A 72,089-nucleotide genomic window follows, 5' to 3' on the forward strand; every position below is an offset into this window, starting at 1 on the left:
GCCCAAACGGATGGGCTCAGCGTTGTTCCTCCTCACATCCCACTGCCACTGGGGGAGGGGGGAGAAGGGAGAAGGACTGCTCCACTCCTCCCCGCAGCCACCCCTCGGCCATGATAAGAATTTTAAAACAACCCCCCCCTTGGAGCTTTGGCAGGGCGAGCGTGGGGTGCCTCAGCTGCCGGAGGCTCCCAGCCCCAGCCATTTGGAGGCTCCCCTGGACCTTGGAGGACCAGACGGGCCCCCAAGGTCTGGGGTTTAGTGTGCCTCTGGGGACACAGACCTCAAACAGCTCCAAAGGGAATGGGATCAGGACCAGAGGAGAGCCAGCCTAATGTCGGCCCATGTCCACCCCGCCAGAAGTCCCATGAGCAGCACCCCATACGTGGGACATCATGCACACGGGGATGGGATAGCCCACTCCAGCCCTCCCGGTTTCATTGTCAGCCAGCGTTTGCTACCTGGCTGTGTTTATTTCCCCTCCTCTCCTACGCTGAAGGATGAGGATGGGAAATACACGCAGTCAGGCAGCAAGTGCTGGCTGCAAATGAGCTTGGGATGGCTCACATGGGCTATCCCAAGCCTGGGCCACGCCCCCTTTGTGCATGTCATCACACACTAGGGGGCCTGGCCTGGGCTTGGGATAGCCCATGCTAGCCCTCCCGATCTCATTTTCAACCTGTGTTTGCTGCCTGGCTGCATTTATTTCCCTTCCTCTCCCTCCAGTGAGGGAGAGCGAGAGATATAAATGATCCTGCCAGCAAATACTTTCTGGAACTGAGATCGGGAGGGCTGGGGTGGGCCTTCTGGTGACCAGGCCATGCCCCGTTTGCACGTGACATCATGCACAATGGGGGCTCCAGCGGCCCTTTTCATTGGTGGCCTGGGTTCTTTGAACCTGTTCGCTCAATGGTGGCTCTGCCCCGGTCAGGACCTCAACTAGCTCTGAGCAGGAGTCAATAGGAGTTGGGTCTGGGAACACAGGGGGGATGTTGCTTCAATGACTTCTTGAAGCAGACTTCTGGTTTTTATGGTTGCTGCCTGGACAGAGTGAACTGGCCTTGCCTCTTGCCTACAGAGGGCTCCATTTTTTAAAGGGGCCTTGCCCAGTTTTTAAAGCACTGACTCCAGTGGCTCAGTGGGGCCTCTGCTAGGACTGCTGAGGCCTCAGGGGCTCCTCTGAAGATGAAGGCAGTGAACTCTTACTTGTTCATTATAAGCTGCTGACTAAAATAATCTTTCTTTTCAAAATGATGCCTACTTTATTCATGGTTCTTGACTTAAGTTTTGTGCCACTGATTCACTTTTGTCTTATTTTCTCCTTACAAATTCTGAACATATCACTGAAATGGGTTATGTAGGTAATTGAGCAAAGGGAAAGTGGAGGGTCTCATGTTTAGTGGGGGAGAGCAACTGCCCCTATTCAGCCCCAGAAGAACCATCCCTCCGGTGGCTGTTGCTGGTGTCGTGTGTTACGTTTTAGATTGTGAGTCTCTTCAGGACAGGGATCCATCTTATTATTATTATTTTTATTATTCTGTATATACTGCTCTGAGAGCCTTTTCACTGAAAAGCATAATACTAAATAATAATAATAATTAATCGTTGTTGTTGTTGTTGTTGTTGCGAATAGTGCCAATAGTTGTTGGTGCCCTTGGTGCAGTACCAAAAGAACTTGGACACCATTTTGATACCTTGGGCATGGATTAAATTACAAAACATCAGCTGCAGATGGCCACATAACTCAGGACAGCACAAATACTACGGTGCTATCTTTAACTTTTCTTTAGTTATCCTAGACCCTTAGAAAGGGCCCGATAATTAAAGTACCAAATCCAGTCAATAACATCTGGCAGACTGTGTAAATAGAATGGTGGTGGTGGTGGTAGTAGTAGTAGTAGTAGATAGCAGGAAAAAAAGACTGTCTTCTTCTTGCATTTCTAAATATAGCAGGAGAACATTTTGTTGTATGCATACTATTGCATCTTCCCACAGATGAGGAAAATACTCATTAGGACTACAAGGACTGTTGAACTCAGGGCCAGCTCATTGCTTTTTGCTGCTTGACGCAAAAACCACTTGCCTCCCTGGTGCCAGGCCCTTCAAATGCATGGTACAGATAAGAAGTGTTCTTCTGTACCTGCATTCAGCATAATATGTGAATGACTGTGTACAGATCTGCAACTGTGTACACTGTAGAGTCATTGTACGGCTGTTGAAAATAACGTGTGAACGGGCCTTATGTCTCCATATGTTTCTTTATAGGAAAGCAGCAGCTGCCAAAAGAAAACCAACCAATGTCACGGGGGAGGGTTCCACCTACTTTTTTCCTTATTTGCTGGTGTTCTGTGTGCAGGGATTTTTGTGGGTGGGTGGAAACATTCAGTCACATGATTTCTCCACATCTGATGTGGCACAGTCCAGGAACTATTTGCTCCTAAGCAAATAGTCAAACTCGTTAGAAATGTACACATTGAAAGGGTAGCTAGGATCACACTTGCTGTGCTTACATGCTTAGATCCCACTGAGCTTCAGCTCTGGAAGTTAAATTTGTCCTTCTTTTTTTGCAAGCTACAGCTCATACATTCAGAGCATAAGGACATGTGGGTGCATGCATGTAGATAGTATACCTGTGCAGAAATCAGGATTATGTGTGGAGGCTGGAGTGACACCAGCAATTCTGTCCACACACAAACACATTTCTATCCAGCTAGCCCTCTACCAAGGGATATTGTCATATGCTGTATGTGTAAACTGGGTGATGCCTAAACTAGAAGAGACTTTGGTTCAACTGCAACTCAGCTATGAAGCTCACTTGCGCTCTAGATGCCTGTCTCTTTGTGTGCTCGGGCTGCAAGCTGCCCAAACACACACACACACACGATCCCAGCGCCAAGGCTAAAGGCCGGGTTGCAAGTTAGGGTTAGGCGGGCAGGCAGCTCTGGGATCCACAGATCCCAGCACTGCACATGAGCAGCCTAACTCAGGCTGGGTTGCCCTAGCCTGGATTAGGCTGCTCGTGAGAACAGCCTTTCTGTCAACCTACACTACCTTGCAGGATTGTTGTGAAGACATAATGGAGTGGAACATGTTTGCACTAACTCTTAGCTCCTTAGAGGAAAGTTGGTGTAAACATGCAGTATAAACAGAACAAATAATAGGTAAAGGTAAAGTGTGCTATCAAGTCAATTTCGACTTCTGGCACCCACAGAGGCCTGTGCTTTTCTTTGGTAGAATACAGGAGGGGTTTACCATCGCCTCCTCCCGTGCAGAATGAGATTATGCCTTTCAGCATCTTCCTATATTTCTGCTGCCCAATACAGTACCAGTGGGGATTCAAACCAGCAACCTTCTGCTTGTTAGTCAAGCATTTCCCTGCTGCGCCACTTAAGGTGACTACAAATAATAGACTCGGCCCTTATTTATACCCAAGTTCCCATCAGGGTAATATACCTGATTTTTATCCTTTTTTTTTTTTTTAGTTCTGTCAGGGCAGACATTATTAGCCTAAATTGACTTCTCAGATGTTTGCAGAAACCAATTAAGTCTTTATTACTATCTTGCTGTGTTGGGAAGATGAACATTATCATGAACATTATTATGCCTAGCCTAGCCAGCCTAGTAAACAAGTTCCTTCTATCCCCTCCAGTCTGATGTATCTCTTTGATGCATCCTCTTGGCTGTAAAGGGAAGGCAGAATCTCTCTGACAAACTGCAACCCTAATGTAAGATTACATCCTATAGAACACAGTGGGACATACTTCCGAGGATATATACATAGGGTGCCTAACTTCATCTGCTGTCCCATCAGCAGACAAACCTATTAGGGTTGGGTGTCCATGGATTCACACTAGTCTGCCATTCTCTTCTCTGTCAGGCTCCTTTCTGTTCCCTCCCACTATGCCTCTTGAAAGTGCTTGTTTATTGGAGCAGCTGGTGCGCCAGTGATCAAGGTGGAGCAGCTGTGCAGTAGCTAGGTAAGGGAGGGGGGGCTCTGAGGTGGAGGTGGCCAGTGGAGGTGGCTGGCAGGTAGGCAGCAGGCATGGGACGCCCCCTGCCAATCTGCTGCCTGAGGCAGCTGCCCACTCACCATGCCTCATTAGTGGTCTGTCTCTCTTTCCCCGGCTTCCTTTGATTTAACAGAGGTATGTTTTCTCCTGCACCACTGCAGTGTGCTTCAGTCTGCTGGCCATTTCTCTCCTTTTGTTTTATGGCACTCTGAGGACTCAACAATTTACTTCAAGGATGGACCATCAGACTGCCACTTCTTTGATTTGATTGGTTTTGTGTCGTCTGTCACGTCATGTGACTGGAATTTGTGTTGGATGATGAAACAATACTACATCAAATAGTATGTCAAAACCGTCTTTTGTGTCCGCATGGCTCAAATTTCACCCCCCTTCCCACTCTTGCCCCCTTCCCTCTCTCCTTCCTGGCTGCAACTTCTATTACTTGGACATGGTTAACTGCAGATGCTAAAAGCTACAGTAGAGGGGTTTTGTTTTGTTTTGTTTTAAACCTCTTGTACTGAAGAAACAAAAAAGAAAGGAGAATCAATATTTTTCTTATAAGCTCTTTATGAGTATTGCCAGGAGAAATGTTGTACAGATGTTGATGAAAAAACAGTTATAAGTGCAAAACCGCAAAGCCTTAAATTCAACTTTGTCCCACTTGTTTTCTTATTTTATTATATTTTTTCTTGTCCATGAGATACATAACCATTTTTCTTTCTTAGGCAAAGAGCCTAAACTGTACCATTCCTAAAGTGGCACTGGCATTACCATTCCTAAGGGCAACATTGTGTCTGCATTTATTTATTTATTCATTTTCCCCCCATGTATGTATAGTACTCATATACAGTACTTATTTTCAGGCCATAACTCAAAGCAGTTTAGATAAAGATTTTAAAACAGCCAGCAATCTCTAAACCAGTATGGCAGAATAGCAAGAACATTAAAAGCCAGATAAAAGATGTAACAAAAATGTTAGTAATGGAAGAAGGCAGGGGAAATGCTTCCATCTTTAGTCATGTGCAGCCCAGTAGCATTGAGTGAGGGCAAATAGGATGCAGTGTAGAAATGCTTGATTAACAAGCAGAAGGTTGCCGGTTTGACCTGCTGGTACTATATCAGGCAGCAGTGATATAGGAAGATGCTGAAAGGCATCGAGGTTCTTTTCACAATTAGTGAGAAGAGCCTGGGGAGGGTTTGCAGGGAAAGTGGGCTTAGCCCGCTCTCCTCGCACACGAGCAGGCAGTCTGTTCTGAGTGGCCGCTTCGGCCCACATGACTGCTGGATCCGTTATGGAGCCGGCAGGGGCTGGGAAGATTGGGGGCCGTGCGGCCCCCGGAAGCTCTAGCATGCCCTGCACAAGCACGCAGGGCTTGCTGGAGAGACCCCCGAGCCGGGAGGTGGCTTTTCAGCCTCCCAGTTGGAGGTCTCCTTGTGAGTTGCTGCGGCACAGAGCTGCACCACGGCAACTCACAATAAAAAAACCAGGGTTTGTGGAGCACTCACTCCACAAACTTGGTTTAAGGGGAGGGGTAGTTTGGCAGGTTAACCGCTTGGAGGACACCGGGCTTGCCTTGTTTAGTTGAGGGTGCAAAGAATGGGTGTACTGGCAATGACAGAAGCACACGGGAGGGAAAAGCACCACACCAACAGGGAGGAAGGAAGGAAACAGGAAGGGTGAAACTGCAGTTTATTTACGAGTAGATCCCGATGTGTTTTGAATAGAACTCTTCTTCAGGGGACAACATGTACATTATAAAAAGAACTATTAAAAAGTAGATAAAAACAAGTCATAATTATGACCTTATAAAAAGGAAATAAGATAAATCAAGTGCAAAGACGAGGTTGTAATAAATAATTTATTCTGAAGAAATTAACAAGTTAAAACAGTATAACAAAGATATTTAAACTAAGTGAACCAAGGTTATGATAAATAGCTTCTTGCAAACGAAACTAAAAAGTTCAAGCAAAGCTTCTTAAACTAAGATTATAATAAATAGCTTCTCACATACAAACTGGCAGGTTTAAACAATGTAACAAAAGACTCAAACTGACTAAAACAAGGTGACTATAACACATGGGGCAACCAGCCCACATACAAATAAGAAAACTGCAACACTTTAATTTAAATAGATAATGAGGTGCTTCACACAATTAGTGTCAAGCACTGTTAGGGTTTGTGTGGGGAGAGCGGGCTAGGGCAGGGAGCCATCCCTGGACAGCCAGATTGGCTGCCCTGACACAATTGCCAGCTCCATCATGGAGCAGGGGTGGTGGAGACTGGGGGCTGGCCGGCCCCCGGAAGTCCCAGGATGCCCCATGTGAGTACACGGGGCATCCCGGAGAGACCCCCGAGGCCGGGAGACTTGGAGCCTCCCGGCGGGGGTCTCCTCAAGAGTTGTCATGGTGTGAAGCCGTGCCACGCTGTCTCATGACTGCAAAAACGCGGTTAATGGAGTGCTCCGTTAACCTTGTTTAAGGGGAGGGGTTCCTAGGTGGGCTAGCTGCCATGGAACCACGGGGCTCGCAGATGAGCCCAGTTGTTCTAACGATCACTAGAAACCGGGCTGGGCTCCCTTAGCCCGGTTTCTAGTGATCGTCATAATAGCCTCAACTTGAGGCACTTAGTTGTAGCTTATGTAGCTCATGCTAAAATCCAACACTGCTTGTCTCTCAGCCAGTATACAGGCGATGTGGAAGTGATTTTCACTCCTTTCCCCTTCCTGCAAAAGTCCTTTTCTCTGCCATGAATTTTCTCTGCCACAAATATACTCTCTAACATATTATGGCAGAGAAAGTGGGGGTTTAAGGTTGGGGAGAGAAGTGAACATCACTTGCCCTTCCCCACCCCTGCACATGAGCTGTGAGACAAGTCCTAGGTGCAGCTAGTTTACTGATTCTTTGTGAGGACGGAGCTCTTTTTCTGCCCTGGTAAGGCTGTGTTGCATGTCAGCCAGGATGTGAGAGTCTCCCAGTGCAAGGTGGCCCTTGTTATTTAGGGTGGCCAAGTACTTCCTCAGAGGAGAAGGGAAAACAGTTCCTTAGGCTGCATCTGCATCTCTGTGCTGAATAAAGAATTTGGATCCAGCAACAGGACAGCTGGCACTAAGTTTCACATCTTTCATTGCTTACTCTAGGATCAAAAATGAACAAGATATTGCCCTAACTTGCCTGTAAATTATTGTCTCACTGAAATGGATTGTAACAGTCTTATACTTTTCTTTGCCATTACTTCAATAGCATGCTTAGGCAGACAGGAATGCCCTCAATTACACACCCTTCACTTTTTTGGAGGTTGTTATCAAATCCTTATTCATAAAGCTCTGAAATTCTTTTATTTTAGCACAACACTAAGATGTTTAATAAAAATGATGGCTGCATTCTGGGGGGGAAATATTGGGATGGTGGGTAACCTTAATGCAGTCCAATCTAATCTTGGTTTTTCAGGGGAATAAAAACTGTTCCCCTTGAAAGTAGATGAAAGTGCTTATGGCATTAGTTGTTTGCCTACACAATTGTTATATAGGATGCTCACTGAATAAAAAGTAGTATACTAGTTCATATTTCCAACATTATTTTGTCATTTTTTTCCTTCAAAACATCTTGTGGAGGAAAAACTTCAAATACATTGAGGCGCTTCACACGAGCAGTGGGAAGCTCCAGAATGGGTTTAGCGAGGAGAGCAGGCTTGACCCGCTCTCCCTGCACACGAACAGGCCGCTAGCTCTGGGCGGCTGAATTGGCCGCCCACACGATTACTGGCTTCATCATGGAGCCAGCTGGGTGGTGGAGATCGGGGGCCTCCTGGCCCCCAAAAGTACCAGAACACCCCACACAAGTGCGCAGGGCATTCTGGGGAGCCTCCCAATTCCAGGAGGCTTGTTGTAGCCTTCCTGTCAGGGGTCATCTTGTGAGTCACCACACACAACCAGAGAAACAGGGTTAATGGAGTGCAAATTCTGCAAACCTCTTTTAATGGGCGGGCATTTAAGAGGGCTGTCTGCCAGAAGCCGCACGGCTCCCGTTGCAGCACACAACCAGCCAAAACTTTCGGCTGGTCATGAGAATAGCCTCAGTATGTTGAAGAAATTCAGGTTGTATCCCAAATTAATCTTCCCCTCCTATGATCTAGTGCACATTCAAGGAAGCAAAAGTACACCTAGGAGGCCTGACCTGGGGGGTGCTTGGAGCACCCCTCCTGCAAGTAAAGCATCACCCCCCTACACACACACACACACACACACACACACACACACACACACACACACTTTTTAAGATGTGGGTTCTTGAGGGCACAAACAGCAACTGAACTCACAAGAATGTAAGTAAATATAAAACAGGTATATTTATGCCAATATGCATTAGCAGAAACATTTCAACACACAACATAACATATTCCCACCCCCACATTTTTCTTTCCCCACTCCCCCTCTGTCTCTAAAGCAGAAGTCATGCTCAGCTGCCCAGTGGGGCTCAGGAACCACACCACCTGGGACAGGCTAAAGAGGATTTGGGTCCCCCAGGGGGTGTGGAGGCCCTTGACATCAGCCCAGAAGTCCATGGGGAAGAGCACCTCTGCAAGGAAGGAACATACTTTTCTCAAAGTCCTCCTTCCCTCTCCAGCCCCCAGCAGCCCCCGTTAAATGCCTAAACCCTCAGGATTCCCAACCCTCAGGAGCAGATTTTCGGGATACAAGGGACTGGAAAGGGAAGGGAATTGGCAAAAATTGCACACAGGATGCCAAGCAGCAAGACAAAACACAGAGTACTGAAAGCAAACAAAAAGCAGATTCATGGGAATATCCACTACTTGCTAGGCAGGGCCATAATGGATGGGGTGGGGAGGCATTAGGAGATAGTTGTAAGATTCACTTTTAGATTATATTTAAAAAGTGAATCACAGTCTTTTAAAACTTTATATCACAGACTTTAAAAATCAACATCTTTGTTTGTACAATTGCTCAGTGGATGAAACTCCCACAACTCTATGTATAACATTCATCACTAACTGCTCTTTAATCACCTGAAGGTGAGAGCTGTGGGAATTTCATCTACTGAGCAGGTGGAGTTTTCCAGGAGGAAAGCTGAAGAATTAGTTAGAAGGAATGGTTATAAACACCCAATGCATCCATCCAAGAGAACAAAATTTGAGGAAGGGTTACCTATACTTAAAGTTCCTTATGTGACTGACAGACACCTGGCAAACACAAAAGATATTGAGAAAATGTGACCTGAAAGCTAAGGTAATTTGTACAGCATCCATGAATCTGAAAGAACATCTGATTAAGTCGAGACTTTATGACAGTAAATATGAGGGTGGGGGGTTGTTTGATTTGTGAGAAGGAAGAGGGTTGTTGCCAAATTAAAGGAACAGTGTATAAGATCGTATGTCTGGAATGTGAAGAATTTTACATTGGGAAAATAGGGAGATCCTTGTTAAAAAGGTATAAAGAGCATTTGGCAGGCATGTAACGTAATAAAAACTGATTGAAACCTGGGCAAAGCATATGAAATTAAAACATAAAGGAAGAGTTATACAAACAAAGATGTTTATTTTGCTTATTGAAGCAAATACAGTAAAGCATAAGATGAAAGAGGTCATGTATACTGAACAGCCGCAACCAACTATTAATGTTAGGGAAGAAATGAAAGAGGCAATGAAATTTATTGGTCTATAAAAGGGTTAAAATTTGTTCTATAGAGTCATTGCCTCCTTCCTCCTCTTCTGTTCTTGGATTGGTTATTTAGCTTCAGCTGCAGTATTTAATCTTAAGAGTCTCCAGCTGTTTGAGATAGCATTGAGAATGATGTTTTAACACTGAAATGTGTTGCTTTTGTTTATTTATTATTATTAATAATAATAATTATTATTATTATTATACCCTGCCCCTCCAGTGCATTATTGCTCGGGGCAGCTCACAACAATAAGATAGACACAAGATACAATAAAAGTAATAAAATTAACTAAATTAAACAAACAAAAATTAAAGATTAAAAACCACAATCATTATTAGGTTCAAATTAAAACTGAAAATTATAAAAAGCTAAAGAACCTACCAGATATAACAAAAAAAAAAAGAGCATTAAAAAGGTGCATTTTAAGATATTTAAAAAAAAACACAGAGAGGGAGCATAGCGAAGCTCTTCAGGGAGGGTGTTCCAAAGCCAAGGGGCCACAACTGAAAAGGCCCTGTATCCACTCCCCGCCAACTGGATCTCTGTTAGTGGTGGGGTCATGAGTGGAGGCTGAAATGATGAGTGTGGGGTCCTGGCAGATTCATATGGGCGAATGCGGTCTGACAGGTACCCTGGCCCCAAGACGTTTGTAAGATCTTTGTTTTTATTTGTTTTATCTATGCATTAAAAGAGGCCTTAAATCTTGTCTGGAATAGGGGAGGGCTATAATTGAGTGGATGGGTTCAAAGAACCCAAGCCCCCCCCCCCACTCCTGAGGCCTTCCCCCAGCTCCATCGCTCCCTATTTTCTTCATTACCTCCCTCACTCTGAGGGACCGTTAGGGAGGGGGTTAACACAGGCCCCCTCTCCCCTACCTATGCCCCTGTCATTGCCACTATATCACCTCTTCTTAAGGACAAGCCTTCATGCTTCTAAAGCAAGTTATCATAGATCACAGAGCTTGTTTTGGTTCTATGTTAATAAGAGAGAGTAGACTACTTTAACCTGTTTAACAAATGTTTTGTGAGCAGAAACTTCATCTAAAATGATGAAGCTTTTGCAGATTATAATATACTGGGAGTAAATTACTATTCCCTACAGTGAATCCACTTCTGTTTATTTGCCAGGGATGCAAATAGCAATAGAAAGATCCTTGATCTTTCTTTTGACCGATTTCTACTTGGCCGCACAACAAGCAGAGTTCTGTTTCTCTGCCCTGAATATTCAAGTGGATGCGATCATTCAGAAGCCACCATGCTGGCCTCTTCATTTTGATTACTAACCTACTCATGTTTCCCAGGAATGGCTTATTATCAATCAGAGCTCCTGTGAGGTTTCAGCTAATGGAGCTTGACAGGGAAAGTATTTCCCATGGCCTCGGACAACAGAGTCAGAAAAAAGGGTGCAGTGATATATGTAGGTCAGGGAAGGGGTTGTCTTGGTAGCACACTTGAAGGGAGCCCTGATACACAGCTGTGTTGAGTTGCATGACAAATGATATACAATGATAGTGCCACCCAGCCGCAACTCTGACTGAGTAATGAAGGCAGCAGAATATAGGTGAAAGGGACAGTAGCCTTCATAGCTGTCAAGTTTTACAAGAAGTATTATACAGACTGGAAGTTCATTTTAGAGTTCTGGATCTTAGGCCTCAGAATTCACAGTAAAACTCTTTCTATTTAAGGATGTCACTCCTAGAGGGTGGGTTTGGTGCGAGGCTCACATTTTCAGACAACCAGGTTGTCTAGCACAGGGATTCTCAACGTTGGGTCCCCAGCTGTTACTGGACTTCAACTCCCATAATCCCCAACCAAAGGCCACTGGGGCTTGGGATTATGGGAGTTGAAGTCCACTAACATCTGGGGACCCAACGTTGAGAATCCCTGGTCTAGCAGATGGCAGAACCTGGCTGAAGCTTGCTTTGTAAAGGCGTCCAGAACAGGGGTTCCTAACCTTGGGCCCCCAGGTGATGTTGTACTACACTTCCCATCATCCCCAGCCACAATGGCTGGGGGTGATGTAGTTCAGCATCTGATGACATGAAATTGAGAACCCTTGTTCTCAGAGACTCCGACCTTCCTTCTGTTATCTGATGAATTGATGTATCTTTGGCGGCTAAAAAAAAGATAGCTATTTCCCTGCTAACTGGGCAAAGAAAGTGAAACTTTTCAAAGTGGTGATTCTATATTTAGCAGGGGAGAGCAATTTACCTTATTCAACCCCAGCACAGCATCAGAAGAAGAAGCAGAAATAAATGATCTATATACTTATTTCTTGTAGATGGGCCATGCGTGGCGACGTAGTAGGAAGGAGGCGATTGGCTGAGTTTGCAAGCAGAAGCACCTGACTGGGCAGTGGGGATTCCATATGCAGATAAGGAGGAGGGGCCTGTGATGGGTCAGTTGGAATGCAACTGTTACTGGTTGGAAGATGTTCTGGATATAAAAGGATAGCAGGCAGGGGTCTGCAAAAAGACAGGTCATGAGGGAGGAAAGAGCCCCTTCAGGAGAAGGAGTATGCCATTGTGTAAATGAACAAAATCTGTTAACTCAGGGAGGGAGGGAGAAAAAGCATGAAGGGAGGGGGAAGAAAGAGTGGAGAAGAGCGAGTGGAGGAGAGAGAAAGAGAAAAAGAAGGGAGGGGAAGAGAGACAGAAGCAAGGGCAAGGGACGGGCCTGAGCCTTTCAGCAGCCTGAGGGGAATGAGTGGCCATGGCGGCACTGGCAGCAAGGAAGGGTCCAGGCAACCTCTGTTGCTGTTTGGGGCTACTGAGGCCATTGTAAGAGGGAGGCAGTCAGGCAAGGGATGGGCCTGGGCCTGTCAGAGGCCTGAGGGGAATGAGCAGCCATGGTGGTGGTAGCAGCGACGAACGGCCCAGTCAACCACTGCTGCTGCTCCTGAAGGGAGGAGCAGGAGTGGGGCTCGGGGGAGGGTGAGGAGGTCTCTGGGGATGGGGGGCTGCAGCTTAGCCAATAGGCAGCTGCAATGCTGCAGCCACGACCAAGAAGGGTGAGGGGGATGGAGGAGGAGCAGGAGTGCAGCTCAGGTGAGCGTGGGGAGATCAATGAGGTGAGGGGAGCAATCAAGTACTAACACGCAGATACTCTAGAGTGTGAAAGAGTTCCATCATTGAAGCGAAGAGAAATAATGGCAGTGGTCAGGATGCAGAGGTGGAGGGCCGGCAGGAGAAGCCCCTCTGCCCAGAAGATGTGGGTAGATGGCAGGCGAAGCCCCACCGGCCAAGAAGAGGAGGTGGTGGCAGGGAGAAATGATGGCAGCAGCAAGGAGGTGAGCAGATGGTGGGCAAAGCCCTACCAGCTGGGAGGAGAAGATGGGAGGCGGTGGTGGGATGGCCTCGCCCTGGCCCGCCCAATGGGGAGAGCGAGCGAGCGAGCTGCGGGGGGGGGGGAAGCGAGCAAGCGAGCTGCGGGGGGGAGAGTGAGCGAGCGAGCTGCGGGGGGGAGAGTGAGCGAGCGAGCTGCGGGGGGGAGAGTGAGCGAGCGAGCTGCGGGGGGGAGAGTGAGCGAGCGAGCTGCGGGGGGGAGAGCGAGCGAGCGAGCTAGCTGCGGGGGGAGAGCGAGCGAGCGAGCTGCGGGGGGATGTCACAGGCTCAATACACAACTGCATAGATGGTCTGTGCCGGGTCAGCTAGTTATATTTATTTCTTGTTTACACAGACAGACAGGTGTTATTGACTGGTTTGTTTTATCCAGACATCGAGTACTTCCCAAGGACCTGGGATGGCTGAATTTTATTGTCAATGTTGTTGCTGTTGTTATAGATATCGTCGCAGAATATAGGCTGTTCCCAGTAAAGTTGCTTTTTGTAATTGGCTGATGGTGATTTCTGTGGCCCCTATGGTACTGAGGTGCTCTTCAAGGTCTTTTGGAACTGCACTCAGGGTGCCAAATACCACTGGGATTATTTTGGTCTTTTTCTGCCACAGCTTTTCAATTTCAATTTGTAGATCTTTGTATTTTATTTCTATTTCTTTTTCTTCTATTCTGCTATCCCCTGGTATTGCTATGTCGATTATTTTAATTTGTTTTTCTTTTTCCTCGACTACAGTTATATCTGGTTTTATTGTGTGGCAGATGTTTGTCTGTTTGTAGTTGGAAGTCCCATAATATTTTTACATCTTCATTTTCTACCACATTTTCAATTTTATGGTCCCACCAATTTTTGGCTACAGGTAGCTTGTATTTTTTGCAGATGTTCCAGTGTATCATCCCTGCTACCTTGTCATGCCTTTGTTTGTAGTCAGTCTGTGCGATTTTTTCACAACAGCTGATTAGGTAGTCCACAGTTTCATCTGCTTCTTTACAAAGGCGGCACTTGCTGTTTGTTGTTGACTTTTCTGCTTATGCTCTTATTGCATTTGTTCTTAGTGCCTGTTCTTGTGCAGCCAGTATTAAACCCTCTGTTTCTTTCTTCAAGTTGCCATTCTTAAGCCATTGCCAGGTCTTGGTGATGTCTGATTTTCCAGTTATATTGTGCAAATATTGACCATGCAGGGGCTTATTTTTCCATTTTTCTGCTCAGTTCTTGACTTATTCTTTCTTGTAGGCTTGCTTTGTTTCATTGGTGTTGAATAGTTTCGCGTTATTGACCATCTTAAGTGGATCTTCTTCACTGTCCTTTACTATATATTCGTCAAGGCCTCTTTTCTCCTCCTTTACTGTTTGGTGGACTTGCAGCATTCCTCTTCCACCTGAGCTGCGAGGGAGGTATAGCCTATCGACATCACTGCGGGGGTGCAGAGCATGATTGATGGTCATGATTTTCCTGGTCTTACGATCTAGCGTCTCTAGCTCTGCCTGGGTCCAGTCTATTATTCCTGCAGTGTATCTGATAACAGGTATAGCCCAAGTGTTTATGGCTTGTATAGTGTTCCCGCCATTGAGTTTGGACTTGAGGATTTTTCTAACTCTCCTGATGTATTCACTTCCCATTCTTCTTTTAACTTCAGTGTGTGCAATGTTATCAGCACAGAGAATGCCCAAGTATTTGTAATGTTCTTTCTCTTCCAGGTTCTTGATCTTCTTCCATTGGGCAGTTCTATTCCTTCTGTTTTTGTTATTTTCCCTCATTAATGCAGCACACTTGTCTAGTCCAAACTCCATTGCTATATCGCTACTGAATATATGGACAGTGTTTAGCAGTGATTCGATTTCTGACTGGGACTTTCCATACAACTTCAGATCGTCCATGTACAGCAGATGGTTGATTTTACTTGATGTTTTAGATGTTTGGTATCTGAGGCCTGTTTTGTTTAGTACGTATTTGTGAAAGTGGGGTCATGGCAATTACAAACAACAGAGGGGATAGTGAGTCCCCTTGGAAAATGCCTCTTCTAATGCTAACCTGTCCAAGTGTCTCGCCATTGATTGTTAACTGTGTACTCCACATGCTCATTGCTTTTTAAAAATAAATATCTGAATGTTTTTGCTGACACCAGTTGAACTTGTTTCTAAACATTTTAGTATCCATGTGTGAGGCAATGAGTCGAAGGCTTTCCTGTAGTCAATCCATGCAACACTTAAATTGTTTTTTTTTCTCTTGCAATTTTCTAAAATCATTTTGTCAGTCAGCAGCTGGTCTTTTGTGCCTCTGGTGTTTCCTTTCTGGGCAATTTCCTTTCTGTTCAACTGGAAGCTGTTTGTTAGTTAATAAGTGTTGCATCACTTCATCTCTATTATTCCAGTTAATAATTTGAACATGGTTGGCAGACAGGTTATCAGTCTATAATTACTTGGAACTGCACCTTTTGCTGGGTCTTTCATGATGAGATGAGTTTTCCCAGTTGCTAGCCATTGTTCAATATCACCTCCTTGCAAAATGTGGTTGAACTGTTTTGATAGTTGTTTATGAAGGCTTGTTAGGTGTTTAAGCCAAAAGCCATGCAGTTCATCGTCACCTGGTGCAGTCCAATTTTTAATTTTTTTTGCTCTTTCACTTATTAATTCTGGTGTTATTATTAGATCTTGCATTTGTTGGTTACATTTTTTCACCTCTTTCATCCAGCCTGCTTTTTTATTATAATCTATTGGATTGTCCCATAATTTCCCCCAGAATTACACTGTTTCTTCTTTATTTGGTGTTTCAGTGTTTCTTGCAGTTTCTCCTTCTATGCTTTGGTAGAAATGTCTCTAATTTGACTGGAATTGGAGATTCTGCCTGTGTTGTGTAATTCTGGCTTCGTATCTGCTAATCTTCTTTGACACTGCTGTTGTTGTTGCTGTTGTTGTTGTTGTTGCTGTTGTTGTTATATTAATAATAAATACATAAAAAGAAACCAATAGTGGTGCCAATAGCTGTGGGTGCCCTTGGTGCAGTACCAAAAGAACTTGAACACTATCTCAACACCTTGGGCATCGATAAAATTACAACACATCAACAGAAGGCTACACTACTCAGGACAGCACCAATACTACGATGCTATCTTTAATTTTTCTTTAGTTATTCTAGACCTTGGAAAGGGCCCGATAATTTAAGTACTAAATCCAGTCAATAACATCTGGGACTGTGTGTAAATATAACCACAACAAATTAATAATAAATAATAAATATTCTATCAAATTTTATTTATTTATTTAAAATAATAATGCGCTTTTTGTCTACCTAGTGGATCAGCTTCATCAGGTGATCAGATGGTCACCTCAGATAAGTAGGAACCTGATCTCCAAGTAATGGGGCTAAAGGCACATGGTATAGTTCAGCTGCTGAAGCTAAGCTAGCCCATCAGCTGTCTGGATGGAAGTCTTCCTGGGAACAATCTGTAAGCTGCTCCAAGCTCTTTGGTGGAAGGATATACTTATAACAAATAAATAACTTCCTATAAAGCAGATGCTGTTATCATCAAACTGATTTCTGTGCAACTAAGTGGCACAGCAGGGAACTGCTTGACTAACAAGCAGCGTGGTGTGGTGGTTAGAGTGCTGGACTTGGACCGGGGAGACCCTGGTTCAAATCCCCATTCAACCATAATACTAGCTGGGTGACTCTGGGCCAGTCACATCTCTCTCAGCCTAACCTACTTCACAGGGTTGTTGTGAGGAGAAACTTAAGTATGTAGTACTCTGGGCTCCTTGGAGGAAGAGTGGGATAGAAATGTAATAAATAAAATAAAATAAAATAAAATAAATCACAAGCCAAAGGTTGCCAGTTCGAATCCTTGCTGGTATTATATCGGGCAGCAGCGATATAAGAAGATGCTGAAAGGCATAATCTCCCACTGCGCGGGAGGAGGCAATGGTAAACCCCTCCTGTATTCTACCAAAGAAAACCACAGGGCTCTGTGGGGGCCAGGAGTCCAAATCAACTTGACGGCACACTTTATCATTAGACTGGATATGTCATCCTGTATCCTTATTCTATACAAACGTTTAGGCAGGACTGAAATGTGTTGGTCCCTACTGCTTTCAATGGTCTCTCTTGCTAGCTTGTGATGTTTCAAAAAGCAGAATGCTTAGGGTTCACAGTTTTATTTTAAAGTCTTCCTGAAGATTAGCACCAGGAATCTAAGAGCGAAGCTCGTAGCTGCAGTGTGGTTTTTAAACAAAATTATTCAATGAATGTAACTAGAGTGACACATTTTGACAAAACTTGCTAGAGACTGTAAATGCTAATTAGCATAGATTTGATTGATGCGTGACACAAGCTAACTGACTCTGATGTTGGTTTAGGCTGAATTCAAGTTTATTTTGCTATATAAAGGCAAATAGAACACTAAGCATTAAATGAGATACTATTGTCTCATTAAAACAACAATGCATGCATTGATCTGTGAAGCACTATAAGGAAATCTAATTTAGCTTGAATCTGTGACACACCTTTGAATTTTGCTGTAAATTATGGTGTTTTTTCACAGGCTAATTATTCCAGTTCCTAACTGATTGTTTGGATAAGCCACAACAACGTAAGAGCAAATTGGAGCCCTTAGTGCATTTAAACCTATCGTCCAAATAACCTATAGACCTTTATGTCTACATATTAACATTTAAAAAGCCCTGCTGGATCAGACCAAAGCTGTCCCTGGGGTCATACCCATTTACAGATGGGGAGCAGGTGGGGAGCAAGAGAGAATTTTATTTTGCATTTCCTTCCAGCTATCTTTTTATCCTTTGTGAAAATAGGTCCCTATCACCATGCAAGACAACCCTTCACCCATGCTGTGCTCAGGGGCGTAGCAAGGTTGGAGTGGGCCCAGAGGCAAGATTTTAAAATGCTCCCCCCCTCACTGAAGCTCAGCTCATGAAGTAAAGAAATCTTAAATGAGGCTGAATAGTGGTAACAAAAAACATAGTAAAATTTGTGTGTGTGTGTGTATGTATGTATATATACACCTATGTGCTGCAATAGAACATGATTCTAAATTATTTTTTAAAGGGTTTTGTAAATTGTGGACGATACAAGTCATTTAATGGTACTAGAGAAAGACATGCTGTTCTGGTAGCTCCAGGTCTTAACACTCACATCAGTTTCGGAGGATGAATACAACTGAAGGAAGCCCAGGTGGGTGCGCAGCTGGGGGAGTCAGTCATGTGACTTGCCTCTGGGCCCCGCCCCCAAGGCAGTGGGCCCCCAGACAACTGTCTCCCTTGCCCTGTTATAGTTACGCCCCTGGCTCTGCTTTTTCCATATAATGAAACAATTTTCCAATTAATGTTCAAATTAAACCTTTTAAACAACACAGAGAACTTGATGAATGTCAACAACCAACAGATTTAAAAAAAAAGATTATAACAGAAAGGATCCTTCAAAAGCTGTGTGAAAGCACAATATTACCAGTCTCAGTTTATTTTAAGCAATATAACCTTGCTTTGAAAGAATATTTGCTTCCAAATGAAAACCCCAAATGAATGTATCTGCTTCTTAGAATGTTCACAAACCAGTTTGGCACTGGCCTGATTTTATCTCAGGCCTGGTCTACACTTCCAGAAGATATGGGTGGCAGAATCCTGGGGTGATAGATGGGACCACTTTTGACTACAGGTGGGTAGTGCTATTTTTTGATAGTTGCCCATATAAGATAAGCTTATGCGAGAGAGAGAGAGAGAGAGAGAGAGAGAGAGAGAGAGAGAGAGAGAGAGAGAGAGAATTGTATGAAGAAAGGCCAGAGCTCAACCCATTTCCTGCAATGTTAGTTTTCTTCTTTCAGGGAGCTTTTTGCTGAACTGAGGTTTCAAAATGTTGGGAATTCTCTCTGGTAAGAGATTCCCTTCTATTACAGCAGAGTGGACTGAGGCAAAACACTGCGGAGTCTGCCCAGGCATGTGTGTCTGCTAAGAGCCAAAAGAAACTTGGAGCCAGTTCATAGTTTCAAATCAATATAAGGAGTCTATATTGGAGAACTCCATTCTAGATAGGAAAGTGGAGAGATAGTATCTCTAATCTAGCTAGCTAGCTGGATGCAGATAGATGCTGTTTGTATCTCTGTGCACACATGGTGCAGAGAGAGGCAAGCGTGTGTTAGGAAGAAGAGAGGAAGGAAGGGAGGCAGGCAGGCAGGCAGGAAGTCCCTGAAAGCAGCAATCTACATAACAAAGGGATAGTGTCAGAACAGTAGAAAGGAGCAATGCCCAATGTATTGACCCCTCTAGCCCTCTGATTCACTAATCTGTTCCCCTCTGTCATTGAGGCATAAGACAGCACAGAGTCCTTCACTTCCAACACAAAATACCCCCGGCAGCCATTCCTTGGCCGTGCGGCGGCAATAATTAAAAACAAACACAGAGGTTTGGCAGGCTGTCGTGGGGATGGGGTGGCTGCTGGAGGCCCCCCAGCCATTTGGAGCCCCCCTAGACCTTGGAGGCCAGGGGCCTGGTCCCCAAGCTCCATGGGTTAGAGCGCCTCTGAGGACAGCCCCCTGCCCCTTACTGGTAAAGGGGAATCCTCACTGGATCCCCCTTTATCAGTAGAGCTCTGAGCCAGTCAAACCAGGTCTAGTTTGACTGGGGGCAAAACTGACCCAGGCTGGGTTGGCTCAAATCTAGTCTGGATTTGAGCCAAACTGGCAAAAATGGTTTTGTGCATACCCCTAAAAGATTATCATTCAGTGGTGGAGGACATGGTTTGTATGTCCCTGACATTCCCAGGTAGAAGGATGTATTTCTGAAACTATGGAGAGCAATTGCTAGTCAACTAGCCTACAACTCCTGTCATTCCTGATTATTGGCTGGGGATGCTGGGAGTCATAGTCCAAAAACAGCTGGAGGGTTAAAGTTGGGTAACTCTCATGTAGATAATACTTAGCTAGATGGACCAATGGTCTGACTCAGTAGAAGGCAGTTTCCTATGCTCACTGGATGTGTAGACCATGGCTCAGCCATGAACTTAGTGAGTAACCATAAGGAAGCAACTATCTCCCAGCCACCCATCAGGCATATAGCGGGTATAATAGCTTACATGGTTATTGTTAAAATTACTGAGATACTGTATGTGAACATTAGGGAATATTAGTACCTCATGGGGTAGTTTTATCAAACTAGGTCACTCTCATATAAAGCACACTACAGTACTGATCCTGGGAATTCCCAGTAATTGATGGCAGTGACCAGATCGCTACCCTCTAGAAAAAGTTGCAGTCTGCAGTCAATATACAGTTTTTAAAAGCTAGACATGGGCAGATGTTTCAGCCCATAAGTTCAGTCAAGCATACTTAGAAATTCTCACCTTGGGTTACTGTTGAAAGTGCAGTCCTGCTGCACTAAAAATTTAGTAGAATACTCCAGTTAGATTGAGTGGGGATGGAATACACGCGTAAAGGACAAAAGAAGAGCCCTGCTGGATCAGACAAGTGCTCCATGTAGTCTAGTCTGAGTCCAGCCTGTTTCCCAAAATGGCCAGCCAGATGCTTCCAGGAAGCTCACCAGCAGAACATGAAGGCAGTAGCCTTCTCACACTATTGTCCTTTCACAACTGGTATTTGGCGACTTACTACCTCTTAATGTTATTGTTAGCCGCCATGGATAATAGCCATCAATAGACTAGATCACTCCTCTATGAATCTGTGTAAACCCCTTTTAAAGCCGTCTATGGGCTGGTTTAGATTATACTGGTACAGCATGCATGAAGACAGAGGGGATGCACTGAGAGTGCACCCATTGGAACATCCTTCTGAATGGCCCTAAATGTGTGCTCCAAATGTTTTCTTTGTTTAAATAGAAAAACAGCCCCCATGCAAGATCAAGAGCCATGCCAGAAGGGTGTAGGAACATCTCTAAGGACATCCTAATGGACATGTTCTTGACCCACCCTCTCCCTCTTCACATGTGCCAAGACCAATATAATTTGAACGAGCCCTAAGCTGGTGGTTACTGGCATATTTTAAGACTGTGAATTCCATTAGCCAATTATGCATTGCATGAAGAGTTACTTTCTTTTGTCAGTCCTGAATCTCCTCAATTAAAAAACAAAACAAAACACTACATCCAGGCTTTCTTCCTACAAATACTTGCATGAAGTTCAACTGGATGACACACTGGTAAGGTCTGGAGAATAAGTGACCTGTTTAAACTTATTTCTGATTACCAGAAATAAGAAAGAGCTCCCCCACTATAGCAGCTTTCTCCCATAGCCGTGCCTCCTGCAGGCTATTGTAAAGAATCCTGACCTTCGAAGGTGCAGATAGAAAGCAGACGCAGATCATTTCCTCTACATTTGCGTAGCTTCATACACCATGCAGTGTTCCCTTGAAACTTATCCAAATGATATGAACTCACTGAGAGGGTTTACATGGGAGCAGACCTTCTTGTGACATTTCCTGTATATCCTGCTTGTAACTGGAATGGAAATAATGTAACAGCAGCCTTTCTGTAGCAAACCTGACAGCTAGTTTGGCTAAAACATCTAGATGGGAACATAAAGCAAATTGCATAAGGTTGGAAAGGTTTCGGAAAGTTGCTGATGTAGCATCATCTAAAACACTACAAAATACAGGGAGAAATGAAAGTTTCTGGTTCAAGTTCACAGTTTTAAACAGCACCAGATGTAATGTAACTTTTTAGAGAAATGAATGATATGATTGCCCAACCTAGACATTTTTATAAAATAGGCATGGCAGCTCCAAAGCGTCTGTGAATCTCCCTGCCCAACAGTGGTTGCCCCATTCATTCTAATAGACAGATCCACATTGCAAGAGATTAGTGTGCATATCTGAACACAGATGGATCTCTCATTCAAGATGCTAGTACAGATCTAAAGGTAACAATGGTGGCAGTATCAGCAGACCTGGTGGTCTGTATCTGGATATGTCTGCTTTTTTCTTTAATAAGAGTAAGATATGCCTCTTATCGAAGCCAGCTCTTGACTCAGCTATTTTCTTTTTCTTCTTAAATTTTTTAAATTAAAAGTATAAAAAGAGAAAGATACAAAAAAAAGAGAGAGAGAGAAATAAATTCATAAACGCAGTACATAACATCTCATACATAGTTTATACATCAATCCAGGAATCAACTCTCTGTAACATCAACATCTATCTAAACCACGACGTTTAATTTATTTATTTATTTATTTATTTATTTATTTATTTAAACATTTTTTATACTGCCCAAAACTTATGTCTCTGGGTGGTTTACAACAGTATAAAAACAAAGTAAAACATTTGTTAAGACAAAAATGAAAAATTTAACACATTACAACAATTTAAAATTTGTAAAAGAATATTTTAAAACAGCATTAAAACAATTAAAACAATATTAATTAAAAGCCTGGGTGAACAGATGCATCTTTAAAGACTTTTAAAAGCTGTCAGAGATGGGGAGGCTCTTATTTCACTAGGGAGCGCATTCCAAAGCCTCGGGGCAGCAGCAGAGAAGGCCCATCCCTGGGTCATCCCTGAGACGAGCCGGTGACAGCTGCAGACGGACCTCTCCAGCAGATCTCAATGGGCGGTGGGGTTCATGACGAAGAAGGCATTCTCTTAAATACCCAGAGCCCAAACTGTTTAGGACTTTATAGGTTAGAACCAGCACCTTGTATTTTGCCCAGAAACATATCGTCAGCCAGTGTAGCTCCTTCAGTACAGGAGTTATATAGTCTCTCTGAGATAACCCAGAGACCAGACCAACTGTAGTTTCTGGACTACATACAAGGGCAGCCCCACATAGAGCGCATTAGAGTAATCCAGTCCAGAGGTTACCAGCAGGTGTACCACTGTTTTGAGGTTGTTCATCTCAAGAAACGGATGCAGCTGGCGTATCAGCCGAAGCTGATAGAAGGCACTTCTGGCCACTGCCTCAAACCTGGGAGGGTTAAAAAATTAAAGCCACCACTTTAAAAAATCTAAGTAAAACCAACAGTTGAGTAAATTATTATCATGATTAAACCATGTTAATATTAAGAAATACAAATTCAATTCAAATACAAATCCATGGATTCATTAGCAGAGAAAATCCAAATCTCAGGTGAGGTATCCAACCCTGTGACACATAGTACAAAGGAACATAGGAAGCTGCCATATACTGAGTCAGACTATAGGTCCATCTCGCTCAGTGTTGTCTACACAGACTGGCAGCTTCTCCAAGCTTGCAGGCAGGAATCTATCTCAGCCCTATCTTGGAGATGCCAGGGAAGGAACTTGGAGCCTAGATGCTCTTCCCAGAGCGACCCCATCCCCTAAGGGGAATATCTTACAGAGCTCACACTTCTAGTCTCCCTTCCATAAGCAACCAGGGTGGATCCTGCTTAGCTTGAGGGGACAAGTCATGCTTGCTACCACAAGAAAAGATTCCCAAGTAGCATAGAATTTATCCTCCAATTTTAAAAAATATTAATTTGAATTAATCCTGGCCGTTGAAGCGTAGTCGCAGAGTTTAAGATACCACTCCTCTAATGTTGGTAAAATATGATTTTTCCAATATGCAGCATAAAGAACTCTAGCAGCAGTTATATACAGAGATAACTTCGTGCATTCTGCAGAAAGATAATGCTTAGTAATATTTAACAAAAAGATCTCTGGTGCAAAGCAAAAATCTAATTTTAACGTTTGCTGCATCTTACTATGAATTAACTTCCAAAATTTCTGAACTTTAGAACATGTCTACCACATATGGTAAAAGGGTCCCAGCTGATTTGTACACGTCCAACAATTACTGGGATACTGATTGCCTGTCTTTGAGATCATCATTGGAGTAATATACGAATGAAATTTTTTTTATACCAATCTTCTCTTATAGTATTATTTGCTGAAAATTTAATATTGACTTTCCATTGATATTCCCAGTGTTGCATATCTATTATTTTGTTCAGATTCTGCATCGATTTAATCATACAGTCTTTCACTTGTTCTGATTCTGAATCGTACTTCACTAACAACTTATATATAATACCCAGTAAACATTCGGTATTTTTAGTTGTTATTATTTCAAATTCTGTCATATCTTTAAGGCTACCACCTACCTATTTCCTTCTGAACCATGCTGCTTATTTGTAACTATTGAAACCAGGAAGATTTAATGGCCCACTAGGACGAAAGAGCCTGCATAGACTTCATTGTTGTCTTTCCAGTAGTTAAGTTTTGCAAATTATACACAGCCTCTCTCCAATGGGCAAATCTTTTAGTGTATTCTTCTTCATGAATGAATGAATTCATTTATTTACGGTCCACGACTAAATAAACACAACAGCAAAGAACAATACCATACAATACAATAACATAAGTAAAAATTTAAAAGTCAGTTTGCAGACACCTTATTTTACATGCCTCCAAACAAAAACAAGCAATCCTATGAGTAACTTCTTCATGCTTATTTCCAATAAAATGTTCCTCAGACCAATCCAATGTTTTCTTATGATAGGGGGCAATCTGAATGGAACAGGCAATATCATAAAAAGGGCAGTTAAACAAAATATGTGTTAATGTTTCCACCTCAGCAGCTACACATAGGCACAAGCGTTCCTCCAAGGGGATCCCTCAAAATCTGTCCTCCAAAACAGCTAAAGAGAGGACATTAAAATGGGCTTGAGAGAAGACCCTTCTCTTCCTGGGTGTAGGCAAATGTGTAAGGTACACAGCTGGCCTCAGGTAATTTGAAAAGCGAAGATAATTATATCTGGAATCAATCAGGCTAAGATCACTCTACTTTTCTATGTCTCTTACCCTCTAGGTAATGGTTGTTGTTGGTTTTTTTTTGCCTGATCATAATTTAACGATCGTATATATTGCTCCAAAAGGCCACAATTACCCAGGGTGTCATGTATATTCCTCCTCCAAGTGGAACAGAAATCATCCACCAAAGTTAGTGAACCTAACCCTTTGGGACAGCTAGTATGTTTAAGCCAATATAAGACCGCTTGCAGGCGGGCCTGAGCAGTTAATCTAATAACGCCTGCTTCCAAACACAAAGCTGCGTTATTCTTCTTCATGAAAGTGAATATTGATGCCAAACATGATAAGGCTAGGCTTATCATTTTTTAATATTTGTCCCAGACACTTAACAGGCTACTTCTAATGGAATGACCTTTTACCTCCATGTCTGATCTTCTTATATCAGTCCATACATATTTATGCAATCCTTCTGGGATATCTGCCTCCTTCATAGACATAATCCATCTGCATGGCTCTTTAATCCAATCTGTAATCCACATGAGACAGCTGGCATGATAATATAACTTCAAATTCAGAATTCCCAATCCCACACATTCTTTAACATCTTGCATTATCTTCAATTATATTCTGGGCTTTTTAGAGGACCAGATAAAGGAATTTATGTTTCATTGCCACTCATTCAGTGCCTTTTCTTCTATTTTTATTGGAATAATCTGAAATAGAAAGTTGATCTTAGGAAGGATGTTCATTTTAATTGCCGATATTCTTCCTAACCAGGAAATATTCAGTTTTTTTCCACTTGTGTATGTCCACCATTATGTTCTTCAATATTGGCAAAGATTTATTTTTAAATAGATCTTTATTGGAAGTCATCAATTTTATCCCTAAATATTTAATTAGGTTAGTGCTTATATGAAAACCTGTCTTTTCTTTCAAATATTCCATCTGATCCCATTAAATTCCATGTAATAATCCATGTTTTATTTTTATTGATCTTAAATCCTGAAACCCTGCTAAAATAATATGTTCCATTACTGAATCTATTGAGTCTCGTGGTTGTGTAATTGTAAGTACCACATTATTATGTTCTTGTGACTCAGCTATTTTCATGTTTGAACAGACATGATTTTAAGTTGTAACAGAAAGTTCATTCATGTAACAAAAGCGAAGAACTAGAATCAATGAACTTTGAATGAACTTCTGGGAAGCAACTAAATTGAAGGCTGTGCTGAGAAGGATGAGGGCAAAAGCTGAGACTTATCCAGATAAGATGGAAGCAAGGAATTCATCTGCCTTGCTTGAAGGAAGTGTTAGATCTGATTTGGATGGAGTTGCACTCTACTGAAATATCATATCTGGCAGTGCTTTTGGCTGTTCAGGTGATTGCTGTGGTTCAGAAGGCCTTTTACCAGCTCTGACTAGGGATGTGTGAACAGTCTCAACCTCGAACCAGTTCGACACTGAACTGGTCCATCTCAAGGTCAAGCTGAACCCCATCCAACTCCCAGCCGGCTCAGGGCCAGTTTGGGGTTTCTAGAGTGTTTTTTTTTTAAACAAACATTTATTTTACTCACCGCCAGGTTTGGCGGCAGCCTTGAGGTGTGTGTGTGCTGCTGCAGCTGCGGGGGAGGGATCTCTGGTGGTTCCCACTCTACCTGCCAGTCTCGCCCCAGTTTCAGAAGGGCTGTTTCAGCCCATTTTCAGGTAGGGTTACACATTTTGTATTTTTTATGTTTCAATTTGTACCAAATCCGAATCAACCCCATTTTGTATTTTGTCCGAAATTAAGCCTTCCGAATCACCCCAGTTTTGTTTTGTATCCAAATTAATCCGCATCTGAATCCAAATTAATTCAGATTAGTGGGCCACATGGTCATAAGAGTGGGTGGGGATTATAGTGCCCAATGAGTGGAAGCTACCACAAAAATTTCAAAGGAATTGGGCAAACTGTTGATTTTTGGTGAATTTTTGAAGTTTGCATGTCTTTCAGATTTTCCCCATAGGGTATGATGGAGGTTTCAGGAAAAGTATAGTTTCATGCGGGAGGGAGGGGTGGCCCAGAGTGGAGTGTGGTTGGTGGTAGTGTCCAGTTGATACAAGGAAGCTACCACAATTTTTTTCAGAGGAATTGGGCAAATTGCTGATTTTTGGTGAATTTTTGAAGTTTGCACGTCTTTCAGATTTTCCTCATAGGGTATAATGGAGGTTTCTGCAGTCCCATAACTCCACTTGAGGGGCACTGGGGTGGCCCAGAGCAAGTGGCGGTATAGTGCACATAGGGTACCACCCACCCACATGGGTTGCCAACCCATGAAGTACAGGGTGTTGTTGTTCTAGAGGTGTTCTAAGAGTAGATTCTCTAGTAGCATATGAGAGTGGATTCATGGTTTTTCATTAAAAATCTCATTTGCTACCAGAGAATCCAAACTCAACACCTCAGAAACAACAAAGCCCAGTACCCCAATGGGTTAGCAATCCAGGGGGGTGGTTGGCACCCTCTGTGCACTACCTTACCACTCACTTTGGGCCATCCCAGTGCTCCCCAGGTGGAGTTATGGGGCTGCTGAAACCTCCATTATTCCCTATGGGAAAAAATCGTAAAGACACGTAAACCTCAAAAATTCCTAAGAAATCAGCCCTGTTTGTAATCTGGGTGCACCACCCTTGGGGCACTGCCACCCAATCCACTGTTTTGCCCCTGAAGCCCCACATAAACAAGTTGAAAGAGTGAAGAGAATGATGAACAACAACACCACTTAATTTTTTGGCACAATTATTTGAGAATTTTGCAGCTGGTGGGAGCCTGTCTCTGTGGCACTAGCACAGCAGCACAACCCATTTGTGGATTTAAGCAATCTTTCAATAAAAACACCCCCTCCCCTTGGAACAGTGACCACAGGTCATTTGAGATAGCAAGATAGACCAATGAGCCAGCGTGGTGTAGTGGTTAGAGTGCTGGACTAGGACTGGGGAGACCCGAGTTTAAATCCCCATTCAGCCATGATACTAGTTTTGTGACTCTGGGCCAGTCACTTCTCTCAGCCTAACCTACTTCACAGGGTTGTTGTGAGGAGAAACCTAAGTATGTAGTACACTGCTTTGGGCTCCTTGGAGGAAGAGCAGGATATAAAATGTAAAAAAAAAAAATCAAAATTAAATAAAACTGCCTTGGTACTATGGAAAAGCTTCAAATGTTCATTTAACTGGAGTGAGCTGTAGCCCAAACAAATCAGCCTACTGTTCAGAATTGTTGAGATTTATCATCACTGCATTAATGAAAGTGCAAAACCATGGATCATGGTTACTAGAAAGAGAGGAGCAACTAAGATTCCTGGGGATGTCAATAGATTGACAGGGATATTCCCCACCCCCTCCTTTTGTCTCCCATAGTCCCATGTGGATGACCTGTCCCTGCAGTGGCAAAAGTTGTGAACCACTGGCTTAGACATCATTTCCCACCAAATTACATTGTGGCCTAAATTACATTAGACTGCTCAACTTGGGTAACAAAACTTAGACACCACTATAACTCATAAAAATCAGAAGAAAAACAAAATAGCTCTTGAAAAGACCCCTGAAAAAGTCAAGAGATTCTTTCTAAACCTTTGGAAAGAAAAAACCTGTGTAATTTCAGAACTTTCCTAACCAGCTTCTTGAAAAGCTTCTCCACACAATTTATACCATGGCTTTTAGCAAGAGCTTTGGAATTGCATTGAGCTCCCAAAGATATCTGGGTATTTCTGTCTCAAAATGCTGTCTTCCAAATCCCTTTGCAAGGTCAGTTTGCATTTCAATCACACTGAATACAACACATACTTAACTAAACCATTCAAGCTCAAAAGCTTTTTGCATATCTTATCTTCTGCTAATCACTCAGTGCCTCAGCTGGAGTGGAGAGAGTCAGAGAAGTCAATTTCAATAGCAATGCTTTCCCAAAGAACAAGGCATTCTGTCCGAAACATAGTCATTTCGATTTGGAAACAAAAATCTCTGTTTTTTAGTTCTTGAATTTTGTTTGGGTTACAAAACCTCCGAAATTGCCATTTTGGGGCACAAAACGTTTTGTACCTGAATCAAAATGCACAAGCCTATTTTCAGGCCATTTAAGCCCTTTCTGATGTGGTGGAAGCCATTTTGGAGTGCTGTCGCACATGTACCCTGTCCATTTGCATGGCCGGTGGGGCAAGACTGGTGGGGGGAGGGGAAGGCTGGTGGGGGCAGGGGAAACCACTAGAGCTCCCCCCTGCAGCCACAGCAGGAACCCCCCCCCCCGAGGCCGCTGCCAAACCTGCTGGTGAGTTTAATTTTTTTTAAACTCTAGAACCCCTGAACCATCTCAGATTTAAGCCAAGCTGGGCCCCTCATTCGGGGTCACAAAACTGAACAGTTCAGTTTGAATCCAGTTCAGACTCAATCCAAACTGGGGAAACTAGTTTTTTACACACCCCTAGCTCTGGCTGTTATGCCAGCTATGGCCTCTTTGGACAATGCAGATCTATCTGGACAGTGCAGACCTTTAGTTGTCCATGCATTGGTTATATCCAGCCTGGACTACTGTAATACACTTTATGTGGGGCTACCCTTGAATACACTTTGAAGCTTCAACTGGTGCCACTGAATTGTTGACAGTAGCATTGTAGCTGCATCATGGTACACCTCTTTTGGTTGTACCATGGATAGTGTAGCAGCTGCATTTGTTGCCAATTCGCTTCTGGGCTCAATTCAAAATGCTTGTTGACTTTTAAAGTCCTAAATGATCTGAGAGCAGGTTATCTGAATGACTGCCTTCTCCTACATGAACTTGTTGGGCTCTTGTGATTGGCTATGGAATAGTATGTGCTTGAAGCATTTTGGCACCCTATTTCCAGGTGCCAAAACCCTTCAAGCTGTCCTAGCAGAATCATTTCAGCTGGGGGTGAGCAGGCACTTTAAAATGAGGAAGGCAGTATTGCTGAACGCTCAAGATGCTGTCCTCACATGCTCAGGTGCCATTTCCTGCTGGGAACGGAGAATTTCCTGTTCCTAAGCAAATGCAGCCAGCATACAGAGAGCCCGGATGCTTCATAAAACAGTGCTGCTCTGGGGTAGTGGGGGTGAGGCAGGGGAGCTGCATTGGAGGAGCAGTTAAGACCTGCCTTCCTCCTTTTAAAGTGCCCACTCTCCACTGCCTCAGATGTGCACAAAACACTTCGTGCACATCCCTACTATGGAAGCCTTAAACCCAGACCCACAACCCACAAACATTTGCTTGTTGGGTACAAGGGACGGGGCGTTCTCAGTGGCCTGAACATTCAGGGACAATACTCTCAAACTGTGGAATATGCTCCCTATGGAGATGTGTAGCTTTTTAGATATCCGATTACCTTTTTTTTTTTTTTTTAAGGAAAATCTTTTAGCTCTGCATTTGTAAAATATTATGATTATACTGCTGTTTTGGATATGATTTTTAATTATATTGTGAGCCTACTTTGTGAAAGTAAGAAGGCTTATGACCAGGCACGGCTCGTGAACAAGCCTCCAGGGGGGCGGCGGGTGGCTTCTTTAAGGTAAACGGAGCCAGTGCTCCGTGCCGCCCAGCAGCCCCCGCAGTGGGGAATCACCTCCGCCACTCACCTGGCTCCCACGGAGGTGAGCCCCCACCAGCGGCCAGGTGAGTAGCGGAGGCGATTCCCCACCACAGGGGCTGCTGGGCAGCACAGAACACCGGCTCCGTTTATAGTTAAAGAAGCTGCCAGCTGCCGCCCCCCGAGGTGAGTTCATGAGCTGCCCCTGCTTATGACATTACCATTTCTATGTGTGTGTCCTCATGTGTCCCCTCTAATAACCTTTGTGTTTACAATCAGCTGATAACCAAATTCATAGTAAATGTGAGGAGTCCAAGGGATCAAGACAACCAAGACTTTTTTGTGTGGGAAGGAGCTGGTATGCCATATTGTTTCAAGATGGCAGCCAATCAAGTTATAAACAACACCCTTTGTAGTAGGCTCCATTAGCGCTATTTACAATACAAAACAAGAATGACTTGTTTTATATCTTAATATAAATTATCTTATTTGAGAATAGGAAGCTGTTTTATGGTCTTTTAAAGGGGAAAATAAAACTAAAAGTATCTAAAATAAACAATAAAATAAATCCAGATGATCACAGGGCAGATCTTTGTACTTAATATCAACCAACTTCCTTGTCTATTTAAAAAAATCATAATTCTTTGCAATGAGTATCATGAAATAGAAAATTATTAACATTCTTATTTTGTACTACATATTAGGACAGTGATTATATGAAAAAGGTATAAAGGAGACCCCTGATTATCCTGAGTTATCCATTTGTGGTTTTGACTATTCACAATTGGGCTAAATATACCCATTTTCCATTATTATGAGGAGTGAATTTTGGCCATTTGTGGTTCTGGTGTGTTCATTTCACACTTCCAGTGGCATTTCCAGTGCATTTCCAGCTTGGAGGCATTTCTGAAGGCAGAATGGAACCAAGCTGGGACAATCCCCCCTCTGAACTTGGAGGATTTGGGGGAGGCGGGTGGAGGATGGGTGTGTGTGCTGGGGGACCATTACTGGAGGAACCGGAGAGCTGGAGTGGCTTCATCTGGCCTTTTCTGGATTCTGAGGCAAGGGCTGGTCCAGAACATTGAAAGTTAAGGGGCTTCTATAAACAGCCTTAATTTCTACCACTACATTTTATATATATATATATACAATAATTAAAATAAAAAACCAATTAAAAACAGATTAAAATTACAATTAAAACTAGATATTGTTAAAAGCCAGGCTAAAAAGACAGGTCTGTAAGGCTCTCCTGAAGGCCTCCAAGGAAGAGAATCCTCTTATATTCATAGGCAGTGTGTTCCACAGCCTAGGAGCACCAACAGAGAAGGTCCAGTTTATTACCAGTTATTACTTTTTTAGCTTGAGAATTTCTCTTTCTACAGATCTACAGAGTACATCTTCAGAACAGATAAAAACATAGGAAGCTGACTTATAGTGAGTCAGACTATTAGCTGACCTAGCTCAGCATTGTCTGCACGGAGTGGTAGTGGCTCTCCAAGATTACAGGCAGGAGTCTTTCCCAGCCCTATCTGGAGATGCCAGGAAGTTAATCTGGGACCTTCTGCATGAAGAATGCTCTTCCACTGAGCTATGGTCCCATCCCCTCAGGCCATTTTTACACCATTAACATGTGGCCATTCATCCAAATGCAAACCAGGGTAGACCCTGCTTAGCAAAGGGGACCATTCATTCTCACTGACACAAGATCAGCTCTCCTCTCCTAAAATGACTCTGTGAGGCAGGCAACTACTCCATTGAACAGTGACTTATTCAAGGCCACATGATGAGTCCGTAGTTGCAGTGGAGCTTGAAGGAAAGTAAAGTTGTGCCCTCGAGTCGGTGTCGACTCCTGGCGACCACAGAGCCATGTGGTTTTCTTTGGTAGAATACGGGAGGGGTTTATCATTGCCATCTCCACACAGTATGAAATGATGCTTTTCAGCATCTTCCTATATCGCTGCTGCCTGATATAGGTGTTTCCCATAGTCGGGGAAACATACCAGTGGTGATTCGGACCAGCAACCTATTGCTCCCTAGGCAAGTTATTTCCCTGCTGTGCCATTAGGTGGCTTGGTGGAGCTTGAACCATGACTTTTTCATGCACATGGTACTTTACAAAATAACAGAAGCAAAATCCAAGAGCAGTTCTAGGACACTGTTTCAAAAAGATTACAATTTAAATGTTCCTTGGCAACTGATATGGTTCATGATTCCCATTGTATGGTCTGAGGAGACAAGTTACAATCACCTTGTTGAAGCTGAGCATATCTGAGTCTGGTCAGTGCCTGGCCCTGGATGGGTGACCAGCTGGGAATCCCATGATGGAAGAAAGATGAGATATGTACGTAATTATGCACCCCCTGTTTTTCTTACTTAAGTGTACCATGGTATCCTGTGCAAATAATAGGCTGGTTCTCATGCAGGTAAACTGAGTAGGATGCCTACCCAGCTTCAGGAGCTGTGTGCACCCTCCCAATTTATGGTTGTCTGTCAGCAGAAACATGGTTGGGTAGGACTCAGGAGGGGAGGTGATCATGTGGGAGGTGGGTGCAGACTTTCACAGCACCGATGTACTCAGCACTTTTGCCCAGTATGTTATCAAGGGTGGAGGAAGCACTTTTGGAGCCTGTGCCTGCCTCCCACATGATCACCCTCCCACTCCAACTTGAGTTTTTGCTGACAGATGGCCAAACATCAGGAACATGCACCCAGCTCCCAAAGTTGGGTAGGATGCTTGTCCTACCTAGTTCATGGTCATCGTGAGAATTGCCTTCAAACATGTCCAGAATTGACAAAAGAATATGTTATGAGAGCTATGGATCTAATCATGGAGTTCTTATTTTTCTTAGCGCTGAGGAAGTTTAATTATTGACTTTGATGCAGTGGTTATTCTTTGGTTTATTATGTCACAAATAATCTTGGCATCTTGCATTACTTTTTGATAATTTAATCTGTACTATGTTAATATGTGTTTGCTTTGGGAAGTGAGGGCAAAAAGCCATAAACATTTTTGCTTGATAGGAAGAGAACAGGATCCGGAGTTCCACATGTTACAGATCTCTACTGGAAAGCACAGTGGGGTTTTGTTTTAAGGGGAAGAGAAAATGATTCTAAACAGACTTTGTTTTTCATTTCATGAGACCCTTTACCCATCAATATCTGCCTTAATCTCTGTGTGAAATGTATAAACAAATAAATGAAGCTAGAGCACAATAGCAACCTTATATCTGAAAGCCAAGCAAATGCTGCTATTGGATCCCTTGGACTCCTTGGTTTTTCTTGTCTTTCCCCACTGACCTTGCTGAAGTCTAATCTAAAGAGGTCTAGAGCAAATGAAAACTTCCAGTTTAAGTAGTTTAGCGAGAACAACCATGTCACAAATCTCATTAAATTGTGCTCTGGAAGAAACCAAGCACACCTAGCACAGGGAATAAACCATAAATGAAGGCAATCAATCATGTTCATGTCATTCAAGCAGCTTTCCCATTCACATTCCCTGTGGTCTCATCCCAATCATGCAAGACACCAAGTTAGTCTGCACACAATTAGAAGGTTATTGGAGGCATTCAGCAAAGCACCAGGGGTGATAATTATTAGGGATGTGCACAAATTGATTTTTTCCATTTTGATTTGTACCTGAATTTTAACACACACCCCGGTGTTGATTTGGGTCCAAATCTGATCCCCCCGAATCACCCCAGATTCAATTTGAAAATTCAATCTGAATTTTCCAAATCCAAATTGATTCAGACTAAAAAAAAAAAAAGGGGGGGGGTCCCAGGACCAAAAAGGTGTGTGTGGAGTGTTTGTGGTAGTTCCCAATAGGTGGAAGCTACCACCCAAATATCAAAGAAATTGGGCAAAGGGGTGATATTTATAGAATTTTTGAAGTTTATGCATCTTTAAGATTTTTCTATATAGAATAATAGGGATTCCAGCAACCTTATAACTCCATGTGGGGGACACTGGGGTGGCCCAGAGTGGGGTGTGGAGGGTGGTAGTGCCCAATGCATGAAAGGAAGCTACCACCCATATTTCAAAGGCATTGGGCAAAGGGCTGATTTTTAAATCATTTCTGAAGTTTACTCATCTTAAAGCTTTTTCCCATAGGGAATAATGGTTATAACTCTTTGTTATAACTCCCCAGTGGGGTGGCAGCAGGGTGGCCCAGAGTGGGTTGTGGTGGGTGGTAGTGCCCAATGGGTGCAAGGAAGCTTCCATGCAGATTTGAAAGGAATTGTGTAAAGGGGAGATTTTTAAATAATTTCTGAAGTTGGCATGTCTTTGGGGCAGATTCAGGGCAGAAAGGGGGTTTTGGGGGTAGAGGAGTGGGTCAGGTGGTAGTGCCCCAATGGGTGCCTGCTACCATCCAGATTTCAAAGGAATTGGGCAAAGGGATGATTTTTAAAGAATTTGTTAATTTTGCACATCTCTAAGCTTTCCCCCCTTAGGGAATAATGGGGAATTCAACAGCCCCATAACGCCACTCGGTGGCCACTGGGGTGGCCCAGAGCGAGTGATGGTGTAGTGCACATAGGGTACCAACCACCCCCATACCCACAAGCCCATGGGGTACTGGGTTTTGTTGTTTCTCAGGTATTCTGAGTGTAGATTCTCTGGTAGCAGATGGGAGTGGATTCATTTTCAATGACAAACAATGACCCACTCTTATGCCCCCAAAGCCCGTTTTCTGCCCCAAATCTGCCCCAAAGATGTGCAAACTTCAGAAATTCTTTAAAAATCACCCCTTTGCCCAAATCCTTTGGAATCTGGGTGGTAGCAGGAACCCATTGGGGCATTACCACCCGACCCACTGTGGCACTCCTAGGAGTCACCCACAGGCAGAAATGGGCACTGTCTGTCCCCATTGTCCCATAGGGTGGATGCAGCACACATCAACAACAACAGCAGTGCTGTGCAAAGAACAAGGTTTCCAAAGGTCACACACATCCACTGTGTCCCACCATCCCACCCCCCAACAGAAATGCAATTTATCTACACACAACAGTGTGAAAAAACAACAATGAAATGCACTACCCCACCTGCCCCCTCCCAATGCAGGACAACAGCAGCAGCCAGCAACAAGCAAGCAAGCAAGTGTGATATCACAGATGCAGCAGACTAGGGCAGCAGACTAGGGCCAACAACAGCAGCAAATGTGCCCTGCCTTCCCTCCCGCAAGCATTTCTAACCCACAAGCAACAGACACAGCTACCTCTGTGGCACCCGGCCATAAAAGCGGGTTAAGTAAGGAAGGGTGAAAAACAACATTCTGCCAGTAGAACAGTGAGGTTTTCCCCCCTCCCACCTACACAAGTAAAAGAGTGATGACAACAATGGCACACAATTTTTTGGTGCATTTTTTTGACTCTGCAACAGATCGGAGCCTGTGGCAGCAGCACAACCTATTGTAGATGCAAGCAATCTAGTTTGAATAAAAATGATGATGATGCAAGAAGTCACAATATGACCCAATCTTCATTGCAAAGAAGTACACACACACACACACACACACACACACACTGCTGCATTGTTGTTCTTCCTGTCACAAATGACATTAATGTCTCCACCAGGGCCCTGGGAGCATATGGAGCCACCTTCAATGTAGGGATGTCCTTGAACTAGTAACTACAGTCCCAGACCCTTACCTTGGGCATCACCTGCATCCATGGCCAAGCAGATTTAGATTCTGTGGGGTCAATAATGCTCTTCAGCTGTCTGGCAATAGGGGGAAGACAACAAATCCCTTGGTCTGAAATACTGGGCTGAGCATCATCAGCTGACCGCTAGCCTGAATGTAGTCAGCGGACCCCACAACCAATGAGGGTGCATCTGGTTCTATAATCCATGGAGGGTTTTTTTTAGGATAAGGTGAGATATAAATAATACCAAAAAAAAACACGATAAGTATAAATACACTGCCTCCAAGACAGTCCTTCACCTGGAGCAACTTGTATTGAATAACGATGCTGCCTATCCCTGCCTTCTCCTACTCTGCTATGCCTACTGTGGCACCCAACCCTCTTTCTCCAGCACTTCTACCTGTGGCCCATGGTTCCATCTGCCACACCTGGTACCCAACCCTGTCCTGTCCTGATCCACACTTCTTGCACCTCGCCACCTGCTCTTTGTCTGCTTAGTCCAGTACTTAACCTGCATCCCCTGGCTGTGTCTGTTTCTGATCCTTTGCTCCTTTCTTGCCCATGACCATGCCCAAATGGAACCACCCCACTGCCCAAATGGATCTACCCCACTTGTGACAGTGAAGTTTCATCACAAACAGCACCTGAACATTAACCCAAGGGTTTGATGCTCATTTTCAATGCAGTTGCGGCTTCTGATTCCTGAGACGTATGTGTGTGTGTGTCTGTCTGTCTGTGCTAGGAAGGGAAAGTGAATGGTGGAGCCACAGGTAGTGACAGGTGGAGCCAATTGTGGGCAGCTGCAGAGGTGGAGCCAGGACTAGGCGGGTGCCTTAGCAATAACTGGCAATGTGTAGATTTGCAGCTAATGAGTGGGATCAAAATACAAACACACTCTTTTGCCTTATTGTGGTTTGTTCAGGTCCTTCCCATCTCCCTGTCACCCATGATCTAGGCTTTACTTTCTTTGTGCAAGATCCCAACAAGGGAACAGCCATGGAAACAAAGCAAGATTAAGCAATGGTTGTGGACTCAGACATCACAGGGCCATGGTTAGGGAAAACCAACTGCCTTCAAACCTTGGGTTCAGATTGTGGTTTTCACTGCCCCAAATAAGTCAGTATGGCAGTTCACATGGGACAAGCAGCCTACCCAGCTTTGGGGGCTGTGTGTGCTCCCAATTTTAAATGGTGTGCTAGCAAAAACGTAGGTAAGAAGAGGGGGAGTGATTGTCTGTGAGAAAGGAGCTGGTACCATCCTACCCAGCACTTATGCCCAGTATTTTATCATGGTAGGAGGAAAAGCTGTCCTGCCAGGCTCCTGCCTCACACATAGTCACTCCCCCTTCCTTACCTAGGTTTTTGCTAGTACACTGCTGAAACTCAGGTGTGCACACAACTCCAGAAGGTGGGCAGGACACTTATCCTACCCACTCAACAATTGTGTGTTGTCAATTGTGTACAGCCAAGTGTTTGTTGACTGTATTCCATGGTTCCATGTGAACCCTCTAGAATCCTATGTTGCTCTGATCTGTGTTAGCACCCAAATTCAAAAATCCAAGTGGCTGCCCTAGCATCCCAGCAGCAATGGGATTTTCATACTGACTTTCATCCAATCTTTTCTTTCACATTCCAAAATTATTCATGCACAGATTCTGATTTCTCTCTCTCTCCCAATTTCTTTATAAGTTTTGTTCCCATCACTTTCAGACAGCAATTTTGCTTGTTCATCTGTTATTCACCAGTGACTTGTTCACAAGGGTACACTATATGTCTCATTCTCCCCTGAATAACAGAATGCTCATAAGCAGGAAATTGCACAAGAGGATGCTGCACTCCGCTGTTTGAATGATTTTTTAACTGAAGCTCATAAGTATATAAGATGAAATCTGCAAAACATGTAGAGGGTGGTTAAAAAACAACAACACTCTGTAGCAGACCGCTCATGTATCCAAAGGGACTTTAGTCAACCACTGCGATTTAAATTACTTTAGTGTGCTTAGATTCGAAGAGGGAAATCTGAGACTTGTAGCATTGCGTCAACCAAAGGAAATGTGCCCTGAGACACATTCTTAGTGTGCTGAGGTACATTTTCAGCCAAGGGATGTGGCAGAGACGACTTGACATTCTGCCACATCAAAATGCCTACTTAAATGCTCTACCCTTTGTGGAAAGGTGGCATATGAAAGGGCAAGGATTCTTGCCTAGATTTCTCCACACTGTGCTAGTTCTTTCATGGACAGGGAGGTTTATTTTCTTTACTATTTTATTACTTCAAGAAGTAATATTTAGCCACACATACCCCTACATGTATTCTGGAGTGATACAGTCCTAAGAGCTGTACTCATCACTGATTCTAGAATACCTTATTTGAGAAAGGATTGGCAAATACCACTATTGGGACTGTTTTTGTTTGTTTGTTTGTTTGTTTTGTTTTGCAGTTATCATTATTGGTAGGAAGTGCATTGTCTGATTTCAAAACTAGAAAACTGTGTTCCTCCCACACAGCATCAATGACTTTTGCTTCCACAAGAGGAAGAGTGTGGTATTTTAAAACTTCCTGCAGGTTTTTCAGATTTTGAAATTAAACTCAGATATTGTTTGTAGTGATTGTTTGTCTCGTAATCTACTGTGATTCATGAATGTATGCTACTTTTCTGGTCAGATATATTCAGGTCACAGTCAGGTGGAATGGGTGCAGGTAGATCCAGTTCTGAGAGGGGAAGAGCCAGATGAAATATGGTTTCAGCCAGACTGATGTTATGACATCATCACATAAATCATTTCCCCACCCCACAGCACATCATTGACTGCTGCGAAGAGGGCAAAGAAATTCATAATGTAATACCATCACCACAAGGGTAAATGTACCTAAATGTGGTAGGGCAGAGGTCCCCAACATGTGGTACTCCAAATGTTTCTGAACTACAACTACCATCATCACTAGCCACAACAAATTGTAGCTGGGAATGATGGGAATTGTAGTTCAGCAACCACAGGTTGGGGACCCCGTCATAGGGAAAGGGTGAGTAAACACAAGATTTCTGTTTTTAGGGACAACCACTGGTTAAACCTAATGACTTGTCAAGCATGAAGCTGGAAAGGAGTCCTGTAGAAGTCCCATATGTTTCACTTGAACATGCATACAGGTACATAGTTAAGTTATTGATTGAATTTTCATGTCAGAGTTACTTTAAGAGTTAAAGCTTCTTCTGATCAACAATACAGATAAATAAAGCAGATGCCAGGAACCAAGAAACTAATCCTTGAAGTTTCGTAACTGGATTCATCAGCACAGAAATCTTGAGGATTCAACACAGCCCTTCAGGCCTCAAAGAAAAAGTGTCAGACATTGTGAATAAATGGGCTGTTCAAACTCAATCAGCAAAGCAGACCATAGTTATGACTCACTGGTTACATTACTACTGAGTCACACCGAGCTCTGCAGTACCGGGCCTGCATAAACAAAAGAAAGCAGGAGAAAGAGAACTGCTTGGAATTGTGCCCATCACATATACACAAAAAGCAAGCAAGGATTATGGCATTATTTTTATGCATGTGAATAAATTGTTCATTGACGAATAGCATTCTGTTTATTGAAGCTTCGCCACATGATTGGTTCCAAACTGTCCTTTCAAAGATAGCAGATTCTGCTGTGTAAAAGACCCTATTATATTTCCACTTCAGAAATAATTTGAGGCTATTCTTTTTCTGAATATGCATTGTATTCCTGAAATCACCTTCTTTCTGTAGCAGAACTGCCTTGTAAGACGAAGCCAAGAGTCAGGTTGGTAACATCATTAACCCATGCTGGTGCAACTGGCCTGCATCTGGAGCAGTGAGGCTTGTATAGGACCCCAGGATACCATCACTAATAGTCACCTAATGGCGCAGCAGGGAAATAACTTGCCTAGGGAGCAAGAGGTTGCTGCTTCAAATCCCCACTGGTACGTTTCCCAGACTATGGGAAACACCTATATCAGGCAGCAGCGATATAGGAAGATGCATAAAGGCATCATTTCATATTGCGCAGGATATGGCAATGGTAAACCCCTCCTGTATTCTACCAAAGAAAACCACATGGCTCTGTGGGTGCCAGGAGTCGACACCAACTCGATGGCATAACTTTACTTTACTTTACACCATCACTATTGCTGCTATCCTATTCAAGAGGGAAGTCATTTTCCATTTTTCATGGGGATAAAGAAAAAAATACCAGGATTCAGACTAGGTCTAGCAAATCCCAGTCCAGGGTGAGAACATTTTTCAGATCAATTCTGAATATTTCTTGAAACTATAGAGCCCCTCCACAAGTATGAAAGATGCCCATGGACCTAGCCTCCAGGTTTTACAACCAGAATTCATTTATTCCAGACTCCAGACAGTTCAGAAATCTAGAAATTTATCTAGGGCAAGCAGTAATTGCTAGGGTTGTATGTATCCAATGTTGTCCATCCTTGGGTAAATCACTGCTTTGGTGAAGGAGAAATGTCTCCTAAAATAATATCTAGACTATGAATATTCCATTTTTTTGCAGTCCTGTTCAACCTTGGACTTAACTTGGACCTTGGACTTTATTCTGAGTGGCACCCCGGACCTGGTGCATGATGTCAGTGTCATCGACCCTTTAGGGAATAATGACCATAGTGCAATCAACTTCAGCATAAATGCGGGGAGAGACTCACCAAGGAAGTCTAACACAGACATTTTGAATTTCAGAAGAGGAAACTTCTTCAAAATGAGGAGTATGGTGAAAAGAAAGCTGAAAGGGAAAATCAGGAGAGTTACTTCGCTCCAGAGTGAATGGAGTTTACTCAAAACTACAATACTAGAAGCCCAGTTAGATTGTATACCCAAAAGGAGGAAAAGTACCACTAAGTCCAGGAGGATGCTAGCATGGCTAACAGGTACCGTCAAGGAAACCATAAAAGGGAAGAAGACTTCCTTCTGAAATTGGAAAGCATGTCCAAATGAAGAGAACAGAAGAGAACACAAACTCTGGCAAAAGAAATGCAAGGTGACAATAAGGGAGGCAAAAAGAAAGTTTGAGGAACATTTAGCTAAAAGTATCAAGGGGAATAACAAAAACTTCTTTAAATATATCAGAAGCAGGAAACCTGCCAGGGAGGCTGTTGGCCCATTAGACAATGAAGGAGTGAAAAGGATTATTACGAGGATATGAAGGTTGCAGAGAAGCTCAATGAGTTCTTTGTGTCCGTCTTCATGGCAGAGGATACTGAGCATATACCTGTTCCTGAACCAGGCTTCTTTGGGATGGAGGCTAAAGAACGGAGTCAGATAGAAGTAACAAGAGATGATGTCCAAAACTGTCTGGAAAAACTGAAAACTAACAAATCGCCAGGGCCGGATGGCATCCATCCAGGCCAGTTAGCTTAACATCTGTTCCAGGCAAATTGATGGGAAACAGCCTCAAGGATAAAATTGTAAAGCACATAGAAGAACAGGCCCTGCTGGGAGTGAACCAGCATGGCTTCTGCAAAGGTAAATCTTGCCTCACCAACCTTTTGGACTTCTTTGAGCATGTCAACAAGTGTGTGGATCAAGGTGATCCAGTTGACATAGTATACCTGGACTTCTAAAAAGCTTTTGACAAAGTTCCTCATCAAAGACTCCTGAGGAAACTTAGCGGTCATGTGATAAGGAGACAAGTACATGTGTGGATTGCTAACAGGTTGAAAGACAGGAAACAGAGTGTAGGTATAAATGGAGAGTTTTCACAATGGAGGGAAGTAAGAAGTGGGTTTCCCCAGGGCTCTGTACTGGGACCGGTGCTTTTTAATTTATTCATAAATGAACTAGAAATAGGGGTAAGCAGTGAGGTGGCCAAATTTGCAGATGATACCAAACTCTTTTGGGTAGTGAAATCCAAAACGGATTGTGAGGAGCTCCAAAAGGATCTCTCCAAACTGGGTGAGTGGGTGACAAAGTGACAAATGCGGTTCAATATTGGTAAGTGTAAAGTGATGCACATTGGGACAAAAAAGCCCCAAATTTAAGTATACGCTGATGGGATCTGAGCTGTTGGTGACTGACCAGGAGGGGGATCTTGAGGTCGTGGTGGACAGCTTGTTGAAAGTGTCGACTCAATGTGTGGCAGCTGTAAAAAAAAATGCCAATTCCATGCTAGGGATCATTAGGAAGGGGATTGAAAATAAAACTGCTAATATTATAATGCCCTTATACAAAACTATGGTGTAGCCACACATGGAGTACTGAGTACAATTCTGGTCACCACATCTAAAAAAGGACATTGTAGAACTGGAAAAGGTGCAGAAGAGGGCAACCAAGATGATCAGGAGCCTAGAGCACCCTTCTTATGACGCAAGGCTACAACACCTGGGCATTTTTAGTTTAGAAAAAAGGTGACTGCAGGGATTCATGATAGAGGTCTATAAAATCATGCATGCTGTGGAGAAAATGGATAGAGAGAAATTCTTCTCCCTCTCACATAACACTAGAACCAGGGGTCATCCCATGAAATTGATTGCCAGGAAATCTAGGACCAACAAACAGAGGAAGTTTTTCACACCACGCATAATCAACTTGTGGAATTCTCTGCCACGACATGTGGTGACAGCCAACAACCTGGATGGCTTTAAGAGGGGTTTGGATGATTTCATGGAGGAGAGGTCTATCAACAGCTACTAGTCAGAGGGCTGTGGGCCACCTCCAGCCTCAAAGGCAGGATGCCTCCGAGTACCAGTTGCAGGGGAGTTCTAACATCATTCTTTTTCCTTCTTTCTCACTGCATTTTCCCCAGTTTCTACTTTGTGCACCTTCCTGCATAGTCACATAGGGGATTCCATCCAATCAGGGATCACATAGTGAATAAGGTGACATCACAACACTATATGGCCAGTCATGGTTGATTCTGCCATGTCATCATTATGGCAATTTAATTGAATAAGTGATCATTTTCACAGCCAAATATGGCCAAATATATTCATTAAAATAGCAAGTAGTTGCAGCTCAGCTCCTAGTTATAACTTTTAGAATATGGATAAATTGGCCATCTTATTTCACTATTTGGCTACAATTAATTGAGTTTCAATCTCATTTAACTAATAATTTTGTGAGGCAGCTATTAGACATAACTGACCATTTCCAGAGTTCCTTGGCTGGTGGAGGAAAGTCATCACAATTGAGCCAATTTGTATTTGTTTTGTAGTCTTGCTCTTTGATTGTTCTGTAGACTGTGGTGATAAGGACTTTCAGTAGGTCCCTCCACAAAATGAGATGGCTGCATTTCCATTTGGGTTGTGAGGGACAGCAGACTTCTGTTCCTAATATAAATAATGTCAAATCCACTTTTTTCTGTTTAACATATAACTTTTTACTTTCACCTTGGCTCTGGAGAAAACAACCAAGCCAAGGAACAAGAAACCTTCTGTGATAGAGTTCTGTGACAGAGATGTGCATGAAAGTAGCATCCATGCTGTAGCATCCATGCTGACCTAAAATTCTATTTCTCATTCTAAAATTACTTTTCAGTGAAGGCTTCTGCTGTGATATTTATTACTCTGAGCAATATTAAATAGACCTCCTCATGATGAGCTTTGAAGGTCTGTGTAGTCTCAGTTTGAAATCACAGTTGCAATTTAAAACACCTTGTTTTAACTGATAAAAGCTTTCTGCCTACTGGGATTCAGATGTTTTCCCACTCTTGTGTAACAGACGTTCCTATCTTGAGGGAAGTCAATGGAACCTCCTGTTAGTTCAGGTCAGCTCATCCCAGCTTCTTAGCAACCTTATTACAGAAATCTGGTATAACGAGCAGAAAGTGAAGACCAAGACCCAAGAGATAGGAAGCCTTAGGCACAATTTATGGTGCAATGGTGCTGCCTACCTTCCAGTCAGTATAACTGGGCATGTATGGGGCCTCTGGTCAAATTTTCATTGGAAATGAATGGAGATTTAGTGGGCACTGCAGCTGTACTTTGTAGATTGCTCCTTTGAATATTTTGCTTGGCATTCTGAAAAAGCTTAATAAGAGCCACTGTGACAGTTGGATTAACTCATCTGTACAATGAAATATTGTTTGACTCTCCTGATCTTAAACATCTCTTTCACTGTAGTAGTAAAACTTGTTGCTAATTATTCCACATTTATCCATGGACCCTCTTGTATCTCTGTTATATGTCAAACAAATGCATTTATTTGCTTATGAACACTGTGTTTGTTTGGTTTTTGTTTTTAAAACATCCACAATTGTTACTTTTTGTTATATGTCTGTTTGTTCCTTGAGTTGTTCTGATACAAAATAAGCAGATTTCAAATTCTAAAGATGCAGAATGCTGAAGAGGTGAGGTTAAGAGGTAAGATTATACCACTAAAGGGGCTTCTGAGTCACACAGGAGTTCTGCACTATATGGACATGGGGCAAACATTAGAGGCAGCAGCTCTGCAGAAGAGCAATGGCCACAGATCATTGGCAAAGCACATGCTTTACATGCAGAAGGTCCTAGGTCCAATCTCTAGCATCTCTAGGTAAAACAGCTATCAAGTGGTGGGAAAGACCACTGAGACTCTGGGGAGCTACTGCTGGTGAGAGTAGACAATATTGGATTGATGGACTGACTCACTATTAGGCAGCTACGCACACGCGTGTGCACACACACACATGCATACGGTGAGGCTGAGGGAGATCTTCAGCTCAGATGTACTATTTATGCCACAGCTATACACACAGGCCAGATCCAAGTAAAGCAACTAACTGTGCATTTGCCTGTCCACATTTATGGTCTGATCATGTTTCTTTGCTAACCAATCAAGTTTAATGTTTTGCATTTCCCAGTCCAGTCTAGTTTTATGCAAAGACATTGCATTACTCATTCAATATGCACTGTACTCATGTAGATGCTTCTATATATTTCAGCCTCACAAGTACAAATAGTGATGTTCTTTTATCTTATTCTTTATTGTGCAGACTGAATGGAAAGCTAGTTATTTTATATTCCATCCCTTTTCTGATTGTATTACAATAGGAAGAGAAATGGCTTGCATATAAAAGGCATGCAGCATCGTTAGTCAGAGTGAGATGTGATTTCTTTTCAGTTTCTTCTTTCCTTTAAATACTTTAGTGAGAATGTAAAATACACAGAATTATTCATGCGAGGATCTGGGCAACATATGTACACTAGGAATAAAAAATATTATTTGATTAATCACCTGCCTCTTAATACTTTGATTAATATAGTCATAGTCTTTATTTTGGTCTTTGACCAGCACAATTGATTAATATAAATAAATGTACATATTGCCAAAACTATGTACGTGCTTTTGGGTGAGAGAAATAGAAGGAAATCAAAAATAACTTGCTATTTTGTAAACAAAAGTGACCACTCATTAGAAGGTTAATATTTTTCCATTGTTTAATATTAATATATTTTTTAAATAATACATGAAAGCTAAAGGCAAAAAATAATAATAATTCAAGCTCATTGTTTAAAAACTACACAACACTGATTCATTAAGAGACTTAATAAGCATAGAACACTATAAGTGCACTCATATGCATCTTATGGGGGAATGGTTTCCCTTTTTGTTGTTGAAAACATGTGTGTGTGTGTGTGTGTGTGTGTGTGTGTGTGTGTGTCGGGGGAGGGGGGTGTCTGGCAGAATGGGGCACACAGGAAGTGGGAGGTTCACTCTCTCCACAAGCCCCATTTCCTTTCCAAAAATTGCCCCCCAAAGAAGTGAATACCATGAATATTTATATACTGCTTTTTAACAAAAGTTCCCAAAGCAGGGGTGTAACTATAATAGGGCAAAGAGAGACAGTTGTCTGGGGGCCCACTGCCTTGGGGGGGGGAGACAGAGGCAAGTCACATGACTGACTCCCCCAGCCGCACACCCGCCCAGGCTTCTTTCATCCTCTGAAATTGATGTGAGTGTTAAGACCTGGAGCTACCAGTCTTTCTCTAGTACCATTAAATGACTTGCATTGTCCACATTTACAAAGCCTTTAAAAATAATAATTTAGGATTATGTTCTATTGTGGCAAATAGGTGTGTGTGTGTGTGTGTGTGTGTGTGTGTGTGTGTGTGTGTGTGTGTGGAGAGAGAGCGAGAGAGCTTTTTGTTACCACTATTCAGCCTCATTTAAGATTTATTTACTTCATTAGCTGAGCTTCAGTGAGGGGTGGGTTCAATTTAAAATCTTGTCTATGGGCCCACTCCGACCTTGCTACGCCCCTGTCCCAAAGATTTAAATATATAAATAAAATGGCTCCCTGACCCCAAAGGGCTCACAGTCTAAAAGAGAGAGACAGCAGCAACAGCCACTGGAAGGATGATGTGCTGGGGATGGATAGGGCCAGTTGCTCTCCCCCTGCTAAATAAAGAGAATCACCACTTTAAAAGGGTGCCGCTTTGCTCAGTTAGCAGTTGCCTCCAAAGCAGTGCTTTCTGCCTTGGAGCAAATAGCCACATCAGGGGAGCAATTCGCAGTGGAAACATGGGTGCAGGGAAAGAGTGAACTTCTTTCTAACCTATCCCATGTCTTGACTGTATTTGCACACACCCCACATGGCAGTTTTTGGCCCCAAAAAGCAGAATCTAGTTAGAAGCCTACCTCCATAGCATGTTTTTGAGTATACATGCAGTTTTGCTCTGAGCTACATATCAGGAAGCATGTGGTTTCAGATGTGGACAACCAAAGTACCAAGCCATCCTCCCTTATTTCCCCACCCCACCCCAAACCTTTAGTATGGGGATAGCAATACTAACTTATTTTATACGGCTGTTCTAAGGCTCGCAGCTAGATAATGCACGTTAAGCACTTTGAAAACTCTAAAGCATTATATAAATACGAAGCATAGTAATGAACAAAGCTTTATTTTGTTAATCTGCCACTTAGAACTTGCATGTGTTTATATCCAAATGATAGGTTGTCCACATGAAATGGCAGCTGGTGTCACACAGGGCAGGGCAGCAGTTCTCTTCATTTCCCTTCCTTCAGTCAGCAAGGAGGCAGAAAATACTCATTTGTGTGCCACATGCAGTTCTGCTTCTGCCTCTGTCAGTAGCCATGATGATCTGATGCCTCACCCATATGCTTCAGGAATCCTGATTCCCCATAGTCCTCCACAAAGCATAAATAGAAATGAGGTGTGGAGGAAGAATGCACATGCTTAGCATTGATTGCCAGCGCTTCATGCTGAGACTGATAAACGCTACAGAGACAGCCCCCACCCCCCAGCAGTTCCACAAGTACATCCCAAGGCCAGGCACATTTTCCACCTCCAAATCAATAAATCACTAGGCGCAAAGCCAACGTGGCTTCTATTCATTCTTCAGTGACTTATAGATACTGGAACAATGGGCACTAATTCATATGATGGATAAGGGTTAGGGGGCGACGCCTCTGTCCATGGAACTCGGCACAGAACAGAAGTCTAAAAATTAGGGGTGTGCAAATTGATTCAGGTACAAATCAATTTGTACCCAAATCTTGATGATTTGTGTGATTTGGAGACAAAACAAATCACCCCTGTGGTCCATTAGTTTCAGGTAAAAATTGTGCCTGATTCTATTTGAATCGAATCAAGATTCGGATCAATCCTATTAATTCCCCCAGATTCCAAGCTTTCATTAAAAAATAAGCTAAGCTCTAGCCCTTGTACCAGTGGAGTTATGGAGCAAAATGTGTGGTCACTATTTTCCAAGTGTTTGGATTCTTTGGTGTAAAATAACTTCCCCTCAATGAATCCCTATGAGGATTCATTACACACCTTTGTTTCTTCTATTCATTTTGACTGTCTTTTTGACCCTGCGAACTGTCAGCTGCCATGTGCCAACTACAACCCACTCCCACCCACAAGACTACTGGGTACTACTCAGTTTATGTTCTGGGATTCCCCCCCCCCAAGTGTTTAGGCTCTTTGGTGTCTAATAACCTTTCCTCATAATGAATACCTATGACGATTCATTACTCACCAAAAAGTCTAAACACCTCGAACATTCCTAAAATATAAACTGCGTACCCAGTAGCTTGTGGGTTGCGGGGTAGTTGGAACATGGGATGCCACTAATTCCCCACCCCCACCTGCAAAGCATTGGGGTCAAAATGAACAGAAGAAATGAAAGTGTGTAATGAAGACACCAAAGAATCTAAACACTTCAAAAATACCTTAAAAATAAACTGTGTGTGTGGGGGGGGGTTGTTGACACATGGTAGTTGACAGTTGGCACTGTCCAATGATAGACAAAATGACCAGAAGAAACAATGGCGTATAATGAATCCTCATAGGAATTCATTATGAGGAAAAGTTAATGGACACCAAGGAATCTAAACACTTCAATATTCCTAAAAAAGTAAAATGAGTACGCCACTGCCTTTTTAAAAAAAGAAAGGAAGCTGGGAATCCATTTTAGGGTTAGGATATGGCAACTTTGAATCCCCATTGTTTCCTATGGCAGAAATGTTCAAAATCAGTAAAAAAAAAAACACCCATTAAAAATCACCCAAGTGTCCCACTGCCTTGAAATTTGGGTGGCAGGTGGCACCCATGGGGACCTACCCACCACCCATATTTGGTACCCCTAGGACCTTATTAAGTGGTCAAAATCAGTCCCAAATTAAATAAAATCATAGCAAATACAAATCGAATCTGAGGTGATTTGGAGGGGGTAGATTTGGATACAAAACAAATCAGGGCACAAATCAAATAAAAAAAATTGATTTGTGCAGATCCCTTTTGAAAATCAGTGCAGTACCTCTAGGATCCCCCAATGTTATCCCAGCTATTTATGCAGCTGTCGAGAACCTACTCATTTGATGAGGTTGAAGCGCTTCTTTTTATACAGGGCTGTGCAGGTTGTCATTTTCTATACAATATACCACAGAGGGAATTAGTTGTCCCCAGATCCCTAAACAGCTGGTTTTGTCCCAAAGTAGGGTTTTCTTTGTGGGAATCATTTAAGATGGTGTAATCCAGGTATAAGGTCTATTATCCCCACTCTCTTCAAATTTTCCCAATCTCACCATGTCCCAATCTTCTTCAGATCAGGAGCATTATTCATTCATTCATTCATTCATTCATTCATTCATTCAACACATTTTTATACTGCCCAAAACTTTCATCTCTGGGTGGTTTACAATTAAAATCATATAAACATTAAAATCATTAAACCCAAAATTAAAATTATTAAAAGTATAAATCTAATTAAAAGCCTAGATGAACAAATATGTCTTCGGTGCCTTTTTAAAAGTTGCCAGAGATGGGGAGGCTCTTATCTCAACAGGGAGCGCATTCCAAAGCCCAGGGGCAGCAGCAGAGAAGGCCCATCCCTGAGTAGCCACCAGACGAGCCAGTGGCAACCATAGACATACCTCTCCAGAAGATCTCAACAGGCGATGGAGCTCATGGCGAAGAAGACGTTCTCTTAAATACCCTGGACCTAAACTCTTTAGGATTGTATAGGTTATAACCAGCACCTTGTATTTTGCCTGGAAACTTATCGACAGCCAGCATAGCTGTTTCAACACAGGAGTAATATGGTCTCTCCGAGATGACTCTGAGACCAACCTGGTCACCTCATTCTGTACCAACTGAAGTTTCCAGACTATGTACAAAGGCAGCCCCACATAGAGCACATTATAGTAGTCACGTCTGGAGGTTACCAGCATATGTACCACCATTCGATCTCAAGAAATGGACGCAGCTGGCATATCAGCCAAAGCTGATAGAAAGCACCTCTGGCCATCACCTCAACCTGGGACACCAAGGAGAGGTTCAGTTCCAGAAGCACCCCCAGACTGCTTGTTCCTTCTGGGGGAGTGTGGCCCCATCCAGAACTAGCAGATCAAAATCATCTCCTGAGTTCCGACCCTGCACAATAAATACCTCTGTCTTATCTGGATTCAGCTTCAGTTTGTTATCCCTCATTCAGCCCATCACCGCTTCCAGTCAGGCATTTAGGGTGGTTATGCCTTATCCCAATGAGGTTGACATGGAGAAATAGATTTGAGTGTTATCAGCATACGGATAACACCCTGCACTAAATCTCCTGATGATCTTTGAGGGAAGAGCTGGTCTTATGGTGCAAGCGTGACTTGTCCCCTTAGCTAAGCAGGGTCTGCCCTGGTTGGATATGGATGGGAGACTAGAAGTGTGAGCACTGTAAGATATTCCCCTCAGGGGATGGAGCCGCTCTGGGAAGAGAAGAAGGTTTCAAGTTTCCTCTCTGACTTTCCTGGCTTCTCCAAGACAGGGCTGAGAGAGATTCCTGCCAGCAACTTTGGAAAAGCCGCTGCCAGTCTGTGTAGACAATACTGAGCTAGATAGACCAATAGTCTGACTCAGTATGTGGCAGCTTCCTATGTTCCTATGTTCCTATCTCTCCCAGCAGCTTCATGTAGACATTAAACAACATTGGTGCCCTGAGGGAGACAATATGAAAGTTCAGATTTTGAAGAACAGTCTCCAAGAGACACCATCTGGAATCTGCTCATGAGGTAGGAGTGGAACCACTGCAAGGCAGTGCCTCCCACTCCCCATCCCCATAGAAGTTCCAGAAGGATACTTTGGACAATAGTATTGAAGGTACCGAGATATCCAAAATGACCAACAGAGTCACAAGCCCTCTGTCAATTCCCAGTCGGAAACCATCTATCAAGCTGACTAAGGCAATCTCCACCCCATAGCCCTCCTGATAGCCAGTTTAAAATGGGTCTAGATAATCAGTTTCCTCCATGACCATCTGGAGCTGGGAGGCCACCATCACGTTGCCCAGCCACGGAAGGTTGGAGACAGATCTGTAGTTGCTTAACTCCAAGGGCTCCAAGGCAGGCATCAAGGTCTCAAGGAGGCATCCTGCCCTCCCTCAGAGAAGCATTTATGATCTCTACCAAGCCCTCTACAACACCCTCCCTACCCAATAGTATAAGCCATGTTGGGCAAGGATGAAGAGGGCAGAAGGTAGGCCTCACCATTCGAAGCAACTTGTCCATATCTTCAGAAGTCACAAACTGAACTGATCTAGGGTTACCACATAAGAGGAGCTGCTGGACACCTCAGCATCAGACACTGTAATTTTGTGGAGTTTGAATCTATGTCAGCCCAAATACGAGATATTTTGTCCACACAAAACTCATTTAAAATGTTGCAGCATGTAATTTTTTGTTCCAAGTACTGGTTCAAGTGGAAAGGGGCACACATTAGCCCCCTCACAACCCTGAACAATTCCACCAGACATGAACTTGCTGATGCAATACAGAAAAGAATCATTTCTATCTATCAGATTTGTGTTGTGTCTTTCTCCACTTGCACTATAGTTGTCTACCTCATTCATTCATTCATTCATTCATTCAACTTCTATACCCCCCTTCCAAAAATGGCTCAGGGCGGTTTACAAAGAGAAATAATAAATACATAAGATATTATGTACCTCACCACTTTAAGCCACCGCAGTTCTTCTGTAAAGCAAGGGGCCAGTTTTGAAGCGGGTTGGAGAGAACTCTTAGGAGCAATTGTGTCCACTGCCCTGGTGAGCTGGTTGTTCCAATTCTCCACCAGAGCATCAACAGGGTTACTGGCAGAGCCAACACTAAATCCCTCCAAGGCTCCTCAGAATCCTATTGAATCCAATAACATTCTTGGTGGACCACCCTAATGGCCCTTCACTTCTGTGGAGGTAGGACATGGTTGTGAGTCCAATCTTAACCATATGGTGGTCTGTCCATGACAATGGGGAAATGATAGGAGTCTCCACTCATGAAACACCACCCTGTTCAGAGTGAAAGACCAGATCCAGCATGTGACCAGCAACGTGTGATGGTCCAAAGACCACTTAGGTTGGGCCCATAATAATCATGGCCTCTATTTACTCCTGATCCGCCCTGGACAAATTGGTCCCAAAGTGAACACTGAAGTCCACCACCACCACAAGCCTGGGAGACTCCAATGCCAGGTTTGAGACCAAGTCCTAGGGACTCTGTTGGGCAGTGGGGCAATTGACACACCAACAGAAGTCCCCAAACATAAGTACACACATTCAGTATGGTCAGACACTTCGACAGGGATCCTGGCAAGGGAGATTTTGTTCTTATATACCACAGCCACTCCACCTCCTCACCCATGTCCTCTCACCTGCTCCTCAACAGAGTACCTTGGAAGGAGAAGGAGAAGAACAGACCGGGCCACCAGCCTCCCCCAACCAAGTCTCTGTGGTACATACCAGGTCTCCCCCTTCATCCAGAATCATCATCATCATCATCATCATCATCATCATCATCATCATCATCATCTACATTTTATATCCTGCTCTTCCTCCAAGGAGCCCAGAGCAGTGTACTACATACTTAAGTGTCTCCTTACAACAACCCTATGAGCCCAGAGTCACCCAACAAGTATTATGGCTGAATGGGGATTTGAACTCAGGTCTCCCTGGTCCTAGTCCAGCACTATACCATGCTGGCTCAGATCAGGTTTATTCAGGTTTATTCTGGACCAACCTGGCATTGCAAAGGTGAGGCTCTGTGGGTGGGTGGCACTGCTCCCCAAGGTCAAAGAGCTAGCAGGACAGCCAGAAGGGGAAACAATGATTAACTTTCTGAATTCTCTTTGCCTACTATGGCTGCTGACCTGCCAACATTACTTCTTCTGTTCCCCACCACCACCGGAATAGCCACCCCATAACGTCCAAGTACACTCCTCCTCTCTCCCCATCTCCAGACAAACCCAGGGACATTAAATCTAAACTCACCCAGCATTTAAAACAGAAGCCGAATAAAAATACCTACCTACCACTATCACACCCATGAAAGATTCAAGGCCAGGCAGCCTGGGCCTTGCCATCCCTCGAAATGGCTCCCCCGCCAGTGGTGGGCCTGCCGCCACAAGCAGCCCAGAGTTGGGCAGGTAGTACCAGGAACTGCTGAGTCACTCACCCCTTTCCCCAGTCCTGCACTCACTCCCCACAGATGTCCAGCAGGCTGCAGTCCCACAGGGGAAGCAAGGAGCAGGCAAATAGCAGCGGAAGCAGCAAACAGCACACACACACACACAGAGGCTCTCACCCTGGGCGGCACTGAATGGGAAGTAGATCGTCTCTTCCTTTCCTCTGCTGTGCTTCTCATTATGCAAGCATCTAGCCATTCGGTATCATATTTGAATTTTCAGAGTTGTGTGAGTCTTAAGCATTTATATGGTAACAAATAAAGAGGAAAGACATCATCCACTGTAAACAAATTGATACTTGCTGTGCTGACCCTTACTGGATTAAAAATTAGCATCCATGTATTCACAACTGGATTAAAGCCATGATGGGCAGCATTTTCCTGGGGTGAATGATTTCCATCTGCCCACCCTAAAGAAAAAGGTTAATTTATTTACCCTTCTTTCCATTGGCCTTTCTTTTAGGCATCTTGACCAATCAGGATGGCGGAGGGAAATGAGCTTGGTATCGCTCATACATTTTGGAGCAGCCAATGGGGGAAATTATCTTTGAAGCTTTCCCTTCCAGGTTGTGTGCTAAATACTCATAGCACGTTGGGAAGGAGAGGAGATTAGGATGGGAAAGTGTTTTAATGACCACTCCTTTACTGAGCCTTTTTCCATCTGCAAGGAAACCAGGCTGGTTAGGTTAATTTCTGTGCTGGGTCAATTGATGGAAAGCATATTTGAGGACAAAATTGTTAAACATATAGAAGAGCAGGCCTTACTGAAGGAGAACCAGCTTGGTTTCTGCAAGGGCAAGTCTTGCATCACTAACCTTTTGGAGTTATTTGAGAGTGTCAACAGGCATGTGGATCCGGTTGACATAGTATACTTGGACTTCCAAAAAGCTTTTGACAAGTTCCCTGCCATGGGCTCTTAAGTAAACTTAGCAGTCATGGGATAAGGGGACAGGTTCATGTGTGGATTGGTAACTGTTTGGAGGATAGGAAACAGAGGGTTGGAATAAATAGACAGCTTTGACAATGGAGGGAAGAAGGAAATGGATCTTATGTGCCATAAGATGTGCCCCAGTATGTCCCAGGGATCTGTACTGCAACCAATGCTCTTTAACTTGTTCATAATCTAGAAGTTGGGATAGCCCATGAAGTGGCAAAATTTGCAGATGACACCAAACTATTTAGGGTAGTGAGATCCATAACGGATTGTGAGGAGCTCCAAAAGGATCTCTCCAAACTGAGTGAGTGGGCAACAAAATTGCAAATGCGGTTCAATGTAAGCAAGTGTTAAGTGATGCATACTGGGACAAAACAACAACAACTCAACTTCACATATGCATATACGTATAAGACTATTTAACCTCTGTTTTTAAGGGGGTCGTCTTGAATTCACTGTCTTCCTCTATTCAAGGAAATAAAGTATTATGGTTGCAAAGTGTGAGGCAGCTGCTCTCCCTGACACATCTATATGATTAATTCCTGTAGAGGGGATGTGTGGGGATGTGGCAAGCTCCGCCCCCACTGTAGCCACGACCAATGGTGGGCTCAGAGGCGGTGACACATGCATGGGTAGAAGGGAGGAGCATGCCCCAGGAACCCGTTGGGGCGGTGGGTGAGTGGACAACGGGTGGCAGGAGGAGGACAGGCAGCGGGCAAAGCCCCGCTGCCCAGAGGAGGAGGATGGTGAGGCAGAGGGAGGTGGTGGCACTGCCCTGAGGAGGAAGGTAGGAGGATGACGGGTGGCAGGAGGAGGACAGGTGGCAGGAGGAGGACGGGTGGCGGGCCAAATCCTGCCGCCCCAAGGAGGAGGACAGCGAGGTGGAGGAAGGCGGCTGCAGGACAGCCTGGCCCTGCCCCCCTGGGTTGAGACAGTGGACGTGGCATGGGGGGGGGACGGCCGGGCCCAACTAGAGGCACAGATGCTCTGTGCCCGGGTCTACTAGTATATGTTATTTCCTGGTCTGTAATTAATCCAGCATGCTCTCATGTCAGCCTGTGGGCAGTTTTTTATTTATACCCAGTGGCCCACTTCGCACATAATGGCAGTTTGCCTCCCTCCCACCAATGTGTGGTCCCAGAGTATCCCAATCCCAATCTGGGAGCTGGCAATGGGGGCAGGACTGGCTGCATAGGCTTCCTCCGATCCTAGAAGGACAGCCCATGCCAGCCAATAGAGTTGCAACCCATGGGAGGAGCTTCCTCCCTTAACTCCGGTTAAGGGAGGGATATCAATCCAGATGACAAGGCGCTGTCAATGGACACTTGGTCTGGTGAATGAAACTCACTACAGACCAAGGGTTCATTCTGCGGTTTGGGGGCAAGATCAGAACTGTGGTGGGGTCCAGGAACTGTGGTTCCTATCATTAAGACAAAATGGGGGGCAAACCTGAGATAAGTTTGCCTCAGGTTCTCTGTTGTATCTGAAGATGGCCAGTGAGTCTATCAAAATGATAGCCACAAAAGGGATTCAGTGCATCCCATGCACAGTAGACTGAAATTTGCTTACTCCACTACAGCAACTCCATACATCAAATCCTGTTTCTATGCCTGGATAGCTGTTGGATGGATTGGAGTAAAAGGAAGATGATTAAATTGGATACGTCTTTAGATAGTCTTTTTGCTACTTTCCTAGTGATGACTGGCAATGGATGTCATGGCATACTATATTGTTAAAACATGCTAACCATACTCTTCAAAAATTGCTGAGAGCTCATGTTTACTTTCGTAACTGGGAGTAAGTCTGTTAAGACAGTATACAATAGAAATCGGATGAAGTATTAAACATAAACACCGTTTTAGGCAACTGCTTTAGAAAGGACAAGTAACAGACAGTCCTGTCTCTCCTGGTCATATTAGTTATATTTCATTGTATCTCTAGATAGTCTGTGAGTAGTATTGTGAGCAGCTGATATTGTTATTGTAAACAAGTGGACTGCAGGCTGCTTAATGTTCTGCACCAGATGCTTTACTGATGAATGTATGTTCCACTGGCAGATCTCAGGAGAAGCTAAAATTGCTATGAAGTCATGTGAAGAGCTGCAAAACAGCGCTGTTAAATTTTTGCCATGAAGTCAATACGATCGTGTCTCTATCAATCAAAAGAGAAAAGCAGTTTGGATGTACATCTTATCTTTGCTGAACTCCAGATGAAAGTGATACAACCTGTTTGTATCCAATCCATGCGTGTCTTGAATGCCTGGTTTTGTCTTGTTGCTACAAATAAACCCTATTCATCTAAAGGATGATGACAAAAATATATTGTGGCGGAGACTCCCACTGCTATTAATCTGAAGGAGATTACGACTATTTGCCTTTCAGGGAAAAGGAATGAATTGTGAGAATACCCTTCAGCCATTTTAGCCACAGAATAACAGAATCAGCAACATCTTCCCTACTAGCCATGTCTTTCTGTTCTGCTCTTCCATCTAAACCCCTCCCCTCGCAGCTGCATCTCTCCTCCTCTCCCTCTTTTCTACACCCATGTGTCTATGTGTGTGTACACACACACACAGTTTCTACGTATCTCTCATTGTTAAAGGCTAGAAACAGCTGGTTGAGGTTTTTACCGTGCTAGACTGGTGCTGCTTTCTGTTTAGCACAGCCTGCCTATTTGATTGCTTCTGTGCTTCTGTAATTGCTGCTTAACCTGGATATTTGTGGAGAAAGATTACTACAAAAAAATCAGAGCAACATTACCCTTCCTGATGCTATGGCAGCAACCCTGATCTAGCATTGGTAGCATGAGGGATAGATAGGACTTTGCCTTCATCTGCCCCTATCTACCTAGCCATATAGAAATATAAACAATCAGACTAACATTGGATAGTACTACTTGGGGAGTAGTCTAAAGGCCTCAGTAATACTCAGAAATGTCTGGATGTTAGCTGCTGTCTGTAGACAATCTTTGACTAATGCTTGTTTGATCCTCACACCATCCACAGATGCCATGTTGAGCTACTTCCCGTGTTCCGACACATGTGTTTCAAAGCTCAGAGATCAAAGTTCAGAGGCAGCTGCAGAAGTCGGCAGTGTGCAGCTCCCCCAAGCCTGGCTTCTAGTGCACCAGTACTTTCCCAGTGCCAGGGAAGGAGGCAGGCAGGCAGGCAGGCAGGCAGAGGCCAGTGGTGGTGGCAGCAGTGGCAGAGGGAGGGAGTTGCCAAAGAAAATCCAGTCACAGGCTTCTGCCCACATGCTGCTACATGACCATCCCTGGCAGTTGGGTGTCAGCCTCTGTCTGAAATCCTCAAACAAAGGAGAGCCCACTGCTCCATGTTCCACAGTGGAATGTGCAGACCATTACTACTACAACTACTGCAAATATTTATATACCACTCTTCAATCAAAGTTCTCAAAGCGGTTTACATAGAGAAATAAATAATACATAAATAAGAAGGTCCCCTGTTCCCAAAGGGCTCACAATCTACAAAGAAACTTAAGGTAGACACCAGCAACAGCCACTGGAGGGATGCTGTGCTAGGGCTGGATAGGGCCAGTTGCTCTCCTCCTGCTAAATATAAGAGAATCATCACTTTAAAAAGGTGCCTCTTTGCTTGGTTAGCAGGGGTAAGGAAGGAAATTCTTCCTGATGTCTAGCCTAAACCTGCTTCCTTGCCATTTCAATCCATTGCTTTTAGCCCTGCACTCAGGAGTAACATAGAATAGATTTGTTCCTTCTATTTGTCAGCCATTCAGAAACTGGAAAATGACTCTCATATCATCCCTTAATCTTTTCTTCTCTAGGATCAGAATACCCAATGCCTTTAACCATCCTCATAGAATTTGGTTGCCACACCCTTGGTCACCCTTCTTGCCTGTTCCAGTTTATTAATGGGTTAAAGTTTCATACAATTTTGTGATCCTGAATATATGAAGCTGCCATATACTGAGTCAGGTCATTGGTCCAACTAGCTCAGTATTGATGGCAGTGGCACTCCACAATACTTTCCCAGCCCTATCTGGAGCTTGTGCTCTAGTCCTGAGCTATAACTTCATCCCCAAGACTCCCCCACAAAAGAGAAAGGATAGTAACCCATGTGGACCACCCTGATTCCTCTTCCAAGTTATCTACCAATGTGTGTTTTCAAGTAGTTGGGGAAAACCTGTCCCCAATTCTGTGGAAGATTATTCACTTGCTAAGATGATTGTCATTTACTGCAGTTTTTATAAGCTCTCTTCAACAAGTTTAGCATTTCACTAGAGACAAGGCCAAGTCTGAAACTGAGTTTTCTCCCATCTAAGCAGAAACGAATGATAGACCAGAGCAGTTTGTGTAGTATAGTCACGTATCCTGGAGCTGAGTGCAGACAGATAAAATTAATTTGATAGGTGACTCACTTCTTGCCCTTGTTAGTTCACAATGATTCATGTGATCCGAGCAGATTTTCTAACTCCCTGTAAATGTAGGCCGCTGCAAATATTGAAGTATATTAGAACATCGGACAATGGCAACTATGACGTCCCCGTCTCTTGATGATGCCTCCTAGGCAAGTTCATATCTACTCACCTTAAAGTTGGCCTATTTGTTTTAAAAGAGCAATGGATGTGCAAAATACTCAACATACAACTTTGGATGACTAAGACTAGGAATGAACAGATTACTAGCAAGTGGCAAGAGAAAATTATGCAGTGCTGTTGTTAAAGCAGTCAGTCAAAATCAGTAATATTTATTTATGCTTATGTGAAGAAATAGAGTGCAAGGAATTAATAGTTAGGTTGAAAAGATACTAGGGGCTAACAACATTAACTTGAAATACTATTAATTTCTCTTGAAAAGTGAACTGATCCCTTGGAAGACTAATAACCAAATGATCCTCCTCTAGGCCAATCTTGTACTTCTTTACAAATATTACATATTCTCAAAGGAGTCCAAAGGATTCATTACTACCAGCACCAGAAATACTCTTCATATTCAGACATTCTCAAAAGAAGGGCTGCCCTCAGGTGTGTTTATTACCTGTGAAGTACATACCAATGCTTGCTTACTGAGTTCAATGGGGTTTACTGCCAAGTAAGTATGCATAGGAGTGCAGTCCTAATCTGCTTTTGTTTCTGTCTATGTGTGAGGGTGATTTTCAACCACAGGAGGCACTGATAAACATAAAGAAGTCTGTCAATGTGTGGTGACAAATGCTAATATCCTGCTGGATGTCTCCAGCTTTCCAGTGACATGTAATTGCTGCCAATAACACATGTAAAATGTATGTCTATAAGAGCAATAATAGGTCAGTGTGGCATATGGGGGAAAGTCATATTAGAAAAACTAGGCAACACATATGAGCCAGGTTCACACATCATGCCAAACCAGAATTAAACGTGGCAGAGGTTGGAACTCCTTGCAAAACCTTGGTTATGGGCCAAAAGTGACCTCCAGTTTGCTTCACCAAACTCCAAATTGAATCTTCTGTTACCATAAAGGTTCAATGCTGAGACCTGAGGTTTGGTGGCCGGGGCGTTACATATGACTCCAGATGCAGCCCTAACCACAGTTTTGCACCCAATTTCAAACCACAATAATAGATGCTGCAGTGCAGACATGCCTGAAGACAGTGCTGCTCTGTGCCTTCGGCACTTCTTGCTAGCAGCCTCTTGGAGAGCCAGCACTGGAACCTGGCTCACTGGAAATTGGAGTTTCCCTCTCCCAGGAATCCCCACACAGGGAGATCTGCATTGGGCGCAACACAAAACCGAACCTGGGAATCTTGAATAGGTTTAAAGGTCTGTGCCCAAACCTGTTGTTTCCATTGTCTGAGCATGCTCGCATGCCCTGACCCATGGCTTCCTCATGACCGACATGAGCAGGGCATCCCTTCTCCAGGTGTGAAGCAAATGGTGGTGGTGGGGTTTTCTCCTGTCCAGATTTAAGAGGCTGCCACAAGTAGATATTGTGGAGCAGCCAAGTTCTATTTTTTCCCCACAGAAAGATTGGAGAAGCGGGGGCCCACTCCCTTCCCCAGGGGGGATGTCCACTCCCTGGGCTTACTCATGAGCAGGGCCAGTCTCCCGGGTCACCAGTACTCCAGTTGGAGTGCAGCAGAAGCAGCAGCAGAACAAAAGGAGCATGCCAATCCAGTTTCAAGAGAGTGCCAAGCAATGGGGACACCCCCACACAATTCATGAGAAGAACAATCCAAGGGAAGGGGAAAGAATAGCTAAGCAAATTCAGTCATGATACTTGTTTGCAAAACAACTCCTTCTCCCATGGACAGCTCTCACATGAGAGTGTCAGACCATGGGGGCTCTAAATAGAGCCGGGTTGCTGTGTGCAGGATAGCCATGGGGAGGGGTGCCCCAGAGACTGCTTTCCTCATCTTGGGTACTATGGACAAGCTGCTGCAAAACCATGCCCCCTGCCAACCTGTCTGCCCATGTGGACATGTGCACCCTTGCCCATGGCCCTGAATGGTGACCCCACTGTCCTGGGAAAGATGGAAACTGGGTCTCCCCTGCCCTGCTAATCCCCACACCAGGAGATCTGCATACGTTGATACACCAGCCCGGACTTGGGAACTCTGAATGGGTTTAAAGGGCCATACCTGAATCTGGTGTCTCCAATGTCCATGCAAATGGTTTGGGGGTGCTCTTGGAAGGGTTTAAAAGGGATCCCCCAGCAAGGATTTCTGAGCTGCCAAGTTCTATTCTTTTCACAGAAAGATTGGGGAAGGGGGCCCCAGGCCCTTCCCTCTGGGGGAGTTGTTGCTCCCCAGGCTTTCTCATGATCAAGGCTGATCACCAGGGTCAGTAGTAAAAAACTGCACGTCTGCTGTTAAGATCCCCTGACCTGGGGTGCTCTACTCAATCATTAGAGTGAAAGGCCATGGGGACACCCCCACACAACTCATCAGAAGGACCATCAGAGGGGAGGGGAGAGGATTGCCGAGACAAATCACAACAGATGCCAGATGGCAAAACATCCCCTTCTCCCACTGACACCTCCCTCAGGAGAGTGTCGATCCATGGGGGCTCCAAATAGAGCCAGGTAGAGGGAAGCTGTGGGTAGGGGTAACCCAAAAACTGCTTTCCTTGTCTTGGGGTCTGTGGCCAAGCTTCTGCAAAGCTGTGCCCACTGCCCTCCCATCCACCCATGTGGACATGCACACCCTTGCCTGTGCCCTGGAACAGCGACCCCACTGTCCCAGAGTTGGTGAAGAATGGGGGCTCCCCTCTCCCGCAATTCCCTGCACCCACAGATCTGCATACAGTGCCATGCTGGACCAAACTCAGGGACTCTGAATGGGTTTAAAGGTCCATCCCAGAGCATCACTGTCTGTGCATGCGGCCAGGCTATGGCATATGGGGTGCCAAAATCTTGTGCAAGGCTTCACAGGGAATTGTGGGGAGGGGGAGGTTGTAGAGAATCTTTTCTAATTTTTACCATTGGAAGTGGGGCCCACACAAGCACAGCCACTTTGGGGGAGGGTGGGTGGGCTCAACTTGTGAGCTTGCAGTCTGTAGGTTGGGCAGCACCCTTAGAAGGGCATAGCCTCCTGCAGAAAACTAGCCTTCTCATGAGAGGGCCATCCCACTCGGCAGCAAGCTGTCAGACATCAGGAATTCATTTGGGTCTGTATGGACTGCTTTGCTAGGGCTACCCTTCGCGACATCTTCCCAGGTTACAGTGGAATAGACCTCCCCCACCCACCCAGTATCCTTTGCCCTCACTCGTCTACATATCTCCTCCAGGAATTCTCAATTTTCCCCTCCCCTCCTTAGTTAAATCAATCCCCCCAGACTAATTCCCCCAGCATAACTAGCAGAGAGGGGTCCCATGTTCAGTCCTCTGCCCAGTGGCCCCTTGGAGTGAGGGAGATGATGAAGAAAATAGGGAGGGGTGGAGCTGGGGCACTCGGGAGCTGGGGGGCAGGTTCTTTGAACCCATCTTCTCAATTTTGGCTACACCCCTTTGTCCGGAACCCCCCCCCCCAATAATTTGTGCTTGAGCAAGACTCTGAGGATGCAGGGCTACTTGGGGGGGGGGCAGCAGTGCCATCGCTTGCAGAGGAAGTGCTGCCATGGCATGGAATGGAATGGCATTTAAAGGGGTTTAAATGCCCTTTCCATGCTGAGGATGGGCAGAGTGTTCTGAAAAGCACACTCGCGCTCGGCATGCCCCCTTCCATATCGTAGCCAATTGTGTCCGCCCCACTGACATGGTCATGCTTTGCCCACAGTCTGGATGTGTAGCTTGCTGGGTTCTGCATTGAAGAATGAGCAGCAAAGACAGGCTCTCCTCTCCTGGAACTGTAACTTGGCAGGCTGTGGTTTGACGAACGTCTGTGGCACGATATGGAGTTACAAATTGAAATCATGGGTTTGCCAAACTCCAGTCTCACATTACGTGTGAACAGGGCCATTTTAAATGCCCACTTATGAAGATCATTTCTGGTAGTTGTATGTCTAACTCTTCAACAAAGTAGACATTGTCAGTCCAAACCCACATTTGTCCAATTGTTGAACAAATGCAAACTCCTTCATATTTTCTTTGTAGAGATTATTTTCACTAAATTTAAGGAAACTTTCTCCTTCTTATTCTGTTATGTTAATGGAGAGCCAGTGCAACCATAAATGAAAAGATGAAAACAAATACAAAGCTACAACTTTGTATGTATTAAATTAGTATATATTAAATTTATTTTATTACAGAGTGGTTACAAATGGCTCAGGCACATATCTTATCTGTGTAACCTGGAGGGACACAATTTTGTTAAAAGTGCCTTCCATGAACAGAAGGAGAGTTGCACTCACCTAAAATTCTTCCACAAGTCCTTGATAAAGCACAATTTTCCTTCCATTCACAGAAGAAGCTTCTGTTAAAGGTTAGGATCCAACCCACACTTTTTAATGAGCAACTTTCAGCCTTATCCTATATAAGAAATGTCTCACGGACTTGCTCTGAACTACAGTAAGTGCACAGAATTGAAGCATTAACACTTGTTCTTCAGCACATGGTTTAATGCCTGTTATAATTATATAGGAATGTATCACTGTTACATTCTAGTAGTACAGAATTCTTCACTCTTAATATAGCTGGTTGTGCTGTTCAGTATACAAGATGGCCAGCAAGGTGGGGGAGAGATGAAAGCAAAATTTAACCTTACCTTAGGTAACAAAACAGCTCAACTTTAAAGCACAACCTCAAAATAGCTCAGAACAGGTTTTAATCCTGAGACAATGATGAGACACTCATGGGGATTTTTTAAAAACCTGCTCTAAAAGAATGTAGAGAGTATTGAATGTATAACAAAAACGCAGTGAGTGAATGAGATTCCAAGACTTCAGAAAATGCACTAAAATGCATTCTACCCAACTGGAGGAAAACACTATTAACTGTCATCAAGAGACCATAGGAAGTTATTAAACTCAGCATGGCTCATCCTCTTGTTGTAATGTGCTTTTAGGGATGTTCTCCAGGTCCCTGGGAGATACATTAGCCATGTAGGGAAGAACAGGAACTGGGTTTATTTGATATAATATGCAACTTCATTATATCCACTCTGTTGGTCCTTTTGGATCTCTCGGTGGCTTTCAATACTATTGACCATAGTATCCTTCTGGAGATCTCAGGATGTGATCTCCTGAGATCTCCAGGTTTGGGTGTGGGAGGTACTGCTTTGCAGAGGATCCACTCCTATTTCTTGGGCAGGTTCCAGATGGTGTCCCTTGGAGACTGTTGCTTTTCAAAATCAGAACTTTTGTATGGTGTTCCCCAGGGCTCCATATTGTCTCCAATGCTTTTAAACATCTACATGAAACTCCTGGGAGAGATCATAAGGATATCTGGTGCATGGTGTTATCAGAATGCTGATGACACCCAAATCTATTTCTCCATGTCAACATCATCAGGAGAAGGCATAACCGCCCTAAATGCCTGCCTGGAGCTGGTGATGGGCTGGATGATGGATAACAAACTGAGGCTCAATCCAGATAAGATGGAGGTACTAATTGTGTGGGGTCAGAACTGGATGAGGTTACACTTCCAAAGAAGGAACAGGTATGCAATCTGGGGTTGCTTCTGGATACAAACCTCTCCCTAGTGTGCCAGGTTGAGGCGGTGGCCAGAGGTTCTTTCTATCAGCTTCTGCTGATATGCCAGCTGCATCTGTTTCTTGAGATAAACTACCTCAGAGTGTTTGTACATATATTGGTAACCAGATTTGACTACTGAAATGTACTCAATGTGGGGCTGCTTTTGTACATAGTCTGGAAACTGTAGTTGGTACAGAATGTGGCAGCCAGTTTCATCTCCAGGTCTTCTCAGAGAGATCATATTATTCCTATACTAAAAGAGCTACACTAGCTACTGATAAGTTCCCAGGCAAAATAAAAGGTGCTGCATATTACCTATAAAGCCCTAAACAGCTTAGGCCCAGGTATTTAAAAGAACATATAATTTACCATGACCCCACCACCCTTTGAAATCATCTGGAGAGTTCCATCTACAGTTTCCACTTGCTCATCTGGTAGCTATGCTAGAATGGACCTTCTCTGGTCCAAGTGGAGAAAGCCTCAACTTGAATGCAGCAGGTTACAACATAGAGCACCTTTAAAGATCTATGCACTGGCAATACGGACAGCAAAGAAACATTTTTTTTGCTGATCATAATGCACCTGCAAGTTCATGTCCAGTGGAGTTATCTAAGGTTGTGAAGGAACTAATTCAGGTGCCTTCTTCCATGAATTCCAACTTGGATCCTTTAGTGACTCATGTGACACTTTTAATGAGTTTTTCACAGATAAAATCTCTTGCATTCGGGTCAACCTGGATATCTGTATGATGGCAGAGTCTGGTGCGGAGGTGTCTAGAAACTCCTCTTGCATGGTTAGATTGGATCATTTTCAATTTGTGACTCCTAAGGATTTGGACAAGTTTCTTGGAGCTACAACCTGTTCTCTTGACCCTTTCCTGACATACCCTTGTCCGACACAGGTGATATCATCTGATTAGGAGGCTATTATTATTAACATCATAAATGCACCTTTAAAAGTAGGTTAAGGTTTTTATTGGCCCTGTGGCAGCCTCTGTCACTTCTCAAAGCCCCCTGGTGCAGGCCACACATGTGGTGCTCCCTCCAGCAGCCCAACCACCCGTGTGCTGCCGCCACACAAGTGAGATGTTGGAGGGAGTGTCACGTGCTTGGGCTGTTCCAGGGGAGCTTTGGGGTGTGTCAGAGGCTGCCACTGGGCCAATAAGAACTTTAATCTACTTTTAAAGGTGCCAACCCCCAGGTCACCCTTTAGAAGACTTTTCAAGGATTCCCCCACCCCTTTGCTTGTGAGGGGGGGGATCCTCACCAGGTTTCCCTTTAGAAGTGAAACCCCTCGAACTACCAAACTGGTTCGGTTGAATGGACCAGACCGGCTGGTAAGTTCGACTAAACTGGTACACGAAGCAGCCGTTCAGTTCAAATTCAGTCAGAATTTGAACTGAACCACAAATTTTGGTTCGTGCACACCCATACTGAGGGTGAAATGCCAGATATGGCCATTATGGGGGAGAATGACCTATAGACAGTGGTACATTTGCTGATAATCGTACACTATATGTGATGCTGCCTTTATATGAAATCTGGAAACTGCAATAGGTACAAAATATAGCATTCACATTGGTTTCCAGGGCAACCCAAAGAAACCACATTACTCTAACATTAAAAGCATTACACTGGCTGCCTATATGTTTCCAGGCAAAATATAAAGTGTTGGTGATTATCTATAAAGCATTAAATGGCTTGGGCACAACAAGGTATTTAAAAGAATGCCTTCTGCTTCAGGACTCTCACCACTTATTACAATCTTTGGGAGAGGTCTGCCTGCGGCTGCCCCCAACTCATCAGGTGGCAACTCAGGGTCGGGCCTTTTCTATAGCTGCTCCAAGGCTCTGGAACGAACTCCCTGTAGTTGTCAGAGCTTCCCCATCTCCAGCAGGTTTTAAAAGAGCACTCAAGATGCATATCTTCCACCATGCCTTCGATTGACTGTAAGCTGATTTTCATGGTTGCTGTTATTCTTGTTTGAATGATAGTTTTTAGCTATTTTTGGTATTCAATTTGACCTTGAATTGAATCACAAAAATTCAAATCAATTCATTGAACTGGCTGGCCCTTGCCAGCTGGTTTGATGAATAAAAATAAAAAAAATTCAAAACAAAACAAAAAACCACCGTGATTCGCCCATAGGGAACCATGGGGAATTTGAATCACCCCATTGATCCCCATGGGTAGGTCCTAGGGACACCAAAGTGGGTTGGGTAGTAGGGCATTATGTGCTACTTACCACTCAACCCACAAGAGAAATGGGCAAGCAGGCAGTTTTGAATTTTTTTTTAACTTCCCCCCCAAATCCCATGGGATCCTATGGGGATTCAGGTTAAAAAATTTTAAAAATGCCCTCTTGCCTGTTTCTTTTGTGGTTTGGGTGGTAGGTAGAATCCTAGGACCTGGTGTCCATAGGACCTACCCATGGGGAACAATGGGGTAATTCAAGTCCCCCATTGTTCCCTATTCTGCAACCCTGCTGAGGGTGGATGGACCATTCTGAAAAGTCAAGATCACAGATCCCCTTGAACTTTGTGGTTGATGTCTGCCACCCTGGAGACATACTGATGCCTTGCCCACAGTCTGGTGATGTGAGCGCTATGGAGCTTGCTGGGATGCAGCTTTGGCGGACCAAGAAGAGGGAGGGACTCACCCTGAAAACAGAGGTTGCCGGACAATAGTTGGATGGATGTCTGCAATGCGACTCATGTTTTGAAAAAATTCACTGTGGGTTCAGTAACCTCCGGTTTCACATTACATGAGAATGTGGCCACTGATGTGAGATAACTCACCTGCAGATCTCTTTAGTGGCAGATCACTTGATTTCAGTAAGCAGCAGGTACCAAAGGTGTGAGGTATTCTGTGCTTCCATAAGTCTCCAGTAATGGTGAATAACCCATATTTCATTAGGATGCATTCTTATAGGGATGTGTACACTGAACTGGAATATGATACATAGAGCTGTATGAATGGCCCCGTAGTTAAGGGAAAGGTTTTTTTTTACCATGAGAAACTTAAATAGTTGCAAGTCATTTTATAATCAACTCATTTAACTTCTTAGCCAATAAATATGTGGCAAGTTTTTGTAAACTTTCTATCAAATACTGTTTACATGTATAATGAATTTCTCAAGCCCTAATTAATGTTGTCACCTGCTATAATAGCTTTGGGCAAACTAGATATTTGAGGGTGCTGAATCAGCCTCATTTTCACTTCCTTCATTTTCTGCTGCTGCAACTTCAGCATTAATTATCGAAGAGAAAATCAGTTCATTTTGAGTAGAAGCAAGATTACGAGACTATCTTGCAAATGGACGCTCACAACTATTCTTGAAAATGTCTTCCCTGCCAATTAAGTTTTCTTAGATTAAAGTCACTGTAGTGGTGTAAAAGGGATTAAACAAGGCATTACACAGCAATATTCAGCAAGGCATTACACAGTGTAGCACATTATACATGACACTGAGGCGGGTCTCACGATTGGTGAAACCTGCCTCCAGAGGGTTTGTGGGGAGAGCGAGCTAAGCCTGCTCTTTCCGCAGACTATGACTGAGCCCTCCCCGGGCAGCTGGATCAGCCACCCACACGACTGCCGGCTCCGTCACGGAACCGGCAGGGGCTATGGGGATTGGGGGCTGTGCAGCCCCCAGAAGTTCCAGCATGCTCTGCATGAGTGTGCAGAGCAAGCTGGACAGACCCCTGAGCTGGGAGGCTGCTTTTTAGCCTCCCAGTCAGGGGTCTTCTTGTGAGTTGCCACAGCATAGAGCTGCACCGCGGCAACACATGATCATAGAGCCCAGGTTAGCGGAGCACTCGCTCTTCTAACCTGGGCTTAGGGGAGGGCTCCGTAAACGGGTAACCCGCTTGAGAGCAACAGGGCTCACCTGTGAGCACGGTGGTTCTCATGGTTCCCAGAAAGTGGGCTAGGCTCCCTTAGCCCGCTTTTTGGTGATCGTGAGAATTGCCTCACTGCCTGCCTTTTTCTGCAGAACCATGTTGCCACTAATAATGTTATCAATTTCTTCTCCTCTTAATATGTATGTTTATGGTAAAATCAATAAATGCCCTATTTGTCTCTTTGGAGGTTAATGTTGAAGATGAGCTCTTAGAACCTACTTAGACATAGAACCTACTGGTTCTCTAGAAGGTACTGGTCTTTTGACTATCTACAGCTTAGACCATCATAATGGTTTGGGCCTTGGGACTGCCTGGTCCCAAGTTTTACTGCCCACTTGACGAGGTCATCGGTGTGTGGTGGGGTGCTCTGCTCTGGGTACTGACAATGAGGGAGGTTTTCTCAGTTGTTGCCCCCAGACTCTGGAATGTTCTCCTGGTGGCCCTCTGCTCCACAGTCTCCATCACTGTTTTTATAAAGTGTGAAATCTTGACTTTTTACCGAGGCTTTTATATGAGTGTTTCTATTGCTGCTGGTGCTTTATATCTTTTATGTTATGTTGTGCTTGTTTTTTAATCTTTTAATCAGATCTGTATTCTCATATTCTGCCTAATATTTTAATTGTGTGATTTTTGTAGTCTTGTTTTAATTGCTTTGTGAACCGCCTTGAGATTGTTTTAAGTAAAAGTGGTATACAAATTTAACAACAACAAACAACATATAAGTGTAAAAAAACAACACACAACAACAATCATCATGTTCTAAAACTGTAGTCTGAGTCATAGGTAGTCATAGTCCTCTGAGCCTAAGTTGTATATGATATCAAATAAATACAGTTTCTGTGCTTTCCTGCCTGGATGATGATTACTTCCTTGGGAAGCTAGATGACATCCCCTACTAACTGAGCAAAGAGGTAAAAAACGTGGTGATTCTCTTTTTCTAGCAGAGGGAGAACAACTGGCCCTATCCATCCCCAGCACAACATCCCTCCAGTGTCTGTTGCTGGTGTCTATCTTATGTTTCTTTTTTAAGATTGTGAGCCCTTTGGGGACAGGGAGCCATTTTATTTATTTCATTTATATCAATGTAAACCGCTTTGGAACTTTTTGTTGAAAAGTGGTATATAAATATTCGTCGTATCCCCAAAAGCACATTACGGCAGGAGGTGGCAACCAGGCAAGTAAGATCTTTGCAGAGAGCTCTTTAGGGCCCACACCTGCTGAGGTTAGAAGCCAGCATGCTACAAAATGGATTCCTTGCAAGGAACAGCAGATTTAACTTTTTTGAAAGATCTCCTGTGAGATGCTTAGCAGCAAAGGTCCGGTTCAAAATGAGGATTAAAAAATGGCACTGACACCCAGCCTAAAGTGCTTTGTGTTTTCTTTACATGGTTTAGAACCCCACGAAAAACCTCATTTCAGTTTAACAACTCTTATTGAAAGGATGATTGAGAAGTCAGATGTGGACTGCTTTAGACACTGTAAGTCAATCTAAATAGTGGCTAACATCTAAACTGATTACACACAAGTGCTACAACCTCCGCTCCCCCCAGAAGCAATGTGTCACCCGGAAATATGTCCCTGGGGGCTGTGCAACCCTCAGGCACATATTTTTGGTTGGCACAGAGTGCTTCTGGGGCAAGGTAAGGTGCCTATCCCCGCTGCATGAGTGGTGGAGCTAGGTTCATTGAACTAATCAGAAGCACCAGTGCTTTGTTAGTTTGGAGGTCAACCAGTGAGTATTATTTTGGCCACATTTATCATGGCTGTATTTGCATCTACAAAAGCTACTGTGCAAATACACCTACAGTTTTGTGTCTATTTATGTGTGCTTATATGGGAGTCAAGTTAGCTCCCTCAGCTCCCATTTGGCACCTGATGGAAAAATAGAAGAATGATGGAAAAAATAGTTGAACCAAAGAAGTACAATTTGTTCTCAATATATCTTGTACAGCCAAATTATCATCTTCATGGGGAAGTTATTGATCTAAAACCCTAAAGCACAAAAGTTAGCACTACCTTCAGTTTCTGATCGTAAATCCATCCAAATGAAATATATACTATTTTTGTTCCATAGTTTGGCAATGTGGTATCATTTTAATCACACATTTGAACACTCTGATCTAATAAATATAGGCGCGCGCGCACACATACACACACGGAGTTTTACTGTTAACTACCTCTCATTCTTGTGATTCTGGCAGCAGCATAAGAGTTTTTTAAACAGATATCCAGAACATTCAGGCAATGGAAGGAAGTGCACAATTATTGATTTTTGTTCCCAGTACTCTTATTTTTAAAGTTGTGCACTGAAACAAAAGCAGTGAATGCTGGTTAAAAAGCCACAGTCAATATTTTCAAGATGAGCTAAAAGGTTGACTTCAAAGATGCCCACATGTATTATTTACTTTTAATAGAATGGTGTTTTGGAAAACTTCTGGGAACTTGTTCTATTTGTAACCTTATAAATGGAGCTTAAGTTGCTTGTTGGCTTAAAAAATGTATAACTAAGACCCTAAAATGATATCCATCCAAATGATAAGTATTCATTGAGAAGGTGTGCTTTGAGAAGATGTACTAGGAAGAAAAAATATTTCAGTTCCATGTAACAGTGGCTTCACAGAGGCGCTCTTACCCCTGGGCTTCAGGGCCAAGGTCCAGGGGCTCCACAGCCCCTAAGGGTCCCCAAATCCACATTACTCTGTCCTGGGTGCTGTGTTTGCCCGGCCGAGCATGATGATGCAGAATTACCTAGGTGCACCTCTGCCTCCATACCGTATCCCAGGGAACCTCAGAAACTTCTCAGAGGTTCCTTTGTCCAGCTGTCTGTCTCATAACTTATATCCTATCTTTCTACCTCTAGACTAAAGGTGCTCATGGCAGCTTACAAATCACAAACTTCAAAACTAAAATCAACCAGCATTTTAAAACATGAGTTTTATCCAGTATTTCTTTACAAAAAGGATCCTGCAGCTAAAGGCTACTGGATGGCTCACTAAGTATTGCCCTCACTTGCGTGCCTAGGTGTGGAGACACTGTGAGTTTGGCTTTTAATTGGTCTTCCTCTACAAAAGCAGCCTGTAGCCAATAGCAACTGGGGTCATTCACACGACCTCACGCCACCGTTTGGGAGGGCTGGGGGGAAGACAGGAGCTTGACTGTCTTCCCTGGCAGATGAGCAGCAGCAGTCTTTGCCTTTGCCGCCCCACAAACCCACACCATCAGCGGTGCAGTGGAGGCCAAAGCTGGGATCAGGAGGAGGAAGTCCTCCTGCATCCCAGAGTGAATTGCTCCAGCAGCACTGCAGCTGCTTTCATTAGAGCAGACAATGCACTCAGCGTGGTCACTCCTTCCCACCAGCTCGCTGTCCAAAATGGTGGTGGGCGTAGGGGAGAAGCCTTGTATATGACAGAAACTGACCAGATGATTGCCTGCTAAGGTAGGACAAACCCATGGTTTGTTCTACCTCAGTAAAATGCCAGGTAGAAGAACAGGGCTACCCTTGGCTGGAGCATCCAGGAGCAGAAGGCTCCTGGTGCTCCAGACAACCTGGTGCTCCAGAATACCCTCATTGTCTTTCTAAGTATTGAGCTCAGCTGTGTGCCAAGGGGTAGAGCTATTGTGTGTCTTGCTTCTAATCAGCCTTTCTCCCCAAAAGGGAGACTGAAGCCAAAGGGAGCCTGTAGCTACTGAGTGACTCTCTAGGACCATTGTGATGGGGCAAGATATTCTGATTTTGTCTGATTTCTTCCTGGAAATGTATGCTAATGTCTAAGAATAATCCTTCTCGGACAATGTTCAAGGACCTATATTCTTGCTCTCAGGAACTCAACCAGGAAAGGGGGGTATTGATTATTGATCTAACATGCTGGTTGTTGCTGAAAGTTTGGCTTATATAGGCTGGTTAGATCAGAACGGAAAACAAAAAAATGCTGGATGAACATAAAGGGATCATTTTTACCTCTAAAAAAACCAGAATATTTTTATATTTTTTACATTCTGCTGTTGTGGGTTCAAGGTAATAAAGGATGATGATTTTTGAAAGAAAATTGTAAGAAATTTTGTAAGAAACTGGGACTGTAGGAAATGTGGATGACAGAGAGTGGACTCAATCTCACAACCCTATGACTGGAGGGAAGGCACACTCCTGCCTTGTGCCTCCTTTGGGCTCTAGAGCTCACACAGCCACACGAATGCTGCAGCAGCCTTCTCCGTTGCTGAAATCAGGAGCTGGGGCCTCCACATCGGCCACTATTTATTTGTTTGTTTGTTTGTTTGTTTGTTTATTGTATTTCTATACCTCCCAAAACTTGCG

At 43.8% G+C, this 72,089-nt stretch overlaps 1 long non-coding RNA gene across 1 annotated transcript; it reads left to right on the forward strand.

Annotated features, from left to right (window-relative positions):
• Window positions 1-12,720: 12,720 nt before the first annotated feature.
• On the forward strand, window positions 12,721-39,466 carry LOC128351754 (uncharacterized). Its single transcript, XR_008320018.1, has 3 exons — window positions 12,721-12,971; window positions 38,992-39,086; window positions 39,166-39,466. It is a non-coding gene; the product is annotated as an uncharacterized LOC128351754 (long non-coding RNA).
• The last annotated feature ends 32,623 nt before the right edge of the window (window positions 39,467-72,089 follow it).

Source organism: Hemicordylus capensis, chromosome 3, assembly GCF_027244095.1.
Source record: "Hemicordylus capensis ecotype Gifberg chromosome 3, rHemCap1.1.pri, whole genome shotgun sequence".
Lineage (NCBI taxonomy): Eukaryota > Metazoa > Chordata > Lepidosauria > Squamata > Cordylidae > Hemicordylus > Hemicordylus capensis.